Source organism: Aquarana catesbeiana, linkage group LG02, assembly GCF_042186555.1.
Source record: "Aquarana catesbeiana isolate 2022-GZ linkage group LG02, ASM4218655v1, whole genome shotgun sequence".
NCBI lineage: Eukaryota > Metazoa > Chordata > Amphibia > Anura > Ranidae > Aquarana > Aquarana catesbeiana.
This window is the reverse complement of record NC_133325.1, coordinates 744,219,693-744,291,781: the sequence shown is the minus strand read 5'-3', so window position 1 is coordinate 744,291,781 and position 72,089 is coordinate 744,219,693. Positions and strand designations below refer to the sequence as shown.

The following is a 72,089-nucleotide window of genomic DNA, read 5'->3' as shown; positions in this document are numbered from 1 at the left end:
ATCTCCTGGGATACTCATGTCATCCATACCAGGAGACTTCCAGGCAATCTCAAACATACTACACATATACAACAGTGCATCATCAGGGGGATGACTGCAAGAGACAGATTCCCCCCCTGATGATGTAAGAAGAGAACAGCCGCAGGTTTCACCAGACAATGCTGGATTTACTGGCTTCAGGAGTATGTTTTTTTGGGGGAGAACTCAGGGTTCAAGGTAAGAGAAGAAAAAAAAAATGTAAAGAGGAGTAACGTTCCTCTTTAATCCTCATTGGCATTTGACATTTCTGAGATGTTCTACATCATCTACTGTCTTGCCTTCCCCCAACTTTTACATCACTACAGAACTCAGAATCATTAGCACCAGAGGAAGAAACAATAGTGTGCAGTGAAAATGCCAAAGTCGAAGAGGCTACAGCACTGAAGTTGTGGGGAGGTAGGAGAAATGGGCTGTCAGAGAAGTGAGTATTGTATACACTGTCTTCTATTGCGGTGACAATGAACAAAAAATTCTGTTAGGGCATTTGTCAACACATTTTTGCCAATAGTGGAGTTGCTTTTCACTCCGTACAAATGAAAAGAATTGGAAATCACCTTAAAGCAGGTTGAAGATTGATTCAGCTTACAAGGAGGTCTGATGCAAGTCAGAAGGAGGTCAACTGTATGTAAAATGTAACCATCAGTGAACTATAAATCATCTCAGAAGTGACTCAAACTACTGTCAAATGCTGACAGAATGAGTCGGAAAGCAAGCTGCATTTACCTAGCAACACAAGCCCTAACAGAGCTCTGCCAGCACAGAGCACTAAAGTGTGAGGGCACAAAGCAGTACATTAACTCAGCATCTCCCAGCCACTCAATCACAAGTGTAATTGAGGCCTTAGATAAGCTGCACTGGATGTACTCAGATCGCAACTCCACAGATTGTGAATCCAAACATGTGGCATATAGCTGTTTAGCAGTTTACAAATAGGAGTTGCAGTCATCACCATGTAGGTTGTCTCTGGGAGCTAATATGAGTAATAATTGCTAGCCATAAAGCTATGGGATCAGGTGGGACAACTTCTTTAGATTTACTTGTTTATGTAGTAGTACTAGCTATAGCAATCTGTTTGCTTTCCAAAAGTTGCACTATGGACAATAAGGCACTTATACAGATCCATAATCCCTTATAACAATGCAAGACTTACAAATGGCAGGGTTTTTGCGGGTTATTTTTCAGGCTGATAACCTTCGGCATGATGGAAAGATTGCTTTGCTAGCAGGACAATGTGCAAAATAAATGCATCACTTCATATAATAAGCTGGATACAGAAAGGTCCTTCCCCGGTGCCAATTAGCCTCCAGAGGGGTTTATAGGGCCAACCCTATTATCTCCCTTCTCCTCTGAAACTCTGCTATAGGCTACAGCCTTTATTTTTTTTTTGGCAGTGGGGGTGGACCCCCGCTTTAAGCTTTGACATTAAAACCTGGAAGCTGATTGGTTTCTTTGCGGCGCTGCACCAGATTTTACTCTCCCCGGTTCTAATAAATCCCCCCTTGTGAGTGTGCCAAATCCCCCCCCCGTGAGTGTGCCAAAAATGACACAACAGTGGCTGTACAAAAGATAGCCTTTCTGGCTTCAAAATGGCTATCCAAATCTTAGGGAGGCTCTGTGCCCAATAAGACATAGTCTCCCCCAAAAGATGGCCACTGGGAGCTAAATGTAGAGGACAAGTAAGTCCTCTAAAAGGTTCTCCTGGTGCCAGAGGAAACTGTGTTTACTTCTGGCAGTTAATGCAGAGGTGAGTGAGTGATCTGTGGATTACTGCCTCACTCCTTGCTCTGCCACCCAATTGAATGGATATTTTGTTCTTTGGGTGCATTGGAGGCGGCCAACACACCACCATCTAACAAGCATAGGCCTCATATTCCTTGTTACAAGCACGATATTTCCTTATCTCTTTTGAGTTGAACATTTCTTTACAGCTTGCCGTGTTTCAGATTTACAGCTTTGTTCTCTTTTATAGTAGAAACATTACAAATGAAGCCTAAAAAACAATATCAAATGAAGAAACTGAACTCCAGGCTAATATATATAAAAAGCGCCCTTTGTGGCACTCATGTATTCATCGCGATGTCATGAAATCATTTTTCAGCTCAGCCAGCGTAATTACTTGAAATGTGTCTTTGTAATGTAGTATAATCTTTGTTCTGGGACTAGGCAAACCCCCCTCGGCTTTGTGTCTTGCGCGGTTGTCTTTGCCTGAGTCAGTCCAGCAGCAGGGAAGTCAGCTTTTGATTCTCACTGTAATATCTTTGTATAGCTTCATGCACTATGGGTTCTTTTCAATGGTAGAATGACCAATTAGCAGGTGGACTCACTGGGAGGATGGAATATTTATTTCCAGTATTTATGTAGCCTCACAATCTAATTTCTTTTCCACACTAGAGGCAGTCTGGGAGGATGGTGATTAACCTGCCAGTATGTTTTATGAATTGTGTTCAGAAATCCATTAAAACACGGAGGAAAACAAACTCTATACAGATAGTGTCCCAGGTGGAAACTCGTAACCCGCAGCTAAAAGTCAAGAGTACTAACCTCTTGGCTACTATTTTGCCTGCAGACATACATGGAATGCTTGTACTTTTTTTTTAACTAGAACCAGTTAAAGCTGAACTCCGGGCACAAAAACTTTTATTTGAATGTAGCCCTGGTCTGCCACTCTTCTCAGCCACATCCAGCAAGATTGGACTGTGACATTTGGCACAGCTGCCAGTACTGCAGTCCTTTCCCTCTCCCTGGGAAGGGAGCAGAGGAGAGGCCACATGGGGAAAGGAGAGGAGGAGAAAGAGTGGGCCAGAGGACATAGGTACTTTCTACAAGGCTACATTTGCAGTCACGGCCATGTCTGGAGGAGAGCCCACCCACTGTCCAGGATACGGGACACTGTGATTCGACTGTAGTGCAGCATGGGAAAGAAACACCAATCACCCCCTCTCCTGCACACAGGCCTGGTATAGGAGGACAGGTGCTACTCCCTTAATGGTGGTCCTGGTGGCATTGGCTGGTCTATACAATCTCAAGGCAGACCCTGGACTTGCATATTCATACAACCTCAGACAATCCCTGGGAAGAAGAATGACTAGTAGGGGGCTGAGGTGGTACTTCCTCTTTGTTTCCCTCCTTGTTGGGCACCAAGTGTGGGTCACTTAGGAGGTCTAACCCAGGGGTGGGTTCTTCCTGGTTACACTAGGAACTTTGGATAGGGTCACTGCCTTACACATGTTGTACTTTTAATTGCATCGTGCTCCATGTACACTTCAGCAATAAACTGTCCTCCGGTTAACTATTTTATTCCCGTGTCAATATACACAATACTGTCTCTGTTGCATTTAGGAGGGACACATTGAGCCTATGCTCTCTCCACTCCGCTACCTCACTACCAATATCAGAATGGGGTCCCGCTGGCCATCTAGAGCAGACTCCATATGTGCTCTACATGAACTCTTTCTCTTGCGAACCTGTGCACAGGTTGAGAGCCTCTGCGGCACTGATCTACTCCTGTTGCTATGGGAGACGGACTGTTCACAGAGAGAGTGCCGTCAGTAACTCTCTCATTGCAAGAGGCTGTTCCACTTGTCAAAGACACACGCTTAACGACAGGCTGCTTGGTAAACCTCAATTACCCCTGGTAACCACTTACTGTACCCCATGCCACGTTACTCCTGCAGTGCAGTCTTCATACCCCAATGTGCTTTCTGACCCAGGCTGGAAACAACACATGTGTGCCAGTAACTTCAGACCAGGCAAGGACAAAGTTTGAAAAGCTTTACTGGAAACTCCCAGCATAAGAGTGCCAAAACAAAGTGCACAATCTTTTCCCAACATCCCTAATTCAGGCTTGTGGCTGCCCCAGCATACCTACACAGGAGGAGAGTCCATTCATGGCAGAGTCCATAGCGGCAGAACTCCAGAACTGGTGTCTTCAGGGAGGACTGCAGGTTCCAGCAATTCCCCTACATGGTGGATGGGACAGGAGGCAGGCATGCTTTCTGAGGTGGAACTGCTTCCCTTTTTCTCTGTAAGCAGCTGGTGATTACATGCTGTGGCTTGTCTGTGTCTTCTTTCCCATGCAGCAGAGTCACTGTCTGGTCAGAGCCCTCCCCCTGTTATTATCAGCACAGGGAGAGAGGCAGAGCTCAGGAAAAAGTGTGGGAAATCAGGTTAACTGTTTCCCTCCTGGCTAGGGCAACAGCTATCTCACTAACCATCCTTTCAACTTGCTTACAGGCTCCACTGCCGCCTTCTTTTATATACAAGCGCTTTTTAAACTTCTTAAATGTAAGTGCATTTCTTTTTTAATAAATTTATTCTGTTTATGGAATTACACTATGTGGCCCTTTTTTTATTCTATATGGGCCACACTCTGGGATATGTGATCAACTGTGTGGAGAGGATATTTCCGTGAAAACGTTTGGGACCTCTATTTCTTCTGGTTGCCAAGATCCCCCTCATTGCCGGTGGGCAATACAAGCCGGTTTGACCCCTACAGTATATACTGTTTCGGGTTCAAACCCTCCGGTAAGCCTCCAACTTCACTGGTTGTGGGAAATTTACACATCCTTATATAAGACACTGAGGTGGATTTCTGGGAATCTTCTTTTATTTGGATGAACGATCAATAACCATCATCACATTATTTTATTTATGCCTATTTTGGTGACGGTTTTTCACTGGCCTCACAGTTCATGATTATAATGGTCCTATCTACCTATGGACTACAAAGATGAACTTTTTCACGTTAATATAAGACATGTTAATTAGTGTGTTCATTTCACCTATGTATATATATTTTTTATTTTTTTATCACTTTCCACTTTTTAGCGCTACACTTTGTTTTCACTGGTTAATTTAACAAATATTCTTTTTGTTGTGTTAGCTGCTCATTTAGAGTAAGCGCAAGATATACAATTTTTGTGTCTGTTCCAGCTTGGCTGAGTTGCGTGTAGTTCCACACTGTGCCGGTGGGTGTAGTTGTCACCATGGGCTGGTGTCGGAAAGGCAACGTGTTGAGGTGTATGAGTGCTCCTCTGTCCCGGAGACAACTCGGTGGAGGTGGTCCTCCGAGTTGCATTCTGGGAGAGGGTATTTATGGTACAGACCCCATGTTTAGGGGTTCATTTTCAGCCACCTGCTGGCCCTCCTGGCTGACAGGTATGCGTTAAGAGTACCATCTCGTGGTCCTCCGTTCCGGAGGCCCACGTCACTGTGGCGTGTGGGTGGGCCCAGAAGCCTGTCTGGGGCCTAGCACAGCAGCAGAGGAATGGTTCTGAGCTGTCTATCCTGAGTGAAGAAGCTGGACAACCGAGGAGATCCCAGGGGAGGACCCGTCATGGAAGGATCATGCGTAGTGCTGGTCTGGAGAGGGGCCTGGTGACTCGGTTGGAGGACGTATCCTGAAGTAATCTTACTGCATAGTACTGCCGGGTTGGCTTAAAGGTTCAAGTACTGTGTCTAACATTCATTGCAAACCAATACATCCTGTGGCAGAGGATCGTACGGGTTTTATTCCAAACAAGTCTGTGGCAGAGAGTTTTGTTCGTGCTACGTACTGGCTGCTAGGCAAGTGAGAGAGGCCTATCCAGGCGGGCAAAGATTGAATCCCACAAGGGGAGTGCATTCAACTACAAGTGTTCAATTCCAAAGAATGTTCTAAAGAATACTAAGGAAGTTCTACAGTTACATGCAAATACGCCACTATGCCATGTCCATAGCGCCTGACCTACAGTTCTCCCCCCCATCACCCTTTGAAACTCTAATCCTGGCGGGCACGGCCCAGAAAGGGTTAATCTCTGATATCTACAAAATATTAAATGCTTATCCATTAGAAATCAAAGGTAAACATAACTATATGATTAAATGGGAAAAAGCTCTCGGTGAGGAACTTCCCATGGAGCAATGGCAGGTGGTATGGACACAGGCAGCAAAAAGTTCCCTCTGCACTCTATACAAAGAAAATACCTATAAAATTCTCCTCTACTGGTACATGACTCCGGATACCCTTCATGCCATATACCCGTCTAGTTCAGATCGCTGCTGGCGATGTCAAAAAGACAGAGGGACCCTCTTCCACATATATTGGGACTGCCCACTGATAACTCCATTTTGGGATAAGGTTCGACAACTTCTGGTTCGCTTATTGGAGACACAGATCCCTATGACCCCCAAATTCTTCCTGTTAGGAATCTCACAATTAAAGATCTCCAAGGTTCAAAAAAAACTCATACGACACATCCTCACAGCAGCACGTTGTCTTATTGCTCTACACTGGAAAAAAACCCTCCCCCCCACACTTGAAGCCTTATACACTAGAATCAAAGATGTGGAGTTGATGGAGAAGATGACAGCCCGGATACAGGACAGGTTGGAGGTACATAATAAAGTATGGGAGCTGTGGCATCTTCGAGAGGACCCACCATAAACAAGTAAACGAATTATACAATCACCCCTCTTCCCTTCTCCTTTCATTTTCTTCTTTTCCCCCCTCTTTCACTATCCTTCTACTCTACTATGAGTGTTTCAGTTTCTTGCTTAGATATAAGCAAACTACAAGATGAAAATAAAATAGGAGCTAAAAGAAAGGAGGGAGGAGAGAGAGAGCCTAGTATATTTGTACTCTTTGTTTCTCCTTCTTTTATTGTATGACAGATACATGTCGCCTATTACCTCTATTATGTTCTGTACCTCTGTACCGCAAAATATTATAATAAAAAGTTATTTGAAAAAAAAAAAAAAAAAGAATACTAAGGAAAGGTATTTGAGCTTCCCTGCAACTTTCCTTCTGCCTCTTTCCTGCTACTTCCTTTATTACTTGTTCATTAAAGCATTGGAAAATATACTCAAGTGTTTGGTGCTTATATCGTCCAGAGGTAAACTCAACGGGACCCTAGACCCGGTGTCGGTGGAACAGAGGTATCGAGAGCGAAGGTAACAGCCCGCTTTAAATTAGCAGCTCCACCGAGAGTTAGTGCTACACTTTATATAAGAAAGCCCGGTCACGTTTAGTTGAGAACACGTGTGTGTATAGACAGGGACAGAGACCCCTGCTTGTGAGGGAGAGTTAGGAGAAGATAGGGAGAGTGTTCCGGCCTGTGAGGAATAGCTCAGGGTTCCTACGGAGTCCCGTATCAGCAGTCCTGGTCGGATGAAAGACTCCTCATTGCAGATAATAAATCCGGTGTCCTCGCTGTGAGGGAGGGACAAGCAGATCAGATGACTATATCCATCTGCTGAAGGAATACCGTTGTACCGGGTAATGTGTGTGAATAGCAGCCTCTATAGATGCGCATCGTGTGCCTGGGTTTATACTGTGCCAGTCAGTGGAAAGTGCCTATAGTGCTGACGAATACAACTACTGCTTATATCAGAAGTGACTGTACTGTGTATCTGTGCCTCCATGCTTGGAGTGAAACTACTTGCATTACTGCTGTAAATACTCTTTCTACTACAGTCTCTCCGGTAACAAACGTTGCCTGGTTTATAAATTCAGTACGTGTTATTCCCTCTGCAAGCCGCTACACTCGCTTATATTTTGGTGTAGTCGGCAGGATGTCTGAACCATCATCCTCAAGCGGGGGAGTGGCTAGAGGGTCAATCATGGCACCATACGGAGCGGCTTTGGCCCTGGTTCCAAAATTTAATGGCACAAATATTCCCCTAACAGACTGGGTGGAGGGATTGGACAGTTCGGTCCGCTTGTTCGAAATACCCACAGCACACTTTGCAGATTTGGCGGTTAATGCGCTAGAAGGAGAAGCCCGCTGGGCTGTAATGGTTCTGCCCGAGAAGGACAGGGATAGCAGAACAGCTATTGTGGGCCGCCTAGAAAGCCTGTATGGCGAGAGTACCTCCATAGCTGAACTTCGGAAGAGTTTCTATTGTCGGGAGCAGCACGACCGAGAGACTATCCCTCAATTTGCAGTGGTCTTACAGGAAATCTGGTGCCTGTTAGAGGAGAAAATGGCCCCCGCCGGAACTGGGATCCCTAACCCCGATTAGCTTATCCGGGACCAGTTCCTTGCTAGTGTATGGTCCTCTTCATTAAAGAGAGCCTTAAGGGATTGAGTGAGGGCTGATGGTACAGTGAAATTCGCTGCTATCCTTCAAGAGGCCATTGAGAGGGAACAGGCAGAGCCGGACCGCCTCGAATGCAGGGATGCCCTCGATGGAAAAGGTTTATGAGACCTAGTTGATACGGTCATCTCCCTCAGGCAAGAGGTGGCAGCTCTGCGGAGCGAGTCTGAACAACCCCAAGCGGCGATCAACCCCCACAGGAGGGGCCCAGATATTGATCGAAAATGCTGGCAGTGGGGACGGTTAGGCCACGTCGCAAGGAATTGTGCGAGACGGGGAGCCCATCCTTTAAACTAGAGATTCCTGTGGCGGAAGGGACGGCCAATGGGAAATGTTCGTTCACTGCCTCAACGTGATCCTACAATGATTTCTGGGTTCTCAGTGGCGACAGTGATGTTCAACGGACAGCCAGCCAGATGTCTGGTGGACACTGGATCAGAAGTCACCACTATGGCCTATTCGTTCTACCAGCAACATTTTGGGCCGACCCCAACTCTAGACCCCTCCTGGTTGAGGCTGAAAGCTGCTAACAACCTACCAATTCCAGTAGTAGGGGTCACATGGATGTCCATGAAAGTTTATGAGCAAACTCTCCCTAGGGTCGGGGTCGTGGTGACCCGAAAGTCCTCCTTCCCAGAAATTCCAGTGGTGTTGGGTATGAACGCCCTAAAAGAACTGGACTTAACTCACCTTCTGCGGGAGTCATCAACGCAAGCATCCGGGCAGTCAGAACCACAACTGCAGAATCTGATCAACGCTTGTCGGACTGTTCAGACACAGAGTCATAAATACACAGAGAAGGTGGGGGTCATCCGTCTCCCTGCCCGTCATCGGGTTATTATACCCCCACGTCAAGAGTTGGTGTGCCCCCTTCCTGTGGTAGCTAGAAGACACGTAAGAGGGGCCACTGTGATGGTCAAACAACATAAAAATCAAAGGTGAATGGTTGGTAGCCAGAACTCTGTCTGTTGTCCGGCAGGGACACGTGTTGGTGCAACTGGTTAACTTGGAGTCCACCCTGATACAAGTGCCCACGGACGTGGCCATTGCAGAATTGTATACAGTACCCAAAAGCTGCATTACTGATCCTTGCCCTGGGGTGGAGGCCGTCTGTGCTGGTTTTCAGACGGCTCTACCTGATTCAGCAGAGACCCAGCTCCCGAAATTGTTAACACAACTGGCACTTCCAGTGCAGGAGATGACCCCGGAACAAAACAACAAGCTCCGGCAACTAGTTCGCAGACATTTGGTGGTATTCTCTCAAGGCCCTGAAGACTACGGCTGTACTAATCCTTTGGATCATTCTATCCACACTGGAGACTTGGCTCCTATTCGGGAAAGGTATCGTAATATACCCCCGGCTCTTTGCCAAGAGGTCAGAGACTTATTACGCGGCATGCTGCAAGGGGGGGTGATTCGAGAGAGTCGTAGTCCCTGGGCTGTGCCCATAGTTCTTGTGCGGAAAAAGGATGGCAACTTACGTTTTTGTGTGGACTATCGCAGATTGAATGCTTGTACCCATCGGGATGCTTACCCTTTGCCCCGGGATATTGGCAGGTCCCGGTAAAAGAGGAAGATCGTGAAAAAACGGCCTTTATTACCCCTCTGGGACTATATGAGTTTAATCGGATGCCTTTTGGCCTGACTAATGCCCCCAGTACGTTCCAGTGGAACGTTGCTTGGGAGACTTGAACTTTGAATCTGTCTTGATTTACTTAGATGACATCATCATCTTTTCCAGAAAGTTTGAGGACCATTTGCTACATCTGGATCAAGTCCTCCAGCAGCTAGCCCAGTATGGCCTTCGGCTCAAATCGGAAAAATGTCATCTCATGAAAACAAAAATCCAGTATTTGGGGCATGTGGTCGAGGCAAAAGGGGTGTCCCCCGATCCTGACAAAACTCAGGCTGTATAGACATGGACAATCCCTAAAACAGTAACAGAGCTTCGCTCTTTCTTAGGGCTTGTGGGTTACTACCGCAGATTCATTCCGAACTTTGCTACTATCGCACCCCCTTTGATCCAGTTGTGCGGGCAACCAGCCCATCGAAAAGGAAAATCTTCCCCCGGCATTACTGACAGTTGGGGCAGCACAAAGTGAGGCATTGGAGGCCCCCAAGGTGGAGCTGACTTCCCCTCCCATATTGACTATCATAAACCCTTCCGGGTGTATACCGATACCAGTCTCCAAGGATTGGGGGCTGTGCTGGCTCAAGAACAAGATGGGACAGAGCATGTGATCGCCTATGCAGGTTGGAGTTTACGCCCTACCGAACTTAACCCAAGCAACTACAGTTCCTTTAAACTCAAGTTGTTAGCGGTAGTCTGCTGAGTACTTAGTAAGTGGTCATGTTGACATATATACTGACAACAATCCTCTTTCCTATCTAGAGACTGCTAAACTAGGGGCCTTAGAGCAACGTTGGGTGGCCCGACTGGCCCGGTTCAACTATACCATTCACTACAAGCCAGGACGCTCCAATGTTAATGCTGATGCTCTCTCCCGGTTTCCTCTTGATAGGCCTCAGGATGATCTAGATCAACAACTCGAAGAGGATGAGGTTGTTCCCTCCGGGATCCACCGGCAAGAGCAACTGGCTTCAACGGCTCTGCAGAGCAACCAAGTTACGCCAAGAGGGCCAGAGATTCATAATCCTCGAGAGTGGCTGCAACTCCAGCAGCAAGACTCTGACATTGATCAGCTCATGAGATATTGGGACAGGAATCGGAAACCAGCGAAGGAGGCTCTCGCCGACGTTGTGTCAGCTTCTAAAATAGTGGGATAGGCTGGAAAGATATAATGGACTCTTATACCGAAAGGCACGGATTCCAGGGGAGCCGCGAGTTATTCATCAACTGATTATCCCTTAATCAGAGGCCTTAGAGGTTTGTCAAGTCTTTCACCATATTGGAGGACACTTCTGTGCAGAATGGATGGAGGCCTTTATTCGTAAGTACGTATTTTGTCCGGAGTTATCCAAGTGGGAACAGAAGGCATGTCAGGGGTGTAAGAGGTGTGCCATCCACAAAGGGAGAACAGAGAAAACTACCCCTTTGATGGTGAGCACAGGAGAACCCTTTGAATTACTGACCATGACTTTCTGACAGTGGCTGGCACCTCTTCAGGGTATCGCTACGCCTTGGTGTTTGTAGACCACTTCTCTAAGTTCGCCATTGTGGTGCCAACTAAAGATCAGACTGCCGCCACCATGGCTAAACTGTTCTGGACCCATGTAGTCCAGCCCTACGGGTGCCCCAAACAGATTCTGTCCGACCAAGAGCCGAACTTTGAGTCTAGGGTGTTTTCTGAACTGTGCCATCTTAGTGGTATTTGGAAGTCTCATACTACTCCTTACCACCCCCAGGGAAATGGGGCCTGTGAACACTTTAATTACAAATTGTTGGGATATATTCGCACATTAGAGCAAGAGCATTGATAACGTTGGCCACAGCATGTAGGAGATGTTGTTTGGGCTTACAATCAGACTGTGCATCGAGCCACTGGTTATACTCCCCATTTTCTGATGTTTGGGCGTTGTGGCTGATTACCGGTGGATTTACTCTTGGAAACTCCAGAGCCTATTACGTCAAGGACCCCAGAGGAATGGGTCCAAGATCACTGGCACTGCCTGGATCAAGCCAAACAGATAGTACTGGGAAAGCACCAGGATTTAGCCGAGGAAAGTACTGTTCAATTGTTGCCACTTGCACTGGGAGACAGAGTCTTGGTGATGAATCCTAAACACCAGGGGCAGCAAGCTTGAGCCCAAGTGGGAGCCCTGTCCATATCGAGTCAAGCAACAACCTTTCTCTGGGCGGCCTGTGTATGATCTGGTTTCAGAGAAGCCAGATGGCCCTCACAAAAGACTGCATCATAATCTCCTTTGTCCCTGTGTGTTCAGTGCTGATTTACGAAGGGATAATCCTATTCCTGTCTTACCCCCATCTGCTAGATGGGACAACAGCCAGGATGTCCTTAACAGTGACTGTGCAACCTGGTATCTGCCCCCTCTGCCGGTGGTAGAGACCTTATCCCTAGCTGGGGGAGATACAGAGAACCAGGCTGCTGCTACTGAATGGGACTTATCTGTGAAGGAGCCAGATGTGCATGGTGCCCCCACTTTGGAGGAGGATGAGCCTCTTGTGGAAGACATAGCACCTACCGATCCTGTTGCCTCAGAGGGAGATAGACATTTGGAAGACCCGGAGCCTCGCTTGCCCAAGCGTATTACCAGGGGACTGAAATCTGCCAAGTATTCTGACTATGTGACTTGCACTGTTATGTATTGCTTGTTTCCCTGCTTGCTATCTTATTGCACTGTGTTAATTACCTCTCCCTAGGTGCATGCAAGGGATTGCAATTCTTAAAGGGCGGGGGGTGTAGGCAGCTGTGGTGCAGGGCAGCCTAGTTAACTGCAAGAGGTAATGGGTTAGCAAGTGTATATTCTCATTTTTAATGCCTATTTGATATGTTTATGTGCACATATGTTCAGAGCTGTTTGGCCTCTATATTGTTTCCAGCACCATTTTGGAGAAGCATGGTGTCCTGATAGGACAAGCAAATCTCTGGAGATTTGGTCGGCCATTTTTGGGTGGATACTTTATATAAGAAAGCCCAGCCACGTTTAGTTGAGAACACGTGTGTGAATAGACAGGGACAGAGACCCCTGCTTGTCAGGGAGAGTTAGGAGAAGATAGGGAGAGTGTTCCGGCATGTGAGGGATAGCTCAGGGTTCCTATGGAGTCCTGTATCAGCAATCCTGGTCAGATGAAAGACTCCTCATTGCGGATAATAAATCCGGTGTCCTCGCTGTGAGGGAGGGACAAGCGGATCAGATGCCTATATCCATCTGCTGAAGGAATACCGTTGTACCAGGTAATATGTATGAATAGCAGCCTCTACAGATACGCATCGTGTGCCTGGGTTTATACTGTGTCAGTCAGTGGAAAGTGCCTATAGTGCTGACAAATACAACTACTGCTTGCATGAGAAGTGACTGTACTGTGTATCTGTGCCTCCTTGCTTGGAGTGAAACTACTTGCATTACTACTGGGTAAATACTCTTTCTACCAACGTGTCTCCGGTAATAAACGTTGCCTGGTTTATAAAGTTAGTGTGTGTGATTCCCTCTGTAAGCCGCTACACCCTACACCCGCTTACAGGTTGGCAGTAAAAAACATGGCTGTGATGCTCAGCTGGGGACTGCGCATGTGCAGTTACGGTCCGGAACCGGCCAAGACCATCCGAGTGCCTATTTCAGTGTGTCGGAGGTGGTGCCTGAGCATGTAGTGTGATATCATGGTGCAAGGGAGTGGAGTGGAGCGGCTGAAGCTGCGTGAACGGGTCTGCGGGATGGGAGCAAGGCAAGCTGGGAGCAGGACTGTCAGTGCTGTTTGGAGTGGACTGGAGGGACCTGGCGTGGAGAGAGACTGTCACTGTGACTCAGGTGGGGACGTGTCCTGTCAGTGAGGTGTCATCATCATCTGTGCTGCTGCACACTGCTGTCAGTGTCAATGTGAGGGTCAGTTTCATGTGTGTGTGTGCTGCCCATTCTAATTTCTTGCCCTCCTGTCCCTGAGCTGCTTACTTACTATATCAAAAATAAAATAAGAAATATGTTTTTGCCTTAATATCTACCTTAAATCACATTGCTAATTGCAGATTGTACTTGTTTGTAGCATAAATACTGAAATTTGCTCTTAAAACATTTTGTAACTTTGGAAATGCCAGTAAAAACTTGGCTGTGCCTGTAAATTTTGATTGTCATGTCAGTAAATTTCAGTGTGGTAGGTTGGCAACACTGCTGGGACCTGGAACAACAGGGTCCTTGTCATGGTGAAGAAAACCCAGCCTGGAGGGCTGTGGCTCTCTGGGTCATTCAGCTGAAGTTTCAGGAGGCCGTCGGGATCCCAACGTAAGGGTGAGCTGAGGGACCCATGTCTAAAGTTTCTGGGTGCAGTTGGAAGAAGTCCACTGAGGATCTGGCCTGGGGGCTCAAAGTACAGATGCTGGCTGGTACTGCAGGAAAATACTTAAGTACATAGGGCACATTGAGTAATGCCGCGTACACACGATCGGACTTTCTGGCATAATTGGTCCGGCAGACTTTCCGACGGACTTTGTCCGCCAGGTGGGCTGGACTTAAAAACGGACGGACTTGCCCACCGACGACCGGACTTTTCGGCGGGCTAAGTCCGCCCGTCTTTCTGACGGACTTTTGCCGGAGTTACGGCGGACTTTCCGAATGAACGGACTTGCCCACACACGGACAAGTCCGTTCATTTTGAACGTGACTCGGGTACGACGGGAGTAGAAAAGGAAGTGAATCTCGCCGCTTTTATCGGCGAGATTGACACCTTGCGAGCCCCGTCGCAGGTTATACCAGGCCCTTAGGTCTGGTATGGATTATAAAGGGAAGCCCCTACGCCGAAAAAACGGCGTGGGGTCCCCCCTAAAATCCATACCAGACCCCGATCTGAGCACGCAGCCCGGCCGGTCAGGAAAGGGGGTGGGGACGAGCGAGCGCCCCCCCCCCCTCCTGAACCGTACCAGGCCACATGCCCTCAACATGGGGGGTGGGTGCTTTGGGGGAGGGGGCGCCCTGCGGGGCCCCCCCACCCCAAAGCACCTTGTCCCCATGTTGATGAGGACAAGGGCCTCTTCCCGACAATCCTGGCCATTGGTTGTCGGGGTCTGCGGGCGGGGGGCTTATCGGAATCCAGGAGCCCCCTATAATAAGAGGGCCCCCAGATCCCGACCCCCCACCCTATGTAAATGAGTATGGGGTACATGGTACCCCTACCCATTTACCTAGGGAAAAAGTGTCAATAATAAAACACACTACACAGGTTTTTAAAATAATTTATTAAACAGCTCCGGCTTCGGGGGTCTTCCTCCGGCTTCGGGGGTCTTCTTCCGGCTTCGGGGGTCCCTCTGGTTCCTCTTCACCCGGCGTCCGGTTGGTTCTTCTCCGCTCTCTGGGTGATGTTGACCACGCCCCCTAAAATGTCACAGTCCCAGCATGCCCAGGGACTGTGACGGCATAACGGGGAGGTTCTCCGCCTATATAAGTCACAACGGAGCGCTCAGAGAGCAGTCAAGCCGGAGAGAGCGTCGTGTCAACATCTGGAGAAGAGAAGAGGGAAGAAGACAAGAAGCCCAGAAGTCCGGACCTCCGCTTACAAAAGAGCGGCATGAAGACAGCGGAGGAGCCGGCAGAAGAACTGGAACACCGGGAGAAGAGGCCAGAGAGAGCGGAGAAGAACCAACCGGACGCCGGGAGAAGAGGAACCGGAGGGACCCCCGAAGCCGGAAGAAGACCCCCGAAGCCGGAGGAAGACCCCCCCCCCGGAGCTGTTTATTAAATTATTTTAAAAACCTGTGTAGTGTGTTTTATTATTGACACTTTTTCCCTAGGTGAATGGGTAGGGGTACCATGTACCCCATACTCATTCACATAGGGTGGGGGGCCGGGATCTGGGGGCCCTCTTATTATAGGGGGCTCCTGGATTCCGATAAGCCCGCAGACCCCGACAACCAATGGCCAGGGTTGTCGGGAAGAGGCCCTTGTCCTCATCAACATGGGGACAAGGTGCTTTGGGGTGGGGGGGCCCCGCAGGGCGCCCCCTCCCCCAAAGCACTCATCCCGCCCATGTTGAGGGCATGCGGCCTGGTATGGTTCAGGAGGGGGGGGGCGCTCGCTCGTCTCCACCCCCTTTCCTGACCGGCCGGGTTGCGTGCTCGGATCAGGGTCTGGTATGGATTTTAGGGGGGACCCAATGCTGTTTTTTCGGCGTAGGGGGTTCCCTTTAAAATCCATACCAGACCTAAGGGCCTGGTATGCCCCGTGCTCGCCGCAATAGGAAAATGTGTTTTTCCTATTGCAGCGAGCGCGAGATTCAATACCCTGCCCTTGCGTCATATCTGGTCCATTGGACCAGCATACAGACGAGCGGACTTTCCATCATAAACTGAGTCCGACGGAAAGATTTAAAACATGTTTTAAATCTAGGACAAGTCCGCCGGAGCCTACACACGGTCGGATTGTCCGGGGGACTCTGGTCCGCCGGACAATGTATGCCGGAAAGTCCGCTCGTGTGTACGCGGCATTAGGCTCAGTTCACACTAGCCTGACTCCAAAGTCACACGACTTTCAGTGCAACTTTGGAGTCTGACTTTAACAGTCTGTGGCATTGAAGTCGGCTCCAAGTCGGACACCTTCTCTAAAGTTGGAATGACTTGTGTCGGATCAGTTAAGAAGGGAAACATTTAATTTGACATGCCATGCAACTTGTGCGCTCACAAGTCGGAACAACCTCTTGCAACCAGCGGGAACCGGGCCTAAAGACTTGAGAGAAAGAGAGAGTGAGGGATCCTAGTGATTGTCTTTGTTAACCCTTGGAGAGACTGCCCAGATTTGCTGGCTCAGGTCTTCTCATGCATTGGAGTTTCCTGGGCTGTATGTTCACCTACCACCAGCCGAAAGAGGGGTTTCACCCTGAAGAGGAAATTATAGACAGAAAGTGTCCTCTGGTTTATTTTGCACTAAATTTGGAGTATCTCAAGGCTCATCCTGCTTCCAAACCAGGTTTAACTAACATTAAACTACAAAAAAGACACTTGCTGCATGGTTATTGTGTTGCAAGACTGGGAAACTGCTGGGCGCCTGGCTGCTGTGCATCCAATAGGGAACAGAACCTGGGACAAGACAGCGAGATGGGTCTGGGGTCTGTGCTACACATGTATCGACAGTTTAGAATGATTTGGGTTTAATGACACTTCAAATACATTCCAGGGACATCATAACAAAAAGCATGCAAAGTTTGGTAAATCTGAAGACAAAAATCAGCAGAAAATCTGATAGTGTGTATGGTGCTTTATGCTATGTACACACGATCGGACGTTCCGACAACAAAACCGTGGATTTTTTCCGACGGATGTTGGCTCAAACTTGTCTTGCATACACATGGTCACACAAATGTTGTCGGAAATTCCGAACGTCAAGAACGCGGTGGTGTACAACACGTATGACGAACCGAGAAAAATGAAGTTCAATAGACAGCGCGGCTCTTCTGCTTGATTCCGAGCATGCATGGACTTTTGTGCATCGGAATTGTGTACACACGCTCGGAATTTCCGACAATAAGTCTTCTTGTCGGAAAATTTGAGAACCTGCTCTCAAACAGTTGTTGTCGGAAATTCCGACAGCAAATGTCCAATGGAGCATACACACGGTGCGAATTTACGACAACAAGCTCACATCGAACATTTGTTGTTGGAAAATCCTATCGTGTGTACGGCCCACTACAGTTTTTTTCTCAATAAATAGTCCACACCCTAAGGAGAAAAGCATGCTCACTGCCAGCATGCTCCAGAGAAGGACCTCTCTGAAAGCAATGGTCTCTCCTCAAAGTTCCTACATACATCCTTCTGAGTTAGGCCTGGAGCACTCCAATCAGCAAAGCTCATGCTCTGACTGGAGAGCTCTAGCTCTGATTTAGAAGCCGGTTTAACAGACCTTTCCAGAGAGACCACTGCTTCCAAACGGAGAGCTATGCCTCTTCTCTGCAGTATGCTGACAGCAAACAGACTGTTCTACTAGGGATGTAGCTGCTTTAGAAAGAAATAAAAAACTACAACACTAAACACCTTTAGTTTTATGCACCTGGAATGTATTTATCTGAGAATTCAATTGGACTCTAATGGGTTTTTCATATCTATTACAAACAGTATACATCCATCTTCATTCACAGTTAAAAAAATGTGTAACAATTTTGTATAGAGTTGCCTTTGAAGCTTTCATAATTCACATTCTGATAAATTATTATCTGTAGCCGGTAATGCTCTGCTGGTTGAGGTCCAGAAGTGTTGTGATCCTCTCTGCTTCAGAAAACCTTGTGAACTTCGAGTGACAAATAAAAGTTCAAAAAAACTGTTAAAATGGAAACTTTGTGTTCCACCACAATTTCCTAAACGCTGTCTGGCTCCATCCAGCATCTGCTAGACTTCTGATTGCATATTTCTGCTTGATGAGGACATCAGTCTGGCAAGACACCCTGTTCTGAAGGTCTGCCTTATGAAGCCTTCATTATTTTTATATCATTTTGTGTCTGACACAAAACCATGTGATATTATACATCATGTATCTGTTGTGTGGGATGTAAGGCTAAAAGGTCAAATTTATCTTACAGATTCATAATTTTTTTTATATTTTCTGGCATATGTTGGAATGTGATGCTAAATCAGTACTATTAATTAGCTGCATGGTCTATAAGAACAAATGTATATTAAAATGTACCAGCCATGTCTAACCATGGTGCATGCATAGAATTTGTTTCTCATTTAAAGAGACTGGTCTCTTTTTTGAAAGCAAATTCCTCAGTCCTTCTTTTTGATCCAATGTATAGAGCTCTTTAAAAATATAAAAATTTAAATGATTAGTTTGCCTTTCCTTTCCTTTTTACACAAAACCTCCTATGTATTCCAGGATGTTCAGCACATTATATACCACTGCTCAAGCAGTAAAAATGGTGATATTGACCCATTTCTGAACCACAAACAGATATTTATTATTATTATTATTATTGTTATAATACAGGATTTATATAGGGCCGACAGTTTACGCAGCTCTTTACAACATTAGGGCAGACAGTACAATTACAATTACAATACAATTCAATACAGGAGGAATCAGAGGGCCCTGATCAATAGAGCTTACAATCTAGGAGGGAGGGTCAAGTTATACAAAAGGGTAGTAGCTGTGGGGGAGGAGCTAATGGAGAAAATAGTGCAGTTGTTAGATGGAGGCAGGATAGGCTTCTCTGAAGAGGAAATTTTTCAGGGATCGGCTAAAAGTGGATACATTTGGAGACAGTCTGACAGATTGGGGTAGGGAATTCCAGAAGATGGGCGAGCCTCGGGAGAAGTCCTGGAAGCGGATATGGGAGGAGGTGATGAGGGAGCTAGAGAGCAGGAGGTCTTGGGAGGAATGAAGAGGGCAATTAGGTTGGTATTTTGAGACTAGGCTAGTGATGTATCTGGGGGCAGAGTTGTGGATGGCTTTGTAACTTACTGTTAGTATTTTGAATTTAATTTGTTGGGTGAGTGGCAGCCAATGGAGGGATTGGCAGAGAGGGGTAGCAGACACTGAGCGGTTTGTAAGGTGGATGAGTCTGGCAGCAGCATTCATGATGGACTGAAGGGGGGATAGTCTATTTAAAGGTAAGCCAATGAGAAGGGAGTTGCAGTAGTCAAGGCGAGAGATAAACAGGGAGTGAATCAGGAGCTTTGTGGTTTCATTGGTTAGAAAGGGACATAGTTTAGAGATGTTGAGGCGGCAAGCTTTGGAAAGTGATTGGATGTGGGGCCAAAAGGAGAGTTCAGAGTCCAGGATAACAACTAGCAGGCTGACATGTGGGGACGGGTGGATGGTTGCGCCATTGCTCTTGACAGATAAGTCAGGGGAAGAGGCATGTGGGGGAGGAAATATTATAAGCTCGGTTTTGGACAAGTTGAGTTTGAGGAAGTGGTGTGACATCCATACAGATATGTCTGTTAGTAAGTTAGTGATGTGTGAGGAGACTGATGGAGTGAGTTGAGGGGTTGAGAGATAGATTTGTGTGTCGTCAGCGTAGAAATGATATTGAAAGCTGTGAGAGGCTATCAGCTGACCCAGCGAAGAGGTGTAGATTGAAAATAAAAGAGGTCCAAGAACAGAACCTTGGGGACCCCTGACGGAGAAGGGAAGAGGAGTGGAGGAAGTAGAATTGTAAGTGACACTGAAGGTGCATTGGGATAGGTAGGATAAGAGCCACTGAAGAGCACAGTCACGTAGACCGAGGGAGTTACATTTTTTGAGGAGGAGGGGGTGGTCAACCGTGTCAAAGGCAGATGAAAGGTCCAGAAGTAGGAGTACAGAATAGTGTCCGTTGGTTTTTGCAGTTAGTAGGTCATTTGTGAGTTTTAAAAGAGCAGTTTCTGTGGAGTGTTGAGGGCGAAATCCAGATTGAAGGGGATCAAGAAGGTTATTCTTAATGAGGTGGTCACTCAGTTGGTTGTAAACCAGGCGTTCAAGGAGTTTAGAGGAAAAGGGGAGCAAGGAGATAGGGCGTAGGTTGTTAAGATTGGTAGGGTCCAAGGATGGCTTTTTAAGTATGGGGGTAACCAGTGCATGTTTTAGAGCATTGGGGAAGATGCCAGAGGTGAGGGAGAGATTGAAGACGTGGGTTAGAGAGTGTAAGATGGAGTCAGAGGGCGACCGTAGCATTTGGGAGGGGGTAGGGTCCAGGTGGCAGGTGGTTTGGTGGGCGATAGAAAGGAGTTTAGCAACTTCGTCTGTAGTAGCAGATTCGAATAAGGGGAGTGTCAGTTGTACCTGTTGACATAGGGTCTTAACTGGGGGAGATACCTGTAGAGTGGAGATTTCATCTCGGATTTCATCACGGATATTTAACTCTGATGGGACTGAATCCTGCCAACCCTCCACAATAACCAATTGACTTTTCACGTTAGAACTTATATCCAGGCATTATCTCTAAGGCTAGGCAAAGGTCCTCCCGCCCCTACTCAAGGGATGAGTCTGGGAGGACCCCCATCAAGGAGAATTATCATGAGCAGATATATTTTATGGTCTCCAGTCATGAACTTCGCAACACACTGTTTTTCTGTCGAATAGATGGTATTATCCTGCCTTTTGTGAAGACTAAGGAGATGACACCGCCTCTATCCTTACCTTAACCACCCCTTCCTCCCCTTTCCCTCTACCCTTCCCCTCTCCGAACTACCCTTTATTGCCTACACACTCTCCTAATCACTTTAGCCCAGCTCTTAGGCCTTTATCCTAACATATAGTACTAATCTAGTTCTGTATGGAACACTCAAAGAACAAACTAAAACCCTTTTTAGGACTCAATCCTTCAGTACCCACTTAGACAGTCAATTATTTATATCAGCCCACCTGGGTTTGTCTTAGCACAAGAAAGAAGATGTGTCATTGCAAATAATACCGCATTACATAAGCTCTGTTTTGGCTGGGTCCTTTGTCTTAACTGTTAAACAGGTTCTTGTTGGATGTTAGGACCAATGGCTGTTTAGGCTGCTTCATTAGTGGGAACTGTCTCACCCACAAAGTGTACCGTTCTTGTATTCAAATACCTTTTGTATGTCCATATGTCCATATGGTGTATTTGTTCCACTTCTCTCCAAAAACTTTTTTGGGGAAAAAAAAAAATGGTGACCTTTTTATGTGTAGGCCATGTCGGTGATCCATCTCATCGAATATTAGATGCTGGAAGTTAGACATGAATCCCCAGTGACTGCTCTGGCTTGCTCAAGCTGCATGCATGGACACATATGGGTTAATTTACTAAAGGCAAATAGACTGTGCATTTTGAAAAGTGCAGTTGCTGTAGAGCTTAGTAAATGAGCAAAATCTCAGCTGACTTCCATCATCCAATCATGTGCAAGCAAAAATGAATTTTTTTTATCCTTGCATGTGGGTATTCTTTGCAAAGTGAAGATTTACCTCATTTACTAAGCTCTGGAGCAACTGCACTTTCCAAAGTGCACAGTCTAGTTGCCTTTAGTAAATCAATCCCTCAGACTAAGATGGAGGGGCATTTAGAGGCAGAAAAAAGGCAAATGCTCCTAAAAGCAGCCCAGTGTGCTTGAGGCCTTACACTCTTGTGGAAGACCTCTGAGTGCGTACTGTACCTGTTGTTATATTGCTATATTTGGGTAGAGCACCAGGGAATTTTGTATAGAGTGCTGGTACCATCATTCTGTATAAGGCATCATCAGATGAATCACATGTGTAGCAAGGTTCCGGACCCCTAGAGGCCTAATGGTGACCTCCAGAGTTAGGGACAGCTGCCATCCTTCTGTGCAGAGTGGGTCACAAGGCATGGTGGATGTAGTGCAAGGTGGATTGATGGGCGCCAGACACTTCTTGAATGCAAAGAGATTTATTGTCTCTTAAACAGAACTGTGGGAGAGAGGGTTAGGGACAGGACACCCTTTAGTAGTTGCAATGTTAATTGGCAGACTCTGAGACCTTTATAGGCAGACAGCCATTCAGGGAAAGGCATCCAGCTCAACACCACATCTGCATGAGTAGGACCCAGTGGTGGTGTGTCCATTAGCGGTGCTCAGGAGCTGCCCCCTCTCTCCTGCCACCCCCTCTGCATACTATGCCGTACACCTGAATTATAGCGGCGGGGGGGGTTTTTGAAGCACCTGATTACAGCCATAGGCTCTAAAAGGCTTCAAAAAAGGTTCACTGCAAGCGCAAACCATTGCGCTCGCAGTTCACCCCGGTGTGTTAGCAAAGCAAATTAATATTTGCTTTGCTAACACAGAACCGCCTCTCAGCCTCTGGCCACAATGGGGTAAGTGCCAGGCAGACAATGGACGGGTGGCTGGGCAGACAGCGGGCGGGTAGGTGGGCGGGCACAGTGGCTGCATATTATGGGCACAGAGGCTACAATTGATGTTGCACAGTTGGCTGCATTTGATGAGCACAGAGTCTGCATATTATGGGCACAGAGTCTGCATATGATAGGCACAGTGGCTGCATATGATGGGGCACAGTTGGCTGTATATGATGGGGCACAGTTGGCTGCATATTAAGGACACAGAGTCTGCATATGATTTGCACAGTGGCTGCATATGATGGGGCACAGTTGGCTGTATATGATGGGGCACAGTTGGCTGCATTTGATGAGCACAGAGGCTGCATATTATGGGCACAGTTGGCTGCATATGATGGACACAGAATCTGCATATGATGGGCACAGAGTCTGCATATGATGGGCACAGAGTCTGCATATGAAGGGCACAGAGTCTGCATATGATGGGCACAGTTGACTGCATATTATGGGCACAATTGGCTGCATATGATGGGCACAGTTGACTGCATATTATGGGCACAATTGGCTGCATATGATGGGCACAGTTGGCTGCATATGATGGGCACAGTTGGCTGCATATTATGGGCACAGTTGGCTGCATATGATGGGCACAGTTGGCTGCATATTATGGGCACAGTTGGCTGCATATGATGGGCACAGTTGGCTACATATGATGGGCACAGTTGGCTGCATATGATGGGCACAGTGGCTGCATATGATGGGCACAGAGTCTGCATATGATGGGCACAGTTGGCTGCATATGATGGGCACAGTTGGCTGCATATGATGGGCACAGTGGCTGCATATGATGGGCACAGTGGCTGCATATGATGGGCACAGTGGCTGCATATGATGGGCACAGTGGCTGCAACTGATGGCACAGTGAGGCTGCAATGGATGTTTTTGTTTCAGAATTTTTCGGTTCGTTTGCGCCCCCCAAAAAATTTTGAGCACAAGCCGCCACTGGTAGGATCGCTGTCTCCTATGGCAACAATCTTGTAACGAAGGTTGCAATGAATGCCTTCACTTATTCTACAATCTCCTATTGTAGAACTTCACTCCGCTGAGCTCCCAGTCTTTCACTATACTAACAGATCCACTCGCCACTGGATCTCCTGAGCTCTTCCAATCTTCTCACTCAGTATCGTCCTCAAGCGTCACCCCCACGTCCCTGCTGGGTCCCTAGCTTGGCACTCACAGATACTCCTCAAGTGTCACCCCGCTGGCCTGCTTGGTCCCTGGCTTGGCTCACAATAATGCTCTGCAAGTGTCATCTCCACTGGCTGGGTCCCTGGCTTGGTACCTGCTAAAGTTTTCTCAATTCTTCACCGTCCCCGGCTGGTGAGAATACTGCTTAGGTACTTGCTCACAGTGGTCTCCAGTAGCAAGGTGGATGGCCCCTTAGAGGTGACAGCTTCCCCTCTACCTCTGACCACAGCTGGTTCTCTGGGCGGAAGAAGCGTTGGTTCTGGTTGGACTGCAAGCTGCAGTCCCAACCCTACGATCCTCTCTTGCTTCTGGATAGGCCCTCAGACAGCCTACCAGCCTGATGTGCCTGAGATAGGCCCACGGCTTATGGCCTACCAACCTGGGGCAGTACAACACATGTCCACCCAGACAGCCGTCCAGGTGGCACAGAACCCTGGTCACCTGACCTCACCAAAATAAATAGGTTCTTCCAGCAGGCCAAGGGATCCAAGAAAATCCCTGCCCATTGGCTGAGACGCCAAATTAATTCCTAGTCTGTCCTTGCAATGCACTTGTCTTGTCTAATGTCACCAGTTACCTGGCCACCTAGCGACAGAAGAGAGAAGTTCAGCAATTTCAGAGTTAGGGTGAAATCAGTTGACCTCCCGACAATTAGCCAAGGCAATTATCACTTGGCAGATAGATTTAATAGCCACTCTGCCTAAATACCAGGGTGCTACATCTGATTTGCTAGAATTTTGCAGTAGCTCCCAACTCCACCCAACTGCCACAGCCATTATTATAAGAAGGTCATATTCTTCTTGTTGTACTTTTCATTTTACATAAGGAGAATGCAGTAAGAGCACTGGGACAGTGCTGGATGGGAGATATCTTCCACCTCCAGCAGTGTGATCTTGCTACTTGAGACTTTGAGAAGCAAGACAAAAGGAAATTCTGTCTACCACCATCCATCGGTAAGTTAAGGCATAACTGAAGGCAAAATGTTTTATTTTAGTTTTGGATAGAGCACAGCGGGATTAGAGCACCTGTTAGGTTTTTGTTGCCATCTGTGCCCGTTAGGGTGATTCATCTTTCCCATTTGTTCTGGTGAGTCGTATCATCAAGAGTGAAAGTGAAAGAAAATCCCAAATTTTGGGTTGTTACTAGAACAGGAAGAGGGGAAATATTCCAATGGGGACACTAGGTTTGGTGACAACCAGGGATACCCTCACTTTAGATGGATTTCTTCTTACTTCCTGTGGCTTTGGGATAGAAGGTGAAGGGAAAACTCCCCAATGGCACATAGATGGCAATAAAGAACCTGACAGTGGTTATAACCCTCCCTTGCTCTATTCAAAATGAAAAGAAAAAAGTTTTGCTTCGGGATCTACTTTAACCACTTGCCCTCCGGAACATTTACCCCCCTTCATGACCAGGCCATTTTTTGCAAAACGGCACTGCGTTTTTTTAATTGACAATTGCAGTCGTGCGATATTGTACCCAAATAAAATGTATGTCCTTTTTTCCCCACAAATAGAGCTTTCTTTTGGTGGCATTTGATTACCTCTGCAGTTTTTATTTTTTGCGCTATAAACAAAAAAATTCCAACAATTTTGAAAAAAAAAAACTATATTTTTTACTTTCTGCTATAAAACATATCTAATAAAAAAATAGAAAAATATGTATTGTACTACATATTTTTGGTAAAAAAAATCCCAATAAGTGTATATTGATTGGTTTGCGCAAAAGTTATAGCGTCTCCAAACTATGGGATATTTTTACTTATTTTTTATTTTATTTGTATTTTTTTACTAGTAATGGCGGCAATCGGTGACTTATAGCAGGACTGCGATATTGCAGCGGACAAATCGGACACTAACTGGGACTTTTGAAACTTTTTTGGGGACCAGTGACACTAATAGAGGGATCAGTGCTAAAAATACTGTACTAATGACTTTAAATAAGAAGATCTGTGCTCTGCCTATGTACTGAACAATCGACGGGTGCTGGTGGACATCGAGTCTGCAGTACCTGCTGCTGGGCTCCCGCTGTGTTTTTTATCACAGCAGGAGCGAGCCGCCAGTGGCGCACATGTGCGCCCCAGACCGGGAAGTGTTGGATCACGTACTAAGGCAGCCATGCCACTTTGCCATCATATATCTAAGTTATACGGTCAGCAAGTGGTTAAATGAACTTCAGGAAAATATGAAACAAAGAAATTTTGGCAATTTTGTATCCCTTAATAAATCTTTAAATGTATTCTTTCATAAATGTAACGAGTATAATTTTGTAGATTATATTTGCTATCAGCATTCTTAAATCCTTTGTATAGCAGGGGTCAGACCAGGAGAGGTAGAGGCAGAACTGGGGGCCAATCAGGCATGCTGCATGCAAATGTGCTGGCAAGGAACATGCTGATAAAAGAAGAGAGCAGAGTGAGCAGAGGAATGACTTCCCCAGTCTGCTGCTTCTACTTTATTGTCTAATCAGAAAGCTGAAGGTGGTGGGAGAACACCTTTGTATTCCTGTATGTGGCCTCATCCACCTGGCTTTGATGGGGCTGTGAAAATATCAGAATAGAAAGACGGAAATACAAATGCTTTGCATGTAAAATAAATCCCATGTAGCACCCTCCTAGTTAGGTTGTTGGCAGGATTAAATTCTAGACTAAATTTAGTTTTTTGGCTCCTCTGTAGTCTGTGGAGAAAAGTTTGATTGCTTTTGGCTATTCTAAGATCTGCTGGTTTCAGGCTCAACTGCTTCCCTCTGGTTTCTAGTGAGTTCTAGAATTTAGTGGGTTGGAGGAGGCCCTGGACTTGCATATTCATACAGCCTCAACCAATCCCTGTGAGGAAGAATGACCATGTAAGTATACATAGGCTGGGGCCTGGAGCAGCAGGGTCCTTGTCCTGTGGGAGAAAACCCAGTCTGAGAGCTGTGGCACTCTGGGTCACTAAACTAACGTTTGCAGGAGGCCATCGGGGTGCCAGCTCAAGGAGAGCTGATGGAGCCATATCTAAAGCTGCTGGGAGCAGTTTGGAGGAAGTTCCTAGAGCAGTGATGGCGAACCGTGGCACCCCAGATTTTTTGGAACTACATTTCCCATGAAGCTCAACAACACTGCAGAGGGCATAAGCATAATGGGAAATGTAGTTACAAAACGTCTGGGGTACCAAGGTTCACCATCACTGTCCTAGAGGATCTGGCCTGGAGGCTCACAATACAAAGGCCAGCTGACACTGCAGGATCGCACTCAAGTACCCAGGGGACAGTGAGTAAAGGCCTGAGAGAGATCCTAGTGACTGTCCTTGTTAGCCCTTGAAGAGAGTGTCCCAGAGTTGCTGGCTCAGATCTGCTCATGCATTGGAGTTTCCTGATCTGTTTTCACCTACCACTAGTCTCAGGTTTTACCCCGAAGAGTCAGTTATAGTCAAAGAGTGTCCTCTTTTGTACTTTTGCACGATTATCCCAAGGCTTGCCCCACACCCTAACCAAGTTCAACCAGCATTAAACTACAAAAAGAAACGCACTGCCTCTCTTTTGAGTTGTGAGACTATAGAACTGTTGTGCGCCTGGTTGACGTGTAATGGAATGGAACCAGGAACAAAACTGCCGGCCCGGTTTGGTGTTTATGCTAAACCCATAAAAGTTTTACATCTGTTGATTTAGCTGTTTGCCTTGAAAATAGCATTAGGTGGAATGATCCTTTAAATTGAAAATAGATAATTGTTACAGCCTGGAAAACAAGGATTATACACTTCGATGAGTTTTTCCAATCTTCTCTAACTTCTAAAGGCCAGGTAACTTGGCAAGTCCCCTCTAAATCTTATCATATGATATAAGGCAATAGACAGACAGAATCATCTATAGGAATTGTATCATTCTCCAAACTCATAATTTTCTGTTAAAGCTTATAATAATAAAATATTCATTTCTGTCTCTGCGGATTTATTATTACTTTGATTGTCTAGAATGAACTAATGTTAATTCTATACTGCTCCAGGGTCTTTTGGCTTAGGCATCAGATCTGTCAGTCAGATTTGGCATTGTAATCATTGTACTGCGCTGATAGCTTTTTTCTCTCTTTTTACATCGCTTTCAATCGCCCTAGCACAACATTGGCAAAGCAATAAATGAGCTAGTGATTAAAATATCTGATTGTCTCTGAACAATATCCACCGCAGAGTTTAAAAGAATTTTGCCATCAAGCTAAACACCTGTCTAAAAATCTTTTGATGGAAGCTGCCGCTATCTGCCCCACAAGCTACATTCTATTTCCAGAGCAGCGAAGGACCTGTCAGAGGACTGAGAGAGAGCCCTGCCGGCTAGTTTTCAGTTTGTGAGTCAGACAACGACAGTGTCAACACTGCTCAGACAGTTATTTAGTTGCATGACAACTCCAAATTAAAGAAAAACTATACTAAGAAAATAAGATGTACAGTAGTAGAAAATGCTAGTTGTCTGGCTGTCGTGTTGGTCCAGGGCTAGATTCTCATAGGCTGTGAAGGGGTGGTAAACACAATGGCTGATCTGCATCTTTACTGCCCCTCCCTTACCCTCTACCTACAAATTAACATGGCAGCTGCTCAGGTCTGTTCACATTACCATGATGCTTTGTGACAACTCAGCAGCATGTCATTTTTTAGCAGGTGGTGCTGCTTGCCAAACGCGCCCATTGAAGTCAATAGGAGTACACCGTAACCACATGCCAAACACTTGTTGTTGTGTGATAATCCTTTGGGATTTAAAAAAAAGTAGGCATTCAGGAGATGGTAGTATTGCTGCCTAAAAACTGCCATTCAAATGCAGATACCTTTTAAGGGAGGAGGGAGGGGGGGCGGCGAAGTCCGCTACGCGTGTGGAAGTGTCCCTCGTCCTGCTGGCTGGTCTCTTAGTTGAGATCGAATTCAAAGAGTGTTTACAGCAGGCATTAGAAACAGTAGGTATTGCCTATTCTTGGCACTTGGTGAGAAGAGTGAGCAGGAACTGAAGTGTGTAGGTAGTTGCAGTCTATTTTCTCCACTGCAGGTAGTGCTCATCCGCAGCAGCGATGCAGGTGGAGGGGGAAGTCGAAATGAACCTTGTTCCTCTATGATCTCCTCGGTCACTGAGAGGCAGCATCGGATTGGATGCTGGCATCCCAAATGACTTTGGTGACCATCTTGGGTTAGGCAGAGTTAATTTAAGACCCTGGCTCCCAGGTTTGGCACACATTTCTTGTGTGAATAGCATAGGGACAGGTCACCTGTCTGTCAGGGACAGTTATTAGCAGCAGGGACAGGTTCCAGTTGAGTAGGGAAAGTGCAGGGACATGCCATCCATCCTGGAAACCTCCCCACTTGGGTGTGGACTGGCCAGGCCACATTTCCCCCCCTCGAGAGAGATGCTGTTGGCACACCTGAGACCTACTGCTAAACTCATAGCTGTACATTCTGTGAGTGCGCCACTTGGGTTGTCTTCCCACCGGGTTAGTTATGCTTTGCTGAACTTTTCATTACAGTTCTGTTTCCTCAGCTGGATTCTGAGTGTTTCCTGCCCCCGCATCACGCTGCACCTCCCCACAAGTAGAACTAGGTGCAAAGAATGAACATGAGGCAGGAAGAAGTGCTGGGTGGATAGCCCATAAAAGCATGACAACCCCAGTATGATTGTCCTATCACCTGCCCCTCCTTTTCCCTTAGGCAGAAAAGCTAAAATAGGCAGGATTTGTAATTGGAGATTGGCAAAATTAAATTGTCCTTTTCCAAAAATGTTGACAAAAATCTGGAGGTTGCAATGATTTTTTTGCTATTTTGGCAACTGTCAACTGTGAAATTAGGTGTTTTGGTGGTCTTTAAAGATGCAATGGCCTTTAAATACCTCTTGAGGGTTAGGGAAGCCGCATTCAATTGTTTTTAACCTTGTGACAGGATGATACCATGTTACGGTGAAAAATTGCATTTAGACAGCAGTTTTGCAGGTGAAGAATTGCAGGCTTTGAAAACAGTTTGGTGCCACCTAGGGGTTTCTACCCATCCAGAGTGAGGGGTTCCAGGATGCATGTATCATACATCCTGGCTATTCTGTTTTCACTGACATTGGCAAATCCTGGTCTGAGTCCTAAAGCCAGGAGGCTTTGTTGAACTTTCAGTGGAATGAAGCCTCTAACCCTAGGTCCATGTTTTGTTGGCAACCAGTCCCGACAGATTGTACAGGTGGGCATAAACCCAAGCAAACAGCATAGGCACTCACATGAGTGTAGACAGGTGGGCCGCACACCCCATAAAGTGCAAAAAATTATACAAGAACCCCCTAACGGGGCTTTAAAGCAGCCAATGAAGTACAATATCAATAGTTGAAAAAATTCAGTTTTATTAGTACAAAAAATATAAATAGCATATTATAAAAATCGCTGAGTACTGACTATTCGAGTCAAGACATGAACTGAATATGACATACCATTACAGTAAACAAAGAATACAATTAAACCAAGTGCCAGGCACAATGCATTAAAGGGCCACCAAGGTTATCTTAAATGTTGGATTCTTAAAATAGGTGACAACAAATATTGCCTATAAATGAGGTCAATGCAGTACATATATGTGGAACAACAGGAGTTGTATACGTAAATCCTGACGCGTTTCGACCCTTCCCGGGTCTTCTTCAGAGGATGGTTGTCCACTGTGAAGAGGTCAACATGTGTCAAACATAGCATTAAATCCAACAGTACCAAACTTACATATGTGCACCATCTACTAAAGGTGCCTAGATCATATAATTACCTATTACAGGAATTCTGACGTTTTCGCGTTCAGTTTAAGCATTGTAGATTATTTTAGGTGGTACAATTTCTCCTCTGCTCCCCTGTCTCCCCCGCGTCGAACCAACTCCCAGGGGAGCGGGCGGTGGGCCAAATGTATCTTGCGAGGGATCACATCTGTCAGCCCCCTGTATGGGAGGGGGAAGGAAAGGAGGGGGCAACGAACAACCCGAAAAGCACCTGAATGGGTACACGTTAATGCTAGAAGTAGAAAAATATTAAGTGTTAAATACTAAAGAGCGAGGGGTAGGTTAGTTGATCCACACAGATTGGGAAATTCCCCAACTGTGGGGATCTATAGAAATGTTGATTAGTAAGTGCATGGGTGTGCAGAGGGCATTGCTAAGGAAAAGGGGAGAAAGGGGAGGAAAAGCTGAAAGGGAAGGGAGAAGGAAAAGGGAAAAAGGAAAGGGGGAAAAAGGAAAGGAAGGGAATGTGAGGGGAAGTGAAAGAAAAAAAAAAAAAAAAGGAAAAAAAATAACCCAAAAGTGTGTATGTGAAAATGAAGCAAGTGGAGAATAGCAAATGCCCTACTGCCAGTCAAACCCCATGTAACATAGAAAATATGTGTAAAAAGCAATAAGGTAAAGGTGCCGACAAACCACCAGTGAATGAACGGAGTGAAAAAAGGGGGGGGGAGGGGGGGGGGGGGAAGAGGGGAAGGAAAAGGCCAAACAGGTTAGATTACAGTGATAAAAGAGGGTGAATATGAGGGGAGGAGGGAAAAAGGGGAAAGAGGGAAGGGGAAAGAAGGGGGTGGGAGGAGAAGGAAGACCAGGGGAGGAAGGGGGGAAGGGAAAAGGGGGGAAAGGAAAGGACGGAAAAAGGGGGGTGCTGGGGGGGGAAGGGGAGGAAAGGGGCGGGGAAAAAAGGGAAAGTGGGGTGGGGGGTGATAGAGAGGAAAGTGATGTGGAAAGGTGGAAGAAGGGGATGTGTGTGGGGTGAAAGGAGGGTGTGTGACAGAGAAAGGAAGGGGGGGGGAAGGAAAATGTGTGGGGGCTAGTGAAAAGAAACCGTGTTGGGCAAACGTGTACAATACAATCATCAAACAGTGAAGGTGACACACGATGTGAAAATGCAAGGGTGGTGTCGGAACTAATTACCTAATTCAACGGAACTGAATAAAAGAACTGAAATGTTCTGGATACTGAAAAGTTAAGATATAGGGGGCAGGAGGCGGAGCCTAGCGGAGCAGACATGCATTGTTAGAGCTCCACACCGCTGAGGAGAGAAGAGAAGGACAAAGCGGAGCCTGCAGGCTCAAAAGGTATCCATTTGAACCTTTTTGCCCCAGGGAACAAACTGTGAAAGTTTGGGCAGGAAATATGGTACTGGGAGGAAACCGTGGCAGAAATAAAAATCACCTCACAAAGAGCTCACAGGCACTCACTGCAGCTGAAGCAGCTCCAGTCACCTCACAATATACAGCATCAGGGCGCTCTCACAGACAGAAAATGTCACAGCAGGACTCTCCATTTGAGTCAGATACAGAACAAATCCTCTCACACACTTCTCCACAAGCCTCCTCAGTATCCCCAGTAATATTATTACAATTTGAAAAGATGCTTCATAAGGCTTTAAAACAAACCTCAGACCAAATAACAAAAAGCCTAACCAAAGAAATAAGAGAGCTGGGAAACCGCACCGCAGCCTTAGAAATAAAAATGGATGAAATTGAAATTACAACCCAAGAAAATATAACAAAATTGGAACAATTAAAAAAAGAGAATTTAATACTTCAAACTAAGCTTGAAGATTACGAAAATAGAGCCAGACGTTCAAACTTGCGCATAAGGGGAATACCTGAAACTGTGACAGACCTGCAATCTACTATTACTGCTCTATTACAAGAACTAAAGCCAGATATCCCTATTGAACGTTTAGAACTGGACAGAGTACACAGAGCCCTCGCAGCCAAAAAGAAAGATGGACCCCCACGTGATATAATCACAAAATTTCATTATTACAGAACGAAAGAACAAATACTAATTGCTGCAAGAGAAAAAAAGGAACTTAATTTTTCTAGGACACAATTATCAAATTTTTGCTGACCTATCCCAACTTACTATTACTAAAAGACGATCCATGAAACCCCAACTAATGGAACTGCAACGCCACAACATTATGTATCAATGGGGCTTCCCCTTTTCAGTCAGATTTAACTACCAAGGTACAATTTACAGAAGCAGATCATCAGATGAACTACAACAAACCCTTTTAAAACTAAATCTGACAGAACCCACAAGCAGCAACACTCCCACACGCAGAAGAATGGCATCATCTTCACCTTCAGGCAGCACCCAGAAAATTTCAGAACAAAATGGGAATCATCTTTCTCACAAAAGAGGCCGTTATGCCACATCATCCATGGACCAAGAAGATTCAATGGACTGACATCCTAATTCCTGATATCTCTTCATTTATTATACTAAGAGATGGTTCTCTATAAAAAACCTATATCTATAACTGAATGTAACTGCATTCTGATAGTCACGCACTGTGTGGGATCATGTTACATTCCAGTTATATTTCTTATTACTTCTGATTCATATAGCCTTAGAATATATAAGTGAAATAAGGAAATTCTTGTTCAGTTATATATTATCAGGTAATAACAATAGATTTATTACTTTTTAGGACAAATATGTTCAATAATCCAGAAGTAATGGAAGCTTTTTCTTTCTTTTCTTAAAACAAATATATTATTACCTAACTAGTTCCTAGAATTATGTTTTTGTTTATTCTAATCTGAAGCAATACAACCTCAATTTTATAAGTTAACATATCTAAACAGTTACATATGAATAAAATATGTAATTGTTTACTCTAAAAGGGTTAAAATCCCAAAATAATTCAAACTATCTTCATCAATACCAAAGTTATTAACAGTACCTTTCTAACTGAATTATTTAGCCTAGGGCAAGACTAACCATATACAACCACCCTGGAATAAATAATTTCAACAAAAACTATATTCTGCACTCCAATTAATGAAACATCATTTTGATGTCTTTTGACATAGCACTTCTCTCCTGTAAGCGGAAGATCCGTGTACCCCCATTAGCCCTCCTCATTCTCCCAACCATATTATGTGGAAGTGTGACGAAGGCACTTATTCCCCTGAGAGAGATATTTATTCTCTTTCACGGGTAAATTGTGATTACTTGCAAAAAATAATTTATACAATGTATCATCTAATCTCATATGTTTTTTGTTTACTCTTTACTCCAGAATTCACTGGTTTCTTTTCTATCTATTCATCTCTTCAGTCCACACAGGTTGATCTGCGCAGTCAGCTCTGCATAACAAAAAGTAAGTCAAATCTATTTGATCTATTGCCATGGCACCACTGAATATACTTTCCCTGAATGTTCAGGGAATAAATGTCCCTCAAAAAAGGACCAAAGCCTTCCGTACTTTCCATAACAAGAAGGCTCACATAGTATGCCTCCAAGAAACACACTTCACCAAAGATTCTACTCCAAAATATATTTCTCCTTTTTATCAACAAATTTACACGGCTTCTGCCTGTACCAAGCAAAGGGGAACTCTAATTGCATTTCACCGATCCACACCATTCACCTTATCATCAGAAATTAAAGACCCAGAAGGTAGATACCTGATACTCATGGGTTATATAATGGATACAGCAATCACGGTGATTTCCTACTACGCTCCTAACAAACAACCTACACCATTCCTCTCACATATATTACAAGTGATTAATACACACAAAATAGGAACAGTGATAATGTGTGGGGATTCAAACCAGGTCCTCCTCCCATTTCTAGATAAATCACCTTTTACACCATCCAAAATAACCTCTAGATTACCTTTTTCTCAACTTCTTTCCAAATACAATCTGGTAGATTCATGGAGAGAAAGTAACCCAATGAAAAAGAAATTCACTTATTTCTCGCACCCTCTTCAAACCTTCACCAGAATAGATCATATTTTTCTAACAATAGGAATGATACCAGAAATTATTGCATCAGATATAATTCCGATTCCGTGGTCTGACCATAATGCAGTATACACTACTATAGCCTCAGCCATACCAAAAGCGCATGACCCAACGTGGTACTTACCGGACATAATGCTCAAACACCCACTACATCAGATGGCCATTGAACAAGCTTTAAAGGAATACATATCAATTAATAATACAACAGACATCTCCCCAATAACACTGTGGGAAGCTCATAAGCCTGTCTTGCGTGGTACAATACAAAGACAAATGGCACTATTTAAACGGGAACGCAAAAATCTAGCAAAAAAACTAGAACTCAATTTTAATGCAGCCTACATATCATTCCAAGATAATCCATCTCAGAGTACAAAATCTCATCTGGAAAAATCTAGATTGGAATACGATCTATTTCTCACTGAGTCAGTTGATAAATCCCTCAAACGCTCCAAACACAATTTCTACATGAATACAAACAAACCAGGTACATATTTGGCTCGGGCATTAAATTCAACTAAAAAATCTTTCAAACCAATACGTTTAAAATTATCAAAAAATGTTTACACTTGTAATCCAGTTAAAATAGTCCATAAATTTCACTCACATCTCGCAACTTTATACAAGACAAACAATGAATTTAATCCTACAGAAGCTGAATCCTTCTTCTCAAAAATAACCTTACCTGAGTTATCTCAGAATCAAAAAAGCAGTTTGGATGAGCCTATAACTATAGATGAAGTTGCTAACGCCATAAAATACCTAAAACTTAACAAAAGACCAGGCCCAGACGGCTACTCGGCTTTATACTATAAAACATTCTCAGAAATACTCTCTCCCATTCTCACTGAAACTTTTAACAAACTTCTAGATGGACATTCTTTTCGGCAAGAAACACTAATGGCAATTGATTGTATGATCCCAAAACCCCTTTCTGATGATACTTCCTGTGTGAATTATTGGCCTATCTCTCTGTTAAACCTCGATATTAAATTATTAGCAAAAATAATAGCAAAACACCTCAATAGCATTATAGGAAAATTAATACATAGAGATCAAGTAGGCTTCATGCCAAATAGACAGGCAGGCGATAATATACGCAGGGCAGTGTTATTGGCACATATTGCTAAAAAACGGAAAATCCCTTTATGTTTTCTATCTCTCGATATTAAGAGGGCATTTGACACAGTATCCTGGCAATATATGCAATATTCATTACAAAAATGGGGTTTTGGACCCCACTTTTTAACATGGATCAAAGCATTATATAATAAACCCAAAGCCTATATAAAATATGCTGGATACAAATCTGAAGCCTTTAATATCGAAAGAGGTACCCGACAGGGTTGCCCATTATCTCCCTTATTATTTGCCCTTATACTCGAACCCATGGCCCAATACATCAGAACAAACCAAACTATAACTGGCATTGAAGTAGGAGGTATTACACACAAATTATGTATATTTGCAGACGATATATTACTTTTTCTATCATCACCACAGGTCTCTGGTCCTAACTTAATACCAACTCTTGATGGATTTGCAGCCCTATTCGGCCTTATGATTAATCCTAAGAAATGCCTAGTGCTTAATATTTCACTCACAAACATGGAATTGATCCCGGCTAGGGCTGCACTCCCATTCACATGGGCAGAAAAATCAATCCCATATCTTGGAATTCATTTAACAGCATCTCATTCTGACTTATTCTCAACCAATTATCCTCCTGTATTAAGACAGATCACAAATCTAATAAAACAATGGTCACAACTTCCTTTATCCTGGATAGGGAAGATTAATGCAATCAAAATGACTATTCTACCCAAATTGCTTTATCTATTCAGAGTCCTCCCTATTCCAATTCCTTCCTATTTTTTGAGAATAGTACAAAAAAGAGCAACTTTGTTTATATGGGGCTCTTCTAAACCACGTATACCTATACACACACTACATCTTCCCAAAAATAAAGGAGGCCTGGGATACCCTAATTTTACTAACTACTACAGAGCAGCACATTTGGCCAGTCTGTCCAAATACCATGCAAAACAGGAAATCCCATTATGGGTATTTATAGAGGCTTCAGAAAATGACCCTCTATTAATATCAAATTTATTATGGCTTGATCCTAAAGACCGCTTTAAAATTCATAATCCCATAACTAAACACTTCTTATCTCTCTGGGATAAACTAAAAACCAAATATCAGTTACAATCTCCACACAATCCTCTCCTTTCTTTTATCAGAAATCCGGCCTTTTATCCGGCATGGATCTACCCAAATTCTTTTAAAGCTTGGACAACATCAGGCATTCAGACACTAAATGACTTCATAGCATCTAAATCATTCCTTTCATTCCCATCGCTTAGAGAAAAATATGATCTACCAAACTCTGAGATATTTAGATATCTCCAAATCAAAAATTTCTATACACCATTCCTAAAGGGGGATACACCATTATCCCAATTATCCATTTTTGAATCAATCTGTACAAAAGATCCATTTGCTAAAGGTACAATTTCATCACTTTATAATCAATTATATGGAGTAGCAAATCTTAATAGACCCTCTTACGTTCAGAGGTGGGAGGAGGACCTGGGACGAACTTTAGAAGACACGGACTGGTCTAACATATGGCTCACATCTAAGTCATCTTCACCCAACATCTTAGCACTGGAGACAAATTATAAAGTCCTAACTCGCTGGTACCTTGTACCCGCTAGAGTGGCAAAATATTCACCTAATACCTCAACTCTTTGTTTTCGAGGATGCCCAGAAATAGGCACATATTTACACATATGGTGGACGTGCCCAGTAATCCAAACCTTCTGGAAGGAAGTCTTCGTGATTGCATCTAAAATATTTAAAAAAATAATCCAACCAGATCCATATTTAACTTTACTTAATCTAAAACCGGAATGGTTAACACTCTCTCAATTCAAACTTATGATCCAACTAATAACGGCTGCAAAACAAACAGTGGCCAAGGCATGGAAATCTCCTACATTGGTACTAGCAGAAACAATTCACAGAATGAATAATACAATGTCCCATGCTAAGATGGTAGCCATCGATCAAAATCAGATTCCAAAATTTGAAAAACTTTGGCATCCTTGGATAAAACAACAGTTCCTGTCAAACTTCAATGACTCTGTCCTGTTGCCATGGTAACAGATTAAATGACTTACAGAGACACCCATTCTAAGGCTTCAAAGAGAACTAAAAAAAATAATAAACTGACGAGCGGGACAACCTTGTGGACCATACCTCTACCTTTCAACCCTTTTTCTTCTTTCTCTTTCCTTTTCTCCACCTTACGATTAAAGCTCATTATCAGAATTTATTTGACCTATATACACTCTACTTGTAAACAATATGTATAGTAGGTATAAATCATTTAAATACCTACAAAAGTAACTAAGGAAATGATATATATCTTTAATTTAGGTTTACGTGAACCCAATGTTTAATATTTGAAATTTCATGATATTTACCTATATAAACCCTACTGTAAAACAATGAGCTTACTTTATAGATCCTTGTAAACTTACTTTATGTATCTTTATAACATTGTATACTCAATAAACTTCTTTTGACAAGGAAAAGTTAAGATATAAATAAATCATGACAAGGTCAGCAATGATTTAAAAGAACCAAGTCGCTAAAGAAGTATCGCAATCATTCCGTATGTGCTTACCAGTATTATCTCTCAGTCTGTGTAGTCTGTCTCCAGATTGGGAAGAATCCAATAAATGTCCCCTGAGGTGTTCCCATATTTATAGGGAGTGCCAATTAGCTAATTCCCTTCAGGTGCCAGTATGCCTTGCGTCCTCCCTCCTCTCCCCCCATTGGGGGGAAGGGAGCAGCACAGCTGTGCACCCTGGTGTGATCCCCCCGGCGTTCCGGAAAGGAAGACACTTTCGGGCCTCCCCGTCGCTTCCGCCGCAACTGCGCAGGCGCCGCTACGTCACGCACCCGAGGGCGCACGCGCGTGAGTGCGGCGTCCGGAAGGGATCCGGGACGCCGCTGGCAGGGAGAGAAGCGTCACACTCAGGTGAGGCCACCTAGTGGGCGCATTTAGGAGACGCAGGGCCCAAGCGTCTCCTCTCTCACCCTGCCAGGAAGATACAAAGGTGCACCCCCGCCCCCAGAGGAGAAATACTGGCGCTAGGGGGGCAGCGGGGAGCATAGAGCCATACCGCCCGAAATATGCTGTTATGCAGAAATGATAGTGGTAATAATGAGACATGGCACAAACCTTTAACGTAACCTATTCAATGGTGCTACACATGTGGTCTGTATGCCGTGGATTGACTGCTGGCTGGCCATATTAAATGCTTCGAACTCTGCGTGGCATTGTATTCTTTGACATAGTTGCACAGTTGTAAGGACAATATTCTTTTACAACCTGCGCAATCAAAAAGGTACATATACAAAAAGAAAAGTTACATAATACCAAGTATTAACGCAATAAGGAACTCCGAACTGTTTAAAGACTAGATTTCACCTAGGGGTAGAACAATACGAAGCACATGGTCCATTTAATTAAATCCAATAACATACACATAAATATGCATCTCATACATATAGACGTAGTGAGAACAATAATAATGATAACTTTAGTGATTGTGCGTGGGGAAAACCAGGCAGCAGTAAACCCAGAGCTAGAAACGCTAATGGAAAAAATGTGTTGAGAAAAATTCGTTAAGGTCAGCATGTAGGGCCTTACGAGACGTAACCCTCCTTTATCAAGAAAACAACACAGTGGATTTAATAGATCAAATCGATCTGGACGCCTTACTGCAGGAGGTGGACAAATCGACCCCAAATCCCCTTATGATGTTTAAAAAGGCCTCTACTACATTCCCTTCTTCAAGTATTAACCCCAACGTAGCAGTATTTTTAAGGCAAACCATCCGTGATATATGTAAACTATCACAAACTCAATCTAAACCGGCTAATCTTTCTGATGATGAAAACGCAGCCCTTCAAAGCCTCATAAAAAATACCACAATTGTGATAAAACCCTCAGACAAGGGGGGCAACGTAGTCATCATGAATAATGACGACTATGTTTCAATGTGTCTGGACATATTAAAAAACAAAGAATGGTACAAAGTAATTTCAGCCCTCAATATTAATCAATATAATTCCAGCTTTTACAACATGATCGATCGTGCATTCCACAGAGGGGAAATTACTAAAAATATCTATGAATTTATTAGAACTCCACACCCCAAGGTAGCTACGTTCTATAGTCTACCCAAGATACATAAAAATCCGACGAAACCCACAGGCCGCCCCATTGTCTCTGGCAATGGAGCCATATCCGAAAATCTAAGCCGTGTCATAGATGCACATCTGCAACCCCTTGTTCTGGCCTTGCCCTCCTTTGTCAAGGACACAATACAATTTCTACAACTCATTAGCGATTTTAGGCTACCCGAGAATGCGATTTTAGTGACCATAGATGTCGAGGCGTTATACAGCAGCATCCCCCATTCCAAGGGTTTGGCTGCTGTGCAAGGGGCCTTGCAACAGTATTCTCAATATGACCCGGCTTTGGTTAGGTTCATTTTGAATGGGCTATACTATATACTGCATCATAACCATTTTTGCTTTGACAACTCCCACTACCTCCAGGTACAGGGTGTGGCTATGGGGACCTGTTGTGCCCCCTCTTACGCCAACCTGTACCTGGGGGAGTGGGAGAAGTCCCTCCTGGATGACGAGGACCTTGTCGAGTACACCAGCCATATAACCAAATGGCTGAGGTATATCGACGACGTCTTCGTCGTCTGGGAGGGATCCGAGACCAAACTATTCTAATTTTTCAATAAAATCAATGTGAACGATCGTAATTTGAAGTTCACGATGACCCATGACCTCCACAGCGTCACCTTTCTAGATGTCTCCGTTTCGATCACTGCGAAAGGACACCTTTCCAGCACTTTGTTTCGCAAGACAACTGCTGGGAATACGGTCCTTCATTTTGATAGCTTTCATCCAATCCCATTGAAGAACTCGATCCCCTATGGACAGTATTTGCGCCTTTGGTGCAACTGTTCCAGTGACGCTTTGTTTATAAAAGAAGCAGACGGGCTCCAAAATCGACTGTTAGCAAGGGGCTACAGTAGATCTTGCCTTAAAAAAGCTTATAATCAGGCTATAGGACACTCCAGATCCCAGTTACTCTTCAAACCCAAACCTTCCCGAAGCTCTGAATGCAACCTCACCCGGATTATCATGCGCTACTTCCGACAACATCAGGCTATTAGAAAGATCATAGAGCGATATTGGAGCATCCTCACAGATGACCCCAAGCTGCGTGGATTTGTTCAAGACAAACCCACCATAACGTACAAAAGAGCTATGTCACTACATGACAAGCTCGTTCATAGTGAATACACCAACGATAATAAGAGATTCAAGCACTGTTCCGCAGTGGGCTCCTTCCCCTGTGGACACTGCTCATATTGTTCACTCATCAAACAGGATAAAATCTTTGTTTTGCCCAATGGCAACACATTCACACCTAAACAGTTTGTGAATTGCCGCACTCGCGGAATAGTCTATTTGATGGAATGTGAATGCGGTGCATACTATGTGGGAAAAACCAGGCAGGAATTCTGGAAACGCATTTCTCAACATGTTTACAGCATAGAGGTGGGGAACCCGTACCTCCCGATTGGGAGGCACATAATTGTTACACACAATTATAGAGTTCCCAGAGTAACTTTTGTGGCCCTTCATAAAATAAACATCCCCAACAGAGGTGGCGACTGGAATAAGTCTCTGCTGCAAAAAGAGCAGAGATGGATATTCCAGTTACAGGCCACCTCTCCACCAGGTTTAAATGAATCAATTTCGTTCGCCCCCTTCCTGCAGGGGTTCTCATCGGGGAAGACACAATGACTTCCCCTCTTTCCCCTCCCCTCCCCCCCTCCTCCCTTTCTTCCCCCCCCCTTTCCCCGCCCCCTTTTTTTCCCCTCTCTCCATGCTGATCTTAACGAATTTTTCTCAACACATTTTTTCCATTAGCGTTTCTAGCTCTGGGTTTACTGCTGCCTGGTTTTCCCCACGCACAATCACTAAAGTTATCATTATTATTGTTCTCACTACGTCTATATGTATGAGATGCATATTTATGTGTATGTTATTGGATTTAATTAAATGGACCATGTGCTTCGTATTGTTCTACCCCTAGGGAAATCTAGTCTTTAAACAGTTCGGAGTTCCTTATTGCGTTAATACTTGGTATTATGTAACTTTTCTTTTTGTATATGTACCTTTTTGATTGCGCAGGTTGTAAAAGAATATTGTCCTTACAACTGTGCAACTATGTCAAAGAATACAATGCCATGCAGAGTACGAAGCATTTAATATGGCCAGCCAGCAGTCAATCCACGGCATACAGACCACATGTGTAGCACCATTGAATAGGTTACGTTAAAGGTTTGTGCCATGTCTCATTATTACCACTATCATTTCTGCATAACAGGGCGGTATGGCTCTATGCTCCCCGCTGCCCCCCCTAGCGCCGGTATTTCTCCTCTGGGGGCGGGGGTGCACCTTTGTATCTTCCTGGCAGGGTGAGAGAGGAGACGCTTGGGCCCTACGTCTCCTAAATGCGCCCACTAGGTGGCCTCACCTGAGTGTGACGCTTCTCTCCCTGCCATCGGCGTCCCGGATCCCTTCCGGACGCCACACTCACGCGCGCGCGCCCTCGGGCGCGTGCGCGTGACGTAGCGGCGCCTGCGCAGTTGCGGCGGAAGCGACGGGGACGCCAGAAGGTGTCTTCCTTTCCGGAACGCCGGGGGGATCACACCAGGGTGCACAGCTGTGCTGCTCCCTTCCCCCCAATGGGGGGAGAGGAGGGAGGACGCAAGGCATACTGGCACCTGAAGGGAGTTAGCCAATTGGCACTCCCTATAAATATGGGAACACCTCAGGGGACATTTATTGGATTCTTCCCAATCTGGAGACAGACTACACAGACTGAGAGATAATACTGGTAAGCACATACGGAATGATTGCGATACTTCTTTAGCGACTTGGTTCTTTTAAATCATTGCTGACCTTGTCATGATTTATTTACATCTTAACTTTTCAGTATCCAGAACATTTCAGTTCTTTTATTCAGTTCCGTTGAATTAGGTAATTAGTTCCGACACCACCCTTGCATTTTCACATCGTGTGTCACCTTCACTGTTTGATGATTGTATTGTACACGTTTGCCCAAAACGGTTTCTTTTCACTAGCCCCCACACATTTTCCTCCCCCCCCCTTCCTTTCTCTGTCACACACCCTCCTTTCACCCCACACACATCCCCTTCTTCCACCTTTCCACATCACTTTCCCCTCTATCACTCCCCACCCCACTTTCCCTTTTTTCCCCGCCCCTTTCCTTCCCTCCCCCCCCAGCACCCCCCTTTTTCCGTCCTTTCCTTTCCCCCCCTTTTCCCTTCCCCTTCCCCCCTTCCTACCCTGGTCTTCCTTCTCCTCCCACCCCCTTCTTTCCCCTTCCCTCTTTCCCCTTTTTCCCTCCTCCCCTCATATTCACCCCCTTTTATCACTGTAATCTAATCTGTTTGGCCTTTTCCTTCCCCTCTTTCCCTCTCCCCCCCCCCCCTTTTTTCACTCCGTTCATTCACTGGTGGTTTGTCGGCACCTTTACCTTATTGCTTTTTACACATATTTTCTATGTTACATGGGGTTTGACTGGCAGTAGGGCATTTGCTATTCTCCACTTGCTTCATTTTCACATACACACTTTTGGGTTATTTTTTTTCTTTTTTTTTTTTTTTTTTCTTTCACTTCCCCTCACATTCCCTTCCTTTCCTTTTTCCCCCTTTCCTTTTTCCCTTTTCCTTCTCCCTTCCCTTTCAGCTTTTCCTCCCCTTTCTCCCCTTTTCCTTAGCAATGCCCTCTGCACACCCATGCACTTACTAATCAACATTTCTATAGATCCCCACAGTTGGGGAATTTCCCAATCTGTGTGGATCAACTAACCTACCCCTCGCTCTTTAGTATTTAACACTTAATATTTTTCTACTTCTAGCATTAACGTGTACCCATTCAGGTGCTTTTCGGGTTGTTCGTTGCCCCCTCCTTTCCTTCCCCCTCCTACACGGGGGGCTGACAGATGTGATCCCTCGCAAGATACATTTGGCCCACCGCCCGCTCCCCTGGGAGTTGGTTCGACGCGGGGGAGACAGGGGAGCAGAGGAGAAATTGTACCACCTAAAATAATCTACAATGCTTAAACTGAACGCGAAAACGTCAGAATTCCTGTAATAGGTAATTATATGATCTAGGCACCTTTAGTAGATGGTGCACATATGTAAGTTTGGTACTGTTGGATTTAATGCTATGTTTGACACATGTTGACCTCTTCACAGTGGACAACCATCCTCTGAAGAAGACCCGGGAAGGGTCGAAACGTGTCAGGATTTACGTATACAACTCCTGTTGTTCCACATATATGTACTGCATTGACCTCATTTATAGGCAATATTTGTTGTCACCTATTTTAAGAATCCAACATTTAAGATAACCTTGGTTGCCCTTTAATGCATTGTGCCTGGCACTTGGTTTAATTGTATTCTTTGTTTACTGTAATGGTATGTCATATTCAGTTCATGTCTTGACTCGAATAGTCAGTACTCATTCTCAGCGATTTTTATAATATGCTATTTATATTTTTTGTACTAATAAAACTGAATTTTTTCAACTATTGATATTGTCATTGGCTGCTTTAAAGCCCCGTTAGGGGGTTCTTGTATAATTTGGTGGGCATAAACCCTTTTGACTTTTTGACCTTTTTTGAAAGCTAAAAAGTGGAAATATTTGTTTATGGCAGAATGATACTTAACAACCCCTGCATGGGTAACACTTTGTGTGATATTTGGAACTTCGTTCTAAATAAAAGTGGGCAAAAAAGACCTAAAACAAAGATTTTGATAAGTGGGCTGCATTCTTAAAGCCACAGTGGCTAAGTGGTTGGCATTTCTGCCTAGCAGCATTAGGGTCATCGGTTTGAATCCCAACCATGGCACTACCTGCCAGGAGTTTGCATGTTCTCCCTGTGCCTGCGTGGGTCTCCTCAGGGCACTCCAGTTTCTTCCCACACTACAAAGACATGCTGATAGGTTAATTGGCTCCTGTCTAAATTGGCCCTAGTGTATGTATGAATGTGAGTTAGGGACCTTAGTTTGTAAGCTTTTTGAAGGCAAGGACTGATGTGAATGTACAATATATATATGTAAAGTGCTGCTATATAAGTAACTGTAATAAATAAACTACACTAGAAATAATTCCCACAACCTTTCAAAAAAAAAGTATATGAAAAAAAGAAAAAACACAAATACAGAAAACACAATATGAAATCACCCTACCCTCCTCACAAAAACATTTTTTTTTTAGTTTATATATTTTTTTTATTTTCAAGAAAATTCCACTCTACTCAGCCCTATGGTAATCGTTGTTGCACTCATCATTGGTGAGGTGACGTTCCCAGAACACCACATTTCCAGCATTAGGACTAATGTGGGTTGGGCTGCAGGGCCGCCATCAGGGGGGACAGTCCATACACATGTAGGGGACCCAGGCCTCCCAAGGGGCCTGGGCCCCAACCAGGTCTGTGGGCGGCGAGGGAGCAGAGCAGTGAACAGCGGTGTCCTTGGGTACAGGCAGGATAATAGCTCCTTGCTCATTTTCACACGGCAAGCAGGCGGCAGCTAGCACCAAGGGCCCAGGAGGGAGAAGACCATTATCGCCTCCCTAAGAAGCAAGCAGCAGCGGGTGCAGCATACCCGGCTCCCCCCAGAGCCTGGATTCCTCCAACCTCCTCTCCTCTCCTGGCTCCATTCACAGTGACGGCGGCCCAGAGGATTAGGACTGGTGGAAGGCGCAGGCAGCCAGGGATCCACTGAGAGGAGCAGAGCACCCTTATTGTCACCCAGAAGGAGAATGAGCCCTGCCCCGCTGCTGGCCATCATGAGCGACATGGAAGGTACCGGACATCACACATAGTCACCTACCCACAGATAAAGACTGGGACAGGGGGGCACAGGAGGGACTGCAGATAGGGACAGGGTGGAGGGTCTCTCTCATCCTCCTTCCCACCCCTCTCACCCTCCCCCTCTAAACCTCCCCTCTCTCACCTCCCTTCTCTCTCTCACTCCCCTCATTCTCTCTCTCACACCCCTCTCACCCCCTCTCTTTCTTCCTCTCTCTCTCACCCCCTCTCTCTTTTACCTCCCTCACTCCCCTCTCTCTTACCTCTTCTCTCCCTCACCCCCTCTCTCTCTCATCCCCCTCTCTCTCTCACCCCCTCTCTCCCTCACCCCTCTCTCTCCCCCTCTCTTTCACCCCCCTCTCTCTCACTCTTCACCCCCTCTATCTCTTACCTTCCTCTCTCTCACCCCTCCCTCTCTCACCCTCTCTCTCTCTATCACACACCCATTCTCCCTTACACCCCCTCTCTCTCTCACACCCCTCTCTCTTTCTCTCACACCCTCTCTCTTGCCCTCCTCTCTCTCTCTCACCCCCCTTTCACCCCCTCCCACCCCTCTCTCTTACCACCCTCTCTCACTCTCTCTCTCTCTCTTTCTCACCCCTCTCTCTCCCTCACCCCCTCTTTTATCCCCCCTCTCTCACACCCCTTCTCTCTCACCCCCATCTCTTTCCCTCTCACTCCCCCCTCTCTCTCTTACATCCTCTTTCTCCCTCTTCTCTCCCCTCTCTCTCTCTCTCTTTTTACCCTACCTCTCACCCCCATCCCTCTCTCTTTCCCTGTCTCCCCCCCCCATAAAGGACATGGTATGGGGGATGGGACTAGAGAAAGAGGAAGACATGGCATGGAGGAGATGGGACTGGAGAAGGAGGAGGACATGAAATGGAGGAGGACATGTTATGAAGTATATGGGACGGAGAAGAAGGAGGAGAAAATGGTATGGAGGAGATGGGACTGAAGGAGGTGGAGGACATGGGATGGAGGAGATGGTGCTGGAGGAGAGGGAGGACATGGAATGGAGGAGATGGGACTGAAGGAGTGAGACATAGGATGGAGGAGGAGGAGGACATGGAATGGATGAGATGGCACTGGAGGAGGAGGACATGGGATGGGGGAGATGAGACTGGAAGAGAAGGACATGGGATGGGGGAGATGGGACTTGAGGAGGAGGACATGGGATGGAGAAGGAAGAGGACTTGCGATGAAGGAGATGGGACTGGAGGAGGAGGGCATGGGATGGAGAAGAAGTACATGGGATTGAGGAGATCGGACTTGTATGAGGAGGAGTACGTGGGGTGGAGGTGATGGGTTTGGAGGAGAAGATGGGATTGGAGGAGAAGATGGGACTGGAGAAGGAGATGGGACTAGATGAGGAGGAAGAGGGCATAGTATGAAGGATATATTAAGTTGTAAGAGTGTTAAAATAAAAGTGGGTGCACTGAAGGACTCGGTGGGACGGCCACTAGGCACATTCAGTGGGATGGCCAGTGGGCAGGCCAAAATTTCTGATGGCTGCCCTGTTGGGCTGGCACATTATATCTATGTCTGGATGAAAAATAGAAGTCCAAAAGAACCATACAGAGTGTTTGCTTGTCTGCCATTAAAACTTTTGTATTTGCTTTCTAGATTTATTTCCTACATAAAGATTTTTTTTAGCTGTACATTGATGACTTGCCTCTGTCATGGAATAAATATAAGGCATTCCAGGGAAATGACTGCAGATATTCTTGTCTGCACAGCTTGGATGAAAAAAACTGTAATACATTTGTTCTTATTGAATGTTTCTCCTGTTATTGAGCAAAATGCAGCATTTACAAGTATAATAGGACTTACTGTAAATGAAAAGCAACTATTGAAAAAAAGGACCTAGAAAGAAAATAATCAACAGGAGCAAAACTGTAGATCTTGGTGGGATTGAAAATGTTTTTTTTTTTCATAATAGGATAAAACTTCAGTAAATGCTTGCAATCAAAGTGAAAATCCATTACCACCACAGGGGTTCAAAACTACCGTGCACTATTTTACATTTGAGGTTTCATTAGACTTTCTTCATGGAATGGAGAAAATGTGCTCTTTTGAACTCAAAAGTTAACCTGACAATTGCATGACTCTTATGATCTACTGTTAGCCAGCAGCAGCTGGAAAATGTGGCAAATCAAGGAACTGCATGGGTTGAGTCCTGAAATCTATCAACTGACAGAATTGACTGCTACTTGAAGTGTTATTTATAGGGTATCCCACAGAAAATAACTTTTTGTTATACAGCAGTTCACTAAATAGATCAGTCAGCAGATTTCAATTTAGTCTAGTAATGTCTAGAGAAGGCTTTCTTAATCAGGATTCCTTCAGAGGTTGCTAGGGGTTTCTTAAAGTAGAACTATAGGCAAAACGTTTTTCTCACATTGGATTAGCATAAGGGAGGCTTATAACCCCTGCCAGATTTTTTTACTATCTGTGTCCCATTGGGGAGATTTACCTTTACCTTCTATCCCACTGCCAAAACAAGAAGTGAGCGGAAATCCGTGCAAATTAAGGGAATCCCCTGCCAACCCACCACCCAGGTCCCCAGAACTAGTTTCCCCATTGGAAGATTTCCCCTCTATTACTTATGGGGACAACTTAAAATTTGTGATTTTCTTTTTTTTTCACTTTCAAAAATGGTAAACAGGACAAACAGAGAGGTTCAATCTCCCCAACGGGGACACAGACAACATTAAAAACCTAATAGGTGATCTAATCCATCCCCATTCAACCCAAAACCAAGTTTCACCTTTAGTTTTGCTTTAGAACGTTTAGACAGTGTGGAAAATTGTTCTCCACCCTCAAATGACCACCAATGTAAGGGGGCAATTTCCCATGGACATCCAACATAACTGGTCACTTATACACTGATCACCAACGTAAAGGTCCTTTTCTTCTTGACCACCAATGTAACAGGCTCTTTTCCACTGACAGCAAGTGTAAGGAGTCACTACAGTTTTCACAGTTTCTTTTCTGGTCATTATTATTTGTTTAATTGAATTCTTATTGCCGTATGGAGAAGGGGAGTGTTGTAAAATAATACATGCCGAGTGTCAAATACTGTAGCAGTGCCATTTTCTTTATGTTTCTATTTCAAATATTCTAAAGCTTACTGATCATGGTAATGTACTGTGACCTGTAGATATAATTCTTTAATAGCAGGGATTCCTTGAGACCTCAAAAAATTTCAAGAGTTCCCCTGGGGTGAAAGAATGTGAAAGGCTGTAATGTATCTTTTAGTTTTGGCTGTAGCTATTGAGAATAATTTTCTGCAGTGTCCAGGCTCATTGTAGTATTGTGAATTCCCGATTATATGCAGTTTTCTGTTATCAGTCAAATTTTAATAAAACATGCCAAATTCATTGGTTTACCACTGATTATTGCTCTGGAATGGCAACATGGTGTTAAACAGTCAGAGGCAGAAAGTCTATTCCCACTACGGGCTGACTTTGGACTTGATAGTAGCTTCACAAAACATCCCTGTTCATTCCTTGTTTAATTTGTATATTGGGGTAAGAACAAGGTACAAGATAATGCAAACATTACATCAAAATACAACAGTCTTCAGTAAAGTATGATAGCAGCCATCGGGGTACACTGGAATGATGTTCGTAGAATGTAGTTCTCAGGTGCAAGACATAGAAGAATTAAAAAAGATAACATCTCGAAGATATAGGATCAACCACATGAGACTGGTATACATATAACAAATAGTTAAAACCAACTAGTAGTGTTATGGTAGAGGAAATTCAAATATTACAGTAGCATGCCTGTGCATGTAAAGGTCATTGACCCTGGTGGCCCTTTGAACAAGAAGAAGAGAGTACTGAGAAGAATAAGAATAGCTTGGGAACGAAAGTAAAGTAGAGAAAAGAAAAGGGAGGTAAAGAGGGGGGGTAGAAAAGGAGGGGGTCTAGGATAATGGGGTAAAAGAGAAAAGCAGGAGTAGGGAACCACAGGAGGCTGCTGGAAAAAGAAGGCCTCAATATCCAAATAAATAGTGTTGCATATTTTGGGAAGCAATAAAGACTCGGTAATGGGTCACCCAGGGAATCCCTGTTCATTCCTATGAGTGAGCTGTACTTCAATACTTCAATTCAACTACCTATAAAAACAGAAGCTGGTAGGGATGGTGTCACTGAAAGGCTCTACTGTACCAGACTGTTCTGCTCAAGGAAGATCGCTGTAACAGGGAGGAAGGCGAGAATTTTATGGGAGGCTCTAGTTAGGTTGGAAATTGATTAGAGGGACAAGTTCACTAAACGTGAACTCATCCTTTAAAACCCAATTCCAGTTCCACAAGAGAAAGTGAGTGGAAATCTCTCAGACAAATTTCACCAAAACATGTGTCGCCTTTAGAAGAATTCACCTTAATTCCTGTGCTGAAGAAAACTGTATAATGCTAGATTTCCTACCATTTTGTGTTTCCGTGATGATGGCTCTTCCATCATTGCTCAGAAGCTGCCATCAAGTTTTTGCTTCATGGAATGATTTCAGTACTGGCTCCACTATAGATCTGTGAAGTCACTGTTTTCTCTGACTGCATTCAAGTTTTATCCTCTTTTGAGCTCCGACGAAAGGGACGTGATTTTGCCCCCGAAACACGTTGGCTGTTTTATATGACTTTTTTTATAACAAGAATTAAAATTAGCTTGGACTTTTTCATTTGATTTTTGTCTGATGCTGCTTTTGGTAATTTTAAGGTTTCAGCTACTGCTGGGTGCTCACCAAGGGAAGCCTTGCTGTGTGGAAGCCACATTGCCATAGCAATAAAGCTTGTTTGAATTTTTCCTTTATCTGACAAATGCAAGTATAAGCATTCCTAGTGCTTTTTGTATCAATAAAAAATGGACAGGCATTTTAACACTTCCCCCGTTTCATTCAAGAAAAAAAAATGAACGTTTGACTATAAATACATGTTAATGAGGTTTTGAATATGTTTGGTGGTTGCGAAGTAACAGACAGTTTGTATTTTGTACACCGATGATGAGTTCTCACATATGCAACCTAAATGTGAAGTAAAACCTCCCCCAAATTGTGGCACTAAATAAAACAAAGGTCACTCATCCAGCATTTTCATCACTCTGAACACGTACAGTCATTTATTCCTGTCCATTTATGGCTTCCTTTGATTCTGTTTCCATACTGTAATTTATGGCTGACAGAGAAAGACGGACCTATTTACTTGGGGAAGGTAGAAAAGATTAAAGTTTTCAAGCCATATGGTGCGTCTTTCAACACGTGACCCATTAAGGGTAATACCGTTAAAAGTCATGTCATCAGCTGTATTTATACAATGTGTCTGCATTCCATCCCATCTGAGCTGCTATGCAGGGGCTCATTGAGTGTATCCTTTCCACCATGTCAGGTAAGCTGATCCAGCTTTCAAGAAATGAAAATAGAAACTTGATCGGGTGACAGGAATCTTGGAGCATCATTAGGCTGAAGACACATATCTCACACGTCACTGCAGCCAAAAAATAATAATGCTGTAATGTACAGTGCGCACAGATATATAGACTGTGTACAGGACACCAGGGATGGGTCCTGGCTGCTAGATATGTATCACCATTATTTGGGTTATGATCCCTTTAAGGGGAATGATAGTGAGCATTTTTTTTAGCACTTGGGATTAAACTGACCTGCGAGATAGGCTGAGTCGGTCTGCTGAGACACTGCTGGGCTATTGTGAAGCTTTCTGGAGCCATGGAGTGGGGGCATTAAAATTTTGTGGTGGGACAGTGTACACTGGTGGTGAGCCAAAGCTTTGTTTTATACCAGAGGTTATGGACTTTTTTGTTTATTGTATGCTAAAATTAAGCTGCTTTGTTTGCTTTGTTGGATAAATAAAAACTGCCAAAGACATAACTGACTAGTGATGCGGACCCACAATATCATAACTGATTGAGATGAACAAGTCTGCATGGGTTTGTTCCCAAACAGTGAATCTTGCTTGACGTTTTCAAACTCTGCTCCAGACCTCTTTTGAAGCCTATGGGTCATCAAATCTTGTTAATAAAGAATAAGTTCATCTTTCCTCCAATAAAAGGTAAACTAACTTAGCATATCCTGGCCACCCCTCCAGACCTTGTTGCACATAGCAGCCATGATGCCTAGTGATATTGGTGTACCTGTGCATACATTGTACCACGTAGTGAGTATAATGCTCATAATGGCAAGTGCTCATTGGTCAGTGTGACCATGTGATCATGCTGACTAATAAGAAACTGTGACACCTTACTGAAATCCGTGTTAATTTCGTCAACAAAATTATTTTCACCATCATTTTCGTCAGCTGCATGTTTTCAGTAAAGAAAACTAAACGAAAATAAAGTTTGAATTAAGTCAATTGACAAAAACTATCACAAAAAACAATTCCAATCTTTGTCAACGAACGAAAACGGAACAAATATGTGAGGGAGGGATATTTACCCACCTGATCTTCGGCTTTCCTTGGAGCTCTGCCTGTCTGTGAAAGCCCCAGCCCTCTGATAAGGCTGCCACTGTCTGCCGGCTGCCAGGGAATTCTGAAACCGTGCCCTGCAAACCACGTGGTGAGTGTTTCCCCTCCCAGCAAATTAGCAGTGCTTAGCAATGTGTAAAATAACAGCCTCCCAAGACCATCCAGTTCTCTGCCCTCTGTACTCCTTCACTGCCATTTACTTCCCCATCCCCACTACATGTTTTTAGATTTTTACTCCAGGTGTATATAATGAGTTTGGAAATTCTGGAAAAATGCCTAAATAATGCATTACAATTTAACTAAACCCTTTCGATTTTAGTCGACTAAAATGTAGTAGAGATTTTAGTTGACTAAAATACAACTAAAACTAAAACAATTCAAAAGACTAAAACTAAAATGGCATTTTAGTCAAAAGATTATGACTAAAACTAAATAGAAATTTGAAATCAAAATTAACACTGACTAAAAGAAGAAGGCTCAGATGCACATTTCATCAGCCAGCATGGTCACGTGGCTGCACTGACCAATGGGCGCTTGCCATTATGAGCATTGTGATGGTTACTCACTCTTATTTAATAAAAGCTGCAGATTTAACCCCTTCGCACCTAAGGGTAAAACAAATCTTAATGCCTGAGCACAATTTTGCAACTTTGACATGTGTTAGTAAACTGTACATATCATCACAACTACTTTGTGCATCCAGGTGGATTATACTGCGTTTTTTTCCAGGACAAATTGGGCCTTTGTTAGGTGGTAAATGGTAATGGATATCTCTTGATTTTTTTTTATTATTTATCAAAGGAAAACTGGCCCAAAATAGTAAAAAAAAAATATATTTTTACATTTAGCTGCATATTTCTTGCCAATACCATAACCTTTCACCATAGAATAACCCAAATTAAATTACATTATCCTGCTCTGGACGATAGCAGTATATATATATGTGTTCTGACTGATCTAAGGAAGGGCGCGAGCATATCAGTCCGAAACGTAATCTTTGTCTGAACAGATGATTGTAACGATTTTGTCTGGAATGACTCTACTTGCTTTGTAATCTTTTTTCAAAGATTTGATGGAATAAAGCAACACATTTTTAAGTGCAGCAACCTGTAGAACGTTATTCTTATATATATATACACATACATGTATGTATATTACCTAAAACACACTGACACTAACTGACACTGATACTAATTTAAAAAAATACTGTCCAAAAAATAAATAGACCCTGACCTTTAACCCTAACACTAACCTTGGCACTGACCTAGATCAAACCTTGATCTAGGTATTTTTTTGTATTTTTTTTCATTCATTTCATTATTATTTTTTTTTACTCTGCAAGGAGAGAGAGAGATACAATGTATCTCCCTCCTCCATTCACAGAGAAAAAACAGGGGGGGCAGGCTTCACAGTGACTAATCACTGTGATAACCAATTAGACACTGCCATAACTATCAGGTGACCCAGAATCGGGGGTTCGGGGCTCTCCGTGAGACTCCAGTCTCTATGCTGGGAGCACACCATCACAAAGGGAAATTCTCAAAATATGCACCCCCCCAACGGAAAAAAGTGCAGTCCAGTGGGTAAGCATATTTGTGTGAGGTCGGCGCGAGGGTGTTAAACATTGAACACTAGCTTTTAAAATGACATTAATGTGTTAAGGCTTATATGAGGTTTTAGTGATTGGATTTAGGCTTTTAATCGAAAACTTTACTAGGATTGGACTAGTGGATAGTGCAATAAATGTTGCCAATTGCTGTGAAATATACAGTATTGACACTATATTATCAATTTATTAGACTGTGATTATTTTATGCAATGGAACAAATATTTCCATATCTTCTTCCCTGAATAATAATGTTCAATATATGGTAAATGGGAGTAATCATTTTTGTTTGGTATTAATATATCCCACCCTTTCTTTGTCTCCAACAGTAAGGATTGCATTCAATGAAAAACAGGCTGTTGATACCCAGGAGAGTTCAAAAACTCTCCACCACGTTTCATCTACAAGTCCCACCCTTACGAAGAGGAGAGGAAATATTTGGCCTATACTGAAGCATTCCTCAAATCACAAAGTATCTCACACCATTTTCTTTGCAAAGATATGTTTACTTAAGTAATTCTCACACCAGTCTGGGAAAAGATCTGATCTTTCTGAGTGTAATAAATTAAATAATTTCAAACAGCAACTCAATTCAAGAGAATGCGTTTTGGTTTTCAATCAAGTTCACTGGGGCACAGTAACCATCTGCTTTCAAAGGATACTTCAACTTTCTATGGAGTCATGAAAGGGTTGCCGGAGTGTTGGAAGAATATACAATATCTTATGTCACAGTCATTTTGTATTTTACTTTTTCTCCATCCTAGCTGAGATCTGTAGCTTAGACTCATGTATTAAAGCAAACCCTGTTTGACTTCATAAATCCAGCACTGCTCTCTGCCTACTGCCAATGCCAGAGCACAAGACAAAGGACCCCGGACTGTTATGTAATAGGCCAAGAAAACTGTTAGATTTTAGTTACGTATAAGGGGAACCTTTAAAAATTGGTATGGCATGGAGGAGTTTAAAATCTGAAGTTGTGCTATAATACTATAACTTGAAATGCTGTTTTAGGATGTCTTAAAGTGGTTGTTAACTCACTTCTACAAAATCCTCCCATCCTCTCTGTACTATAATAATAAGTGTCCCTGTGCCTGTGTAATGTAAAAAAATCTGCCAATCTGTACCTTTATATACATAAGCAATCTCTGAATTGAGACTTTCTTAAAGGCAACCAAACATAACAATATATAATTAAAAAAAGTATGATTTATTGACACACGAATAAAAAATTCCCACAGGGGACAATTAAAAACAATTTTGTATACAAAACATGGAGATAGGAAGTAGTGATACCCAAACTCGTAAGCTGATTGATTGTACTACAGCAAAAGTGATTTATTGTACAGTACCCAATCCATGTTATTGATGTAGTACAATCAATTAGCTTATGAGTTTATTTGTGTTTTAATAAATCATACGTTTTTATTCTATATTGTTATGTTTGGTTGCCTTTAAGAAAGTCCCAATTCAGAGATTGCTTATGTACAACAAAACAGGCATGATGGCAACCCTGATTCAGCCCTAGATGAAATAAATAGCATTCAGATCTGTACCTATATATCAGGGATATGCAATTAGCGGACCTCCAGCTGTTGCAGAACTACAATTCCCATGAGGCATAGCAAGACTCTGACAGCCACAAGCATGACACCCAGAGGCAGAGGCATGATGGGACTTGTAGTTTTGGAACAGCTGGAGGTCCACTAATTGCATACCCCTGCTATATATGCTCAGTTCTCGGCACATAGCTGACTTGTCAGCTCTCTTCTCTCTCGGCTCACAGTTCCAGTGGGCGGGGCCGAGCCCTCCCGCTGATGTCAGCTGGGGCAGAGGGGGAGAGAGGAGAGAGAGAGCCAACAGTCAGCTGAACGCCGGGAGCCGCGCTCATATAGGTACTGATCGGCAGATTTTTTTATATTACACAGACACAGGGACACTTATTATTATAGTACAGAGGGGATTACAGCATTTAGTTATAGATATGAGAGCAGTAGCAGCTGGGGGGGGGCACTGGTAAGAGCAGACAGGAAGTGGAGGGGTAATGAGGACAGAGGAGACACAGGAGAGCAGGCTGCATATGACAGAGGCATGTATGCTGACAACAGTGTCAGGGCTCAGCAGCCCTGATATATCGGAATCAGCATACAGAGGGTAGGGTATAGCCAGGGAGGATCAGGATCACTGTACTGTATAACATGCTTTAAGAGAACAGGGGTTAAGAAGCGCTGTAAGTGCTATCACAGCTTGAAGAATCAAGGTGACTTTAAACATCCTGAGCACTGAGCAAAAGGAAAGCAGCTTAACTCTTTTATGTAGTGGGGAAATGTATGATGGCGGCAGTCTCCAATCCCACTGCTGTGATCAGAATTTGATGACTGTGCTCCCAGACTCACTTTGCAGGGAGATTTTTCAGCTTGCGGAGCAACAATCAAAGCAGTAGCAGCCTGTAAGTAGTCATCAGCTAGGTCACTTAACTCCACAAGTTAACCCTTTACACACAAACAGTAGTTGCAACGTATGAACTAGCATCGTTCACAGCATCTGCTATAACGATTCTGACTCTTAAGAAATGTCTGTGACACTTGTTGCCACACCAGACAGGAAGGTAATCATTTTTTAAATATAGTGGCTGTCTTTAAAGAGGAAGTGATCCTTTATTTACTGATTAGAGCACTTAGAGATATAGCTTAATGATTCTGAAATAATGATTTAGTGAAAAAAAGAACAAGTGGTGCAAGACACTAGTTATTAAAGAGATTGCAAAAACAGACAATAGCAAAAGTAAAATACAAAGGATTAACAGTTAGAAGTACTTAAAAAAAATAATGCTATGCAAAGTATGATGTGCTCAGTGTAATGCCCCGTACACACGGTCGGATTTTCCGATGGAAAATGTCCGATCAGAGCGTGTTGTCGGAAATTCCGACCGTGTGTGGGCTCCATCGGACATTTTCCATCGGATTTTCCGACACTCAAAGTTGGAGAGCAGGAGATAAAATTTTCCGACAACAAAATCCGTTGTCGGAAATTCCGATCGTGTGTACACAAATCCGACGGACAAAGTGCCACGCATGCTCAGAATAAATAAAGAGATGAAAGCTATTGGCCACTGCCCCGTTTATAGTCCCGACGTACGTGTTTTACGTCACCGCGTTTAAAACGATCGGATTTTCCGACAACTTTGTGTGACCGTGTGTATGCAAGACAAGTTTGAGCCAACATCTGTCGGAAAAAATCCTAGGATTTTGTTGTCGGAATGTCCGAACAAAGTCCGACCGTGTGTACGCCCTATAAGTCTGATATGACAAAGTCACTGACTCTCTTAGCCATCTTTAATGGTTTATGTAGGGGGGGGGGTTAACAGAAATGACGTAACCAAAGAGTCTGAGTGGTGTGTTGTTTTGAAAAGTTTTCTGATGCTAGAGTAGACACTCCCTCAATGTAAATGTTTCTAATTACATCATCTTCGGATGACAGGGTTTTACAGTCAGACAACCAACATATTATTGAACATAATAAATTACTAATACCAAATATAATATGGATTAGATGAATATATAATTCAAGACATTTAATGTGACCAGTTCGTATGCTGTACGTTATAGCATAGACATAGTTACATAGTAGGTGAGGTTGAAAAAAGACACAAGTCCATCAAGTCCAACCTATGTGTGTGATTATATGTCAGTATTACATTGTATATTCCTATATGTTGCGGTTGTTCAGGTGCTTATCTAATAGTTTCTTGAAGCTATAAATGCTCCCCGCTGAGACCACCGCCTGTGGAAGGGAATTCCACATCCTTGCTGCTCTTACAGTAAAAAACCCTCTACATAGTTTAAGGTTAAACCTCTTTTCTTCTAATTTAAATGAGCGGTGACATGTCTTGTTAAACTTCCTTTCGCAAAAAAGTTTTATCCCTATTGTGGGGTCACCAGTACGGTATTTATAAATTGAAATCATATCACCTCTCAAGCGTCTCTTCTCTAGAGAGAATAAGTTCAGTGCTCCCAACCTTTCCTCATAACTAATATCCTCCAGACCCTTTATTAGCTTTGTTGCCCTTCTTTGTACTCGCTCTATTTCCAGTACATCCTTCCTGAGGACTGGTGCCCAGAACTGGACAGCATACTCTAGGTGCGGCTGGACCAGAGTCTTGTAGAGCAGGAGAATTATCGTTTTATCTCTGGAGTTGATCCCCTTTTTAATGCATGCCAATATTCTGTTTGCTTTCTTAGCAGCAGCTTGGCATTGCATGCCATTGCTGAGCCTATCATCTACTAGGACCCCCAGGTCCTTTTCCATCCTAGATTCCCCCAGAGGTTCTCCCCCCAGTGTAAAGATTGCATTTATATTTTTGCCACCCAAATGCATTATTTTACATTTTTCTACATTGAACCTCATTTGCCATGTAGTTGTCCACCCCATTAATTTGTTCAGGTCTTTTTGCAAGATGTCCACATCCTGCGGAGAAGTTATTGCCCTGCCTGACTGAGTATCGTCGGCAAATACAGAGATTGAACTGTTTACCCCATCCTCCAGGTCATTTATGAACAAATTAAACAGAATTGGTCCCAGCACAGATCCCTGGGGAACCCCACTACCCATCCCTGACCATTCTGAGTACTCCCCATTTATCACCACCCTCTGAACTCGCCCTTGTAGCCAGTTTTCAATCCATGTACTCACCCTATGGTCCATGCCAACGGACCTTATTTTGTACAGTAAACGTTTATGGGGAACTGTGTCAAATGCTTTTGCAAAATCCAGATACACCACGTCTACGGCATGGTTGGTATAACACTGATTGTTAATCTCTTATACATTTGGGTAGATGCCTCTTATGAATGTCATATTATCATAACAAAGATCATGCATTATGTGCAGCATTTGAGAGCTGGAGATGTATGAAAAGGTAAGTTTCAGGTCAATTAAGCCTGAATTCAAATGTGTAAATGGTTTTAGAAGAGCCAGTTATGAGTCTGTGGCTTTCCAGATTCTGTTTACAGCAGTTATTAGCAGGCTTAAAAGGGTTGTAAACCCTTGTGTTTTTTTACCTTAATGCATCCTATGCATTAAGGTGAAAAAACTCCTGGCAGTGGCCGGCCCCCCAGCCCCCCCATTTTACTTACCTGAGCCGGAAATACGCTCTCCCTCTCTGCACGGGGTCCTGGCTCTTGATTGGATAGATTGATAGCAGCCATTGGCTCCCACTGCTGTCAATCAAATCCAATGACGTGGGCGCCGGGGGTGGGGCCGAGTCCGGCATTCGTGTCTTTGGATGCAAATGCTGGACACAGGAGTGCGCCCGCAAGGTAAACCCCCGCAAGATGCGAGGAGGATCCGCGAGAGCCGCCGAGGGACCCCAGAAGAGGATGATCGGAGCCACTCTGTGCAAAACGAGCTGCACAGTGGAAGTAAGTATGACATGTTTGTTATTTAAAAAAAATAAAACACGAAGCCTTACAATCACTTTAAAACAGAACTTTACTCATTACAACTTGATAAAAAAAATTGTTCTTTAGCAAGGAACATATATTCCACATTAATAATTATGTAACCAAAATTAGTGTGTGCTGTAAATTGCCTCCAGCTCTACTCCTGTTTCTTCTTGCTGAAGGCTGCCATTTTGCTGAAGCCCAGAGCCTTTGAGCAGCAGTAAATATTTAGGCAGTCAGTAGAACAGCCTCTAGTGGCTCTGATGTGCAGCACAGTGCCAAAATGGAGAGCAAGTGAGCAGGGTGATACTGTGTATTACTGGATTTTAAAAGGCATAGGCTCTTATTTTGCTTTTTTTTTTATATATATAGCTATACCTGCAAAAGGGGCCAGCCTGAAGTGATCTAGCAGGACTAAATTTTCTAACTAAAGTCCCACTTTAAGGGACACCCTGCATAATAGTATTTACATACAGAGATAGTTCACCTTTACAGAAAACATTTTATGTGCACTAACACTGAACATCCTCTCCACCCCCCTCCCCCCTTCCTGGGCCTGCTGTACTTACCTCTGGGGTTGCTGAGCTGTCAGCCCTAGATATGTGCACTGCCGAAAAATGTGTTCATTTTAGTTTTCGTTTCATTCCTTTTTTTTTTTTTTTACGTTTTACGGATCATTCGTTATGATCGCAATTCGTAAATTCGAAAATTTGAAAATTAGTAAATTTGAAAATCCGAAAATAGGAAAGAAAATCCCAAAATTCTAAACAATAACTAACTAACTAACTAATAATAACTAACTATTAAATTACAAATGGAAAGGAACACATTAATAATAAATAACAATATTAATAATAAAAAGTTTTTATTATTATTATTATTGTTATTTATTATTATTAATTTGTTACATTCCATTTGGATACGACATTCATTATTTCGGATAATTCGTAACTTCGAATAAATTCCTTAAGTTCACTAACAGCCAAATTTGAAAGGAAATTCCAATACCTATAATTTAATCGTTAGTAATAGTTAAGTTATTATTAGTTAGTTATTATTTCAGAATTTTTGGTTTTTGTTTTTTTTTTAAATTTTCGCATTTCCAAATTTACAAATTTACGAATTTACAAAAAACTTGTTAAATGGGTTTTTGTTAATTTGGATATTTCCGAATTAACAAATTTGTCTAAATTTGTTAAAAAAAACGAATTTGGAATAAAACAAATTGCACATGTCTAGTCACTGTCAGCAGCCATTCCAGTGGTCCAGAGAATTGAAATCCCTGCTCTTCTCTAGACATTACTTCCAGGACAGACCAGATCAATTCTTATTGGTTTAGAATCATTACAATGAATCAATCATGTTCACCCCAGAAGCTCTGCATGTGTTAGATGTGTCATGTTCTGGTGGGGGTTACATGAGTAGATGTGTTATACCGGCTCTGCCCCCAGACATCACATACTAAATCTGTTTGTTTTGTCACAGACAGGGCCGGATTAGCCACAAGGCCACCGAGGCCAGGCCTCGGGGCGGCAGTGGTGTAGGGGCGGCGCCGCTCCTGCAGCGACTTCGCGGCCGCCCCCCCTTTCGTGCTGCCCATTAAAGTCTATTATGGGCACCAGTGCCCATAGAAAAGATGGCCGCGAGCCGACCACACAACTGCGCATGCGCCGTTCCGAAGCCGGCCGGGCTCGGGAAAACTCGTAAACGCTCGGCCGGGCGGCACATGCGCAGTAGCGTGATTGCGCCGCTCTGCGCCATTTTTAAAAAAATTGAGAGTAGCTTGTAGTGTCAGCGGTGCGGCGGCGTCATTGCCCGCACCGCTGTTCCGCCCTCCTCCTTCTGATGGCAGGCAGTACGGCAAAATTGGCAAGGGACATCCCCATCTGGTGGCAAGTGACACCCCCATCTGGTGGCAAGTGACATCCCCATCTGGTGGCAAGGGACATCCCCATCTGGTGGCAAGTGACATCCCCATCTGGTGGCAAGGGACATCCCCATCTGGTGACAAGGGACATCCCCATCTGGTGGCAGGCATGGTGGCAAGTGACATCCCCATCTGGTGGCAGGCATGGTGGCAAGTGACATCCCCATCTGGTGGCAGGCAGCGTGGCAAGTGACATCCCCATCTGGTGGCAGGCATAGTGGCAAGTGACATCCCCATCTGGTGGCAGGCATAGTGGCAAGTGACATCCCCATCTGGTGGCAGGCATAGTGGCAAGTGACATCCCCATCTGGTGGCAGGCATAGTGGCAAGTGACATCCCCATCTGGTGGCAGGCATAGTGGCAAGTGACATCCCCATCTGGTGGCAGGCAGCGTGGCAAGTGACATCCCCATCTGGTGGCAGGCATAGTGGCAAGTGACATCCCCATCTGGTGGCAGGCATAGTGGCAAGTGACATCCCCATCTGGTGGCAGGCATAGTGGCAAGTGACAAGAGATGGTGGCAAGTGACACGCTCAGGGCTCCCAATGATTCTGCATTATGGTGAGTTGAACTATTTCAGTTTATATTACAATGTAATGATAGAAGTAATGTTTTTCAATCATCCTGACACCATAACAACCATGGTGCCGGGGATGATTGAAGCACTAACACCAGCCATTGCCTTGAAAAATTGCCTGCGAAAAATCCTTACCCCTCGCGTGCTTACCCTGAAGTATTTTTAGTCTGTACAATTAAAGCCAGTTATTTTCAGTGTTCTCGTGTATGGAGATATGTTTTTAATTGATCTATTGTAGAATCTATCGATAAGGGACGTGGTGTGTGTGTGTGTGTGTGTGTGTGTGTGGGGGGGGGGGGGGCGGCATTGAAGGACCCGGCCTTGGGGCGGCAAAGGGAGTAAATCCGGGCCTGGTCACAGACTTGCAAATTTTGAAGAAAGGAGGGTGTCACTGTGTGCAATACGACTCCCCATTCTCCCCACTCAGTCTGGCGCTCATCAGAGCTCATTATGGTCACAAAGTGGGGTCTGTAATTTGTTTTACTCATGGTGAAGATTCTCCAGGTATCACATAACCATATGCCAGCTGCATACAAGGGGAGAAAGAAGGTGAGGATAACAAAGCCATTCAGTATGCTACAATCCAGCCTGCTCTAAACCAGTAATTATACTCCATCAGTTTCAGTATTTGGTAATGAATATTGCTAGGCACTAAATACATGATATGTTTAAATACACACAAGCTGTTACAACTGCAGTGAGAAGCAAGCCATGCAGTGCTAGAGAAGAGAAGTAAAGTGAGTGTGGGCACACGTTCACACATTGTTGGAAAATCTGTTTGCAGTTTATTTAAAAAATAAAGACAGACTCCCAAGAGCCCTAACTGAAAAGAAAATGTTCATGAGAAAAAGGTGACAAGTAGAAAAATCTGTCAGAGACTAAAATAGAATAAAACTGCAATTAGTGAAAAGTTTAAAACTGCAGGTATACATGGAAGTCTGACGCTTGGAGGTGCCTGAAATAACACAGAGAGGAGAGCGCAAGACGCCCTTGTGTAATTCCATTTATTAAACTTGGCTAGAAGTAGACGTAACTCATTGCACTCAAATGATACCATAAAGGATGAAGCATGTGTCATAAAAGCCGTTCCTCCACAATGGCCGCTGTAAGATCAAATGGTGGATTGCGTCCAGGGAGCCTCCAGTGAGCCTGACAGCTGATGTGCCCCAGGAGCCGCCGGAGCTGAGTCTCGGCATGCAGCGGCTACGGCGCACGTACGCAGTCCAGCTGGGGCTGCGCTCTGTCACGGACCTCCGCAACACCAGTAGCAGGCAACCAGGAGGAAGTGTGCACCACGGCTGCCAAGATGACGTGTTTCGGAGGCGTGGACTCCTTTGTCAAGTCTTGACTGAATGCAATCCACCATTTGATCTTACAGCGGCCATTGTGGAGGAACAGCTTTTATGACACATGCTTCATTCTTTATGGCAGAGGTTCTCAACTCCTGTCCTCAGGACCCACTAACAGGCCAGGTTTGCAAGATAACTGAAATACATTGCAGGTGATATAATCTGCTGCTCAGTGATTGCAGTATTCTAGTCTGCATCTCCCCAAGGTAATACTCAAAATCTGTCCTGTTGGTGGTTTCTGAGGACAGGAGTTGAGAACCACTGCTTTATGGTATCATGTAAGTGCATTGGGTTATGTCTACTTTTAACCAAGTTTAATAAATGGAATTACACTAGGGTGGCTTGAGCTCTCCTTTCGTTTTTGTGTTATTTCAGATTCCCCCCTCCCAGTGGGTGTTTTTGGAGAGCAGCAGCACCACTGTTTTGTTGGATCCCATTTTGAATGACTCTTGCATCTGAGAACTAAGGGATCACTTGAAGACTTGCACATTGATTCGTTTTTTTTTTTTGGTGTATGGACTTGGAACTGCTGACACATACCCTGAAAAGCACCTCAGAAGCTCCAACCCCCGTGTTGTCTTATTACGCAAATAATTCAAGAAGTGAATTTGAGAGCATGTCCATCCCTTCTCACCCCCTATGTCTCTTTATTAGTCAATCGCTATAATGAGTAGACACGTGCGTTTCATTTCGTCACAATTATTTTTCGGGCGAAAATTTAATTTTCGGAGATTCAGATGTGTAGGAATCTCTGAATGGACATAGTAAAGAATGTCAACGTACCTGAGAAAATAAAAATAAAATCATTAGGATTATGTCACATGATGCAATAGTAGTTCAGGTCCATGAGGAAATTAATTAAAATTTGTTAGATAATTCCGAATCAGATTACAAATGGATCCGAATTACATTCCATTCATTAATTCGAATGCACATGATGCCAGTCAATAATGTCCGATCAGCTCATGCTATGTCTCTTGGTGAGTTGGACTAGCATTATTCAAAATAATAAGCTGCGCTATATATCAAACCTGCATGAATCTTGTGAGTCATGCCAATACACATATATATATATATATGCAAAGTGTTGCTGTCAACCGTGATCAGTGCACATTTAAGAAATCAGAAAATATATCAAAACGGTCAATAATAAAAAAAAAAATTTTTTTTTTATATATATAAGTCCGTCACAAAAACTCGTGATTCAAAAAAAGAAGCATTAAGTCCACTGATATAGACACTCTCCCAAGAGATGGATCAAAGATTTTAACATAGATAGTGACATGCAATTCCAACACTGGACGTATTAAGTGTGAGGATGTGTTGAACTAAGGTGCCTCCACCACAGATAATACTGCTGCTTACCAGCTCCCTAGGTCTCCTTCCACAGAGACCCAATGTGCCTTAGGCTTTTACCCAGCCTCGAGTGTTGTGGTAGCTGTCAGCGCCAGAAAAGATCTCCCCCGCTTTCAATATGAGATGTCATCACGTATGAAGCATATCCATCAATAAGCCGGGAAAAGAATATGAAGAATCCATAGTGTAATCCGTTTAAAAAGTATTTATTCAAATAAAAAATATTGCACTTACAGTTAAATAGATGTCAATTCAGCGGTAGATGACAAAAACACGAGTCGGCCGGCCGGCTCTCGTATGCTGCTCGTAGCTTCCAGGTTCAGCGCAGTATGTGGTGATGTCAGCACGCCGCTCCTCCCTACGCCGTTTTGTCAGAGATGACGTCTTCCAGGGGTACGTCTCTGTGAAAGGAGATCTAGGGAGCTGGTAAGCGGCAGTATTATCTGTGGTGGAGGCACCTTAGCACAACACTGCACCTAGCTCACAAGTATGCTAGACTTCGGCAGTTACACTGTGGCTCCATGGAGCTGCCTACCTCCCCACTCCCCTACTTTGATTTAAAGTGGTTGTAAACTTGAGACATAAAATATGAACAAAGCATATACCTCTATAGTATGTACTCGTCTCAATTCAGAGCACTAAGTCTCATTTATGTCTGCTGCTTCCTTCCTCTGCCATTAGCACTAGTCACTTTTGACAAGTTTTCCTGACAGAGAGAAAAAAGGTGACAGGGGAGGGAGCTCCAGCACACAGCTTGTGATTGGCAACTTTATGTATGTTCCTGTGTGCTGTGTGAAGGAGGGTGTGTCCCTTCCCTCCAATCAGCTCTCAAAGCTTTCCGCACTGAGCTCTGCAGTGTGTCGATTCAGCTCCCCGTCCCCTTTTTTCTGAAATCTCAGGCAAGCTTTATAAATTCTGGACTTTGAATGGCTGTAGAGAAATAAAGACTGCAGATAAACAGGTACAACTTATGTAGGAGGATTTGTTTCATCTCTGTGTATCACCTGAGACACTTCATTGGGTATATACATGTATATGTAAGGGTTTACAACCACTTTAAATAGTTTTATCTATTCTTGCTTCTATCCAGTCTATTTTCGGTAGAGTTCTTCCTTTTGCTCCACCTCTGTCTTTTGCTATGAGGAATATTGTCAAGAAGCTGCAGTTGCTGAGTAAAAGTGGAACTTTACCTGACAAGAATCCACAGAGAAACTTTGGTCCCATGTACATGTAGTGTGTGAACAGCCATGGCCAGTGGCCATGCGGCTGGATTTATACTCTGTACAAAATCAATAGCTGGCACTGCCACTGTTCACATGTAATCAATCATACCAGCAGGTACATGAAATTAGGGTATCTGAGCACTGGATGCAGGCAATTTGCGTTTAGGGCTGACATTATCTGGCCACATACAAACCAACTGCAGCTAATCAATCAGTGCAGTTTGTCCAGATGTGGCTTCAGCGCTTAGCCCCATCTGAACGCAGCAGCCTAATCGGCCATGTAAATGAACCCTAATGGTTAAAGTGGTTCTAAAGGCGGAAGGTTTCTTTACCTTAATGTATTTTACGTACCTGAGCCCCATCTCGATCCAGCGCTGTGCATAAGAGCAGTGGCTCTCTTGGATTTCTCTCTCCTTATTGGCTTACACAGTAGTGGGAGCCATTTGCTCCTGCTGCTGTTAATCACAATCAGTGAGCCAATGATAAAAGAGCAGGGGCGGGGCTGAGCCTTGCTCTGTGTGTGACTGGACAATGTCCATTCACAGGAGTGCAGCTTGGGAGTGAGCCTGCTCAAGTGCCCCCAAGGGAAGAGGCTTGCTGTTGGGGCACTCGGCAGAGGGGAGGAGCCTGGATTACCGGTGGGGGACCCAAAAAGAAGAGAATTGGGGCTGCTCTGTGCAAATCATTGCACATAGCATTTAAGTATGACATGTTTTTTTTGTTTTTTTAATCGCAACCTTTAAAATCATTTTAAAGGTTTGTTGGGATGAATTTAACCACCTCCCACCCACCGTATAGACAAATGACGGTAGGCGGGGTGCTCTCTTGTTCTCTCATATGACGTCACCCCAGTCTCACCATGTTTGCGCACCCGTGGGAGTGTGCAGTGCGGCGATTGTGGGCACACTCTGTCCCTGGGACAAGGAGCGACCCAGATCTTGGTAAAGAGCCGATGATGAGGCTTTTTACCCATGTGATCAGCTTTGTCCAATCACAGCTGATCACATGTAAACAAGGAAATGCCAGTTATCGTCTCTCCTCGCCTCGCACTGACAGACTGTGAGGAGAGAAAAGCTGATCAGCAACATTTCCTCACAGGGAAAACCTGTACAGATAATCAGGGCACTGATCATCAGTGCAGCCCTAACAGTGCCCAGCAGTGATGCCAGTCAGTGCCCATCAGTGATGCCAATCTGTGCCCATCAGTGATGCAGGTCAGTGCTGCCTTTCAGTGTCCATAAGTGCCTGCTCATCAGTGCCACCCATCAGTGCACGTCAGTTCTGCCTATCAGTGCCCATCAGCGCCGCCTATCAGTGCTGCCTATCACTGCTCATAGGTGCCGCCTATAAGTGCCACCTATCGGTGCCCACCAGTGCCACCTATCGGTGCTCATCAGTGCTGCCTATCAATGCCCATTAGTGCCGCCTATCAATGCTCATCACAGCTGCATATTAGTGCCTCCTCATCAGTGCCATCTCATCAGTGCCCATCAGTGCCGCCTCATCAGTGCCCATCAGTGCAGCCTATCAGTGCCCATTATAAATAGATAAATCCGCGCTTAGGACAGTATAAGAGCTGCTGCCTATCCCTAATTAGTGCCCCTAGGGGTCTAATTGCATAAATAGATAGATATTATGGGGATACAAGAGGCGCTGCCCTATGTGTTAGTTAATTGTGGGTACGAATGTTATAAACTACAAGCTGTGTTCAGATGACTGCAACGTATAAGACCTCCATCTCTGAATACCGTATTGCGGTCTGGATCAAGGAAGACCATATATTTGGGGAAAACCAGAAAATAAAAAATAAAAAATAATAAATAATAAATAATAAGCAACAGTGACTTAAAAAGTATTAAATACTGCTTGATTATAAATTAGAATTGTATCACCCCAGTGAAAAAATTGTGTCTACCGTATAGAAAATAGGATACTAAAGTGAAAAAATGATACTAAAAATAGTTAAATTAAAATTAGCCCCAGAGTTCAAAAGTATTGTGACAATATGGCGCCAGAGAAAAAAATTCCTATTTAGTGAAAAAACATAAGTGGATTAAAGTATCAGTGCAAAAACTGTTTTGCCGCTCCCATATTATATACAAAATATTGGATTGGGTTGTAATTAGCCCCAAGGTTCAAAAATATTGTGACAATATGGCGCCTATTAGGGGTGAAATTTCCTTTAGTGTGCAAAGCTTATGAAAAATAAAGTGCAAATATATCGCTCCCTGAGCATTAGATACAATGAATATTCAATCCCAAAGATATCAAGCATAAAAGATATTTTCCAGTCTCTTATGTTTTATAGCAAGTGATAATTATCTTCTAAAAAATATATATATAATCCATGTAAAAGAGTAATTTTAGCCAGGTGGAAAAGCAAAGTTCAATGTATATGCTGTTTATTTCAGCCTTGAGAGCATACACCAGCGACTTCTGTGCGTATTGTTCAGATGGTGACTTGAAGTGCTCTCCCCCCCCCGTGCTCCCCCACTCACCAGAATTAATCACCCCTACAGGGGTACCGAGCGACAGGGTGGGTGCCTTGGGGTGGTTGATAATCACTCCAATACTGCTGCTGTTCCTCTGATTATGTGCGATCCTTACGACTGTTCCAGGGTAAGCTATGTGCTCCAAGTAGACCAGGCTACTCCATCGTATACCACCTTTATCTGCTAAACTCTCCAGATTCCAGAGAAAAGAGAAACACAAGGGGGCTTCCTTTGTGAAGTATGTCTAGTTTATTATTGCACATAAGCCAAAAAAGTCCACAATAAGAAGCTCCAAAGTATGATAGTAATAAAAACAGGCACCGCTGTATGCAGGGATGGGACCAGAAGCGAGCTGTGAGCGTGCATCCCACCTTGCGTTCCAGCCTGCACTTCCGGGTATGACGTGTGAGAGTGACTCCGCCTTACGCGTTTCGTCATAGGACGTTTTCAAAGACGTGTTGACGCCTACGCTTCACACAATAATATAGTCATACGGCCCCCAACACCCCTCCCCTTATTATGGTAATATCGCTCAGGGGGTGGGGATATGGAAAAGCCGCTAGACTACAGCAATGTTTATACACACAGCCTAGGCATAACTAAACAGTTTCCAATCTTATTACAATCTGTTAACTGCTATTCATATTCCAATTATTCACTAATGTCCCAATCATAGTTTATCCAGACATTTCGACAAGGTTCACCATAGGGATCCGAGTGTACTTACCTTCTATGGGATTGACTCAGTGCAGGAACACTGGCGTGGAGGTAATAGAGAAATCTCAATCTCCAGAAATGAAACGAGCTGGATTTACCGACTAGGTTCTCTTGCCCCTAAAGGGCTTAACTTGGACATAGACTTAATTTGTTATATAGCTAACCCCTAGATAACTACAAGATAAACTGGAGGGGTTTAATCTAGCTATATATACAGTGATAACGGACGTTTGAATCAATGTTTGCTCTCTCCCCCTTTGGATTTTATATTCAGGAAGTGGATAATTTTCCCACTTTAAAGGCACCAAATTAGGGGCTGACTGTTAGCCTTAAGTTTATGGCTCTCCTGACTCCCTCACCCCCCTTTTTATGTGGGGTCTTCCCAATCCTCTTTCCCCTTTTTTCCCTATATTGCATCTATCACCCGCAATAGGTGTTAAAATCAGACCTGGCGAAGTGGCAGGGTAATTTTGATCTCCCAGTAGGACATATACCCACCTCCTTGATATATTAATGTATAAGCCCATAAGGTATGATGATGCGGCACATAGTGGTCGACCCATATCTTGCAGCAAGGTTTTGCCACTTACACTAAATGTGTCCCTATTTTTTCTGAGTAAGTGTGCAACCATACACATCACCAATAATATTATTGGATTAAGCATCTAGTCTATACTCGAATACATAATTACTTCCTCCCTACCCCATGGTGGATACATGGGAAATATGTATTTATTAATCCAAATACACTCTGAATATAGGTCTATATAACACGTTTCCAGTGTTTTTAATGTTTTTATACCCCTATATATATTTCTGATATTAAACTGTAATATTGTTGGGGATCCTATTTTTATTTTTTTTTATTTTTTTATTGCCATTTTATTTTTATTTTTATTTTTATATATCTTTATATATTTTTATATTTTTATATTTTTACATATTTCCTGATTCTTATTTTTATTTGTATTTTCATTTTAATTTTTAGCACAAAATTAGCTTATCTATATAAGTATTTAATATTTACTTATACTTAATCTTACCTTATTTTATGCATATTATTGTAATACTATCAGTTTCCATTATACACAATACATTAGGAAAATTTACTCCCAATCCGACCATACAACTAATAACCCAAACATAACTGTTCTGAGTGCAATAGATCTCAGTTAAGGGGTTATAACATTAGTGAATAATTGGAATATGAATAGCAGTTAACAGATTGTAATAAGATTGGAAACTGTTTAGTTATGCCTAGGCTGTGTGTATAAACATTGCTGTAGTCTAGCGGCTTTTCCATATCCCCACCCCCCGAGCGATATTACCATAATAAGGGGAGGGGTGTTGGGGGCCGTATGACTATATTATTGTGTGAAGCGTAGGCGTCGACACCGTCTTTGAAAACGTCCTATGACGAAATGCGTAAGGAGGAGTCACGCTCACATGTCATACCCGGAAGTGCAAGCTGGAACGCAAGGTGGGACGCACGCTCACAGCTCGCTTCTGGTCCCATCCCTGCATACTGCGGTGCCTGTTTTTATTACTATCTTACTTTGGAGCTTCTTATTGTGGACTTTTTTGGCTTATGTGCAATAATAAACTAGACATACTTCACGAAGGAAGCCCCCTTGTGTTTCTCTTTTCTCTGGAATCTGGAGAGTTTATCAGATAAAGGTGGTATACGATGGAGTAGCCTGGTCTACTTGGAGCACATAGCTTACCCTGGAACAGTCGTAAGGATCGCACATAATCAGAGGAACAGCAGCAGTATTGGAGTGATTATCAACCACCCCAAGGCACCCACCCTGTCGCTCAGTACCCCTGTAGGGGTGATTAATTCTGGTGAGTGGGGGAGCACGGGGGGGGGGAGAGCACTTCAAGTCACCATCTGAACAATACGCACAGAAGTCACTGGTGTATGCTCTCAAGGCTGAAATAAACAGCATATACATTGAACTTTGCTTTTCCACTTGGCTAAAATTACTCTTTTACATGGATTATATATATATTTTTTAGAAGATAATTATCACTTGCTATAAAACATAAGAGACTGGAAAATATCTTTTATGCTTGATATCTTTGGGATTGAATATTCATTGTATCTAATGCTCAGGGAGCGATATATTTGCACTTTATTTTTCATAAGCTTTGCACACTAAAGGAAATTTCACCCCTAATAGGCGCCATATTGTCACAATATTTTTGAACCTTGGGGCTAATTACAACCCAATCCAATATTTTGTATATAATATGGGAGCGGCAAAACAGTTTTTGCACTGATACTTTAATCCACTTATGTTTTTTCACTAAATAGGAATTTTTTTCTCTGGCGCCATATTGTCACAATACTTTTGAACTCTGGGGCTAATTTTAATTTAACTATTTTTAGTATCATTTTTTCACTTTAGTATCCTATTTTCTATACGGTAGACACAATTTTTTCACTGGGGTGATACAATTCTAATTTATAATCAAGCAGTATTTAATCACTGTTGCTTATTATTTATTATTTATTATTTTTTATTTTTTATTTTCTGGTTTTCCCCAAATATATGGTCTTCCTTGATCCAGACCGCAATACGGTATGCAGTGATGGAGGTCTTATACGTTGCAGTCATCTGAACACAGCTTGTAGTTTATGACATTCGTACCCACAATTAACTAACACATGGGGCAGCGCCTCTTGTATCCCCATAATATCTATCTATATCAGTGCCCATTAGTGCAGCCTGAACAAAGCACATCAGCGAAGGAGTAAAATGACCTATTTTCAAAATTTTCTGACAGAAACTAAGAAAAACATCTTTTTTTTTTTAAAGAGTTGGTGTTTTTTTGTTATTTTAGCAAATAATAAAAAACCCAGCAGTGATTAAATACAGTACCACCAAAAGAAAGAACTATTTGTGTGAAAAAAATAATCAAAATCTTATATGGGTACAGCGGTGCATGACCGCGCAATTGTCATTCTGAAGCCCCATACACACTATCAGATTTTCTGCTGATTTTTGTCTTCAGATTTACCAAAACCATGTAGTGCAAGGGCCTGCCTGACTGCATACAAATTGAAACTCCTAAGGTTTGACCTCCTATTATATGGTTTTGGTAAATCTGAAGGAAAAAATCAGCAGAAAATCTGATAGTGTGTGTCAGATAAGGGTACTCACCGAGGCCGAGATGCTGAGAGCGGTAACCTCTTGCGACTAAGCGCACTCAACTCCTGGAGATGGTACAGGGGGTGAAGGGCACAAAGAGGCACGAGTCACCAGCAGGCTGGGCAGGTCTTGCGTGAAGGTCACCGGCAGGGAGAGAGCTGTGCAGGACTGGAAGATGCTGAAGCTCAGGAAGGAGGATGAACAGCTGATCCAACAACTGGCCGGGGGGTTAAACACCGTTGACTAGTAAAAGTCTCTGGATAGGCAAAAACAGTCTA

General features: G+C 43.8%; 1 long non-coding RNA gene across 1 annotated transcript; it reads left to right on the top strand.

Moving 5' to 3' along the window:
* Positions 1-42,250: 42,250 nt before the first annotated feature.
* LOC141130091 (uncharacterized) lies at positions 42,251-54,163 on the top strand. Its single transcript, XR_012241986.1, has 2 exons — positions 42,251-42,484; positions 53,907-54,163. It is a non-coding gene; the product is annotated as an uncharacterized lncRNA (long non-coding RNA).
* Positions 54,164-72,089: the final 17,926 nt, after the last annotated feature.